Source organism: Miniopterus schreibersii, assembly GCF_964146895.1.
Source record: "Miniopterus schreibersii genome assembly, chromosome: 8".
Classification (NCBI taxonomy): Eukaryota; Metazoa; Chordata; class Mammalia; order Chiroptera; family Miniopteridae; genus Miniopterus; species Miniopterus schreibersii.
This window is the reverse complement of record NC_138109.1, coordinates 17,995,248-18,046,559: the sequence shown is the minus strand read 5'-3', so window position 1 is coordinate 18,046,559 and position 51,312 is coordinate 17,995,248. Positions and strand designations below refer to the sequence as shown.

The following is a 51,312-nucleotide window of genomic DNA, read 5'->3' as shown; positions in this document are numbered from 1 at the left end:
ATTTTTTAAATTTGACAATCTAAGGGAAAAGGGATAAGTGCTCCTGACTAAATAGTCAGGTAGTGAATGTTTCAACAATTCTTGTGGCACAAGGGTTGGAAATCAATGCAGAGAACCAGGCTCTGAAGGGTAATGTGGCCTGCTTCCCTGAACCATTCCACAGTGCCACCTCTGGGAGCCTTGGTGACAGCCACCTTGGGGGAGCTCTTCCTTGGCAACATCCTTTGCTCTTTGGACCACAATAATCCACCTCCTGGGTGGTTCTAAGAGTTATATGAGACAACAGTGGCCAGCACACAAAGGATGCTCCGCCTTTGTAAATTATAAAAGAATATGTTCAGGAGGCTGGAAAGAATAGGACTTTGCTCAAGATCACACAGCATAGGCCACGGCCCAGTGGCTCAGCTGGTCAGAGTGTCCTCCTGATAATGCCAAGGTTGTGGAGACAGGGCACATGCAAGAATCAACCAAAGGTCCTGGCCAGTGTGGTTCAGTTGGTTGGGTGTCATCTGTGCACTAAAAGGCTGCCAGTTCAATTCCTGGTCAGGGCACATGCATGGGTTGTGGGCTCTGTCCCTGGTAGGGGACATGCAGGAGACAGTATCAATGTTTCTCTCTCTCCCCCTCCCCCTTTCTCTCTGTCTAAAAATCAATTAAGAGCCCTGGCCAGTGTGGCTCAGTTGAGTTGGTTGAGCATCGCCCCATGCACCGAAAGGTCACCGATTCGATTCCCAGTCAGGGCACATCACAGGTTGTGGATTTGATCGCTGGACAGCATGTGTGTGGGAGGCAACCAGTAGTTGTTTCTCTCTCATATAAATGTTTCTCTCTCTCCCTCTCCCTTCCTCTCTCTTTAAAAAAAAAAAAAAAAAAAAAGCCTGTTAGTTTAAAAAATAATAATAAAATAAAAAGTAAAAATCAATAAAGAAAAAAAATCTTTAAAAAAAAGAATCAACCAGTGAATGCATAAATAAGTGGAATAACAAATTGATTTTCTCTCTTTCTCTATCTCTCCTTTCTCACTCTCAAATCAATAAATAAAAATTTTAAAAATTGAAAGATCATACAGCATAGCATGTTAGGAATACAACAGGATCAGGGGAGTACTGGTAAAAATGTAACTATCTTGGAAGGGGGGCATGACGCGTAGTGTTTGTAGATTTTGATGATGTAAGCACTCCCACCTTCATGGATTTTAAATTATTAATGTGACTTCACTGAATGCAGAGTTAGGAAAAGATGTACAGTATTATATAGTATTTCCACCATATACATACACTAGAGTTGTCACTTCAAAAGCACAGGTGATAGGGAAATGTATAAAAATAATTATATAGTGTGAGTTTGGGATATTTATTACCTTTATTTTTAAGTAACTTATCGAATTGTAAGTTTATATCACTTTAAAACATAATGGCTGTGCTAAAGCGTCAGCCTTTAAAATTCTTGAAATTTTAACAGCTCTAGAAGGTTGAACTAGAACTTTTCTGCTGACTTTTAGGCATGCCCTGTGCTGTCTCTACCAGCAACTTAGGCATTTTCATTTTGCAATGGGTCCTACAAATTATCTAGCTGGTCCTGCTGCCAAGTCTATCCTGGAATCTCCACAGCAGCAATAGGGCGGTCTTTGGGACCGTCACCTTCGGGGATCATCCCCGGCCCAGCCTAGCCTCTGCACATGCATCCTAGGGCCCCTCCTGTAAAGCCCTTCCTGGAGACAGGGAGCCCGCTTCACTTGAGTGAGTCCACAGCACCACCTGGTGGCAACCGGGCGTCAGGGCTTCCTGGGAGTCAAAGCCAGGAGGACCCTGGGACAGGAATCATCAGCCAAGAGGGGCCAGTAGTACAGGAGGGGGGGATGTGGGTCAAAGGAGGGCCTGAGGGTCAGGGATGGGGCGAATTTATGCATTCATATTTCGCCTAAGAGCTCAAAGAGAGCTTAGCGGTTCCGAGGGCAGTGAGAAACAGTTCCAGAGAGAAAAAGTGACCAATGCCCACAGCCAGGATGAAAATCTACATCTGCTGACTCCCAGTCCAGTATTCTTTCAACCTACCAGCTAATTCCAAAGATGCTTATTCATGCTCTACCAGTCCCAGCATTGTGCTAGGCTCTGCAGGCAGGGGTAAGGGGCTAAGACCATAATAATTACTTCATTGGGGACTTTGTCATGTAATGAATATGTCGGGTGTTTTACTTATTTTACTTAACCCTCATAACAACCAGGGGTCCTATTCCCTTTTTTTGATTTTTTTGGTTTGGTTTTGTTTTTGTTACTCCTCACCCAAGGATATTTTTCCCATTGGTTTTTTAGAGAGAGAGGGAGGGAGGAGAGACATTGATTGGTTGCCTCCGTCATTCATCCAGACTGGAATCAAACCTGTGACCCTTGCCCTAGCTGGTTTGGCTCAGTGGTTAGAGCGTTGGCCCACCGAATGAAGGGTCTCAGGTCCGATTCTGCTCAAGGGCACATACCTCGGTTGCAGGCTCGATCCCCTGCCCCGGTCGGGGTGTGTGCAGGAGGCAACCAATAGATGTGTCTCTCTCACATTGATGTCTCTTCTCTTTCCTTCCCCCCCACTTCTCTTTCTCTCTCTCTCTCTCCCTTCCACTCTCTCTGAAAAGCAATGGAAAAATATCCTAGGAAACACACACAAAACTCCCATGACCTTTCAATCCGAAGATCATTGCTTTAACTACTGAGCTGAACCGGCTAGGGCCTATTCCCATTTTAATGATGAAGACACTAAAGCCAGGGGAAGCTAACTTGCCCAAGGTCACATTGCTCGGAAGTGGCTGAGTTAGGATTTGAATCCAGATGTGCTTGATGTCAATGACCAGAGACAAAGGTCAAGGGGTGGGGAGGACCACAGATCCAAGCAGGAGGTCCCACTCAGTCCACACACACTGAGGACCTCCTGGGCAAGCACTGCACTTGGCCTGGGGGTGGGAGAATGACTAAGGCGAATATATTAAATGGCAGGATGCAGTCCTTGCCAGTCTGCAACTTATCATCTGGGTGGGGAGGCAGGACATGAGGCTGGATGAAGCTAAAACCTGTAGGATGTGCAGAAACTTGATTTTATTACAGTATTGAGTTCAAATCAAAGCTCTGCCATTTCTTAGCTGTGTGACCTTGGGAAAGTCACTCCATCTCTCTGAATCTCTGCTTCTTCAACTCTAAGATGGAGATTAAAATTTGCTCCTACCTCATAGGGCTATTGGGAAGATCACACAAAGTACATTGTGTAAAATGCTCACCTATTTAATGTGGCCCCAGTAGATCTATTAATAGGAGTGCATGGTCCCTTGGTCACGTCACCTTCATAGCACAAGTCATTTCTTTACTCAAAATATCTTTAGTGACTCTCTGTCCATGAATTAGGTTTGAATATTTAGTCCTGCATCCAAGGCTCTCAGGAATATAGATGGTAATAGCCTTACAGCCTCGCCTCCATCTTCTCTTTTCTTAAAAATATATCTTCATTGATTTCAGAGAGAGGAAGGGAGAGAGAGAGAGACATCAGTGATGAGAGAGTCGTCATTGATCGGCTGCCTCCTGCATGCCCCCAACTGGGGATCGAGCCTGCAACCCAGGCATGTGCCCTGACCAGGAATTGAAAGGTGATCTGGATCCTGGGTCAATGCTCAACCGCTGAGCCAAGCCCTGCCAGGCTCTTTTTTCTTTTCATTTTAATCACTCCAACTTGCTCCAAATTAGTCTTGTTTTTGTCCTTACTCTCCTTACATTTGTTTTTGTATTTGCTCAATAAATATTAAGCATCTATTATGTTCCGGGCACTGTTCTAGGTACTAGTGGTAGACAGGTAAACAACACAAACAAAAATTCATGACTTCACGGAGGTCACATTTCAAGTCAAAGGGAGACAGACAATTTTTAAAAAACGTATGGTATGTCAGATGGTGATAAGTTGTGTGGAGGAAAAATAAGCAGGGGAGAGGAATGGGAATGCTGGGGGTACAACTTGCAGTTTTAAATAATGTCGTCAGGGTGGGTAAGATGATATTTGAGTCAAGATTTGAAGGAGGTGAAGGTTTGAAGCACATAGATATCTGGGGTAGGTGCAATCTAAGCAGAGGGAACAGCAAGTTCCCTGAGTGAGGAGAGTGCTGGGAATTTTCAAAGAACATCAAAATGACCAGTATGGCTGGAGCAGAGAAACTAAGGGAGCCAATAGTTCACAGTCATATCAACTATGTAGGTCCTTAAAGGAGATTGTGAGTACTTACTGCCTTTTCCCCAAGTGAAGTAAAACATTAGAAAATTTTGAGCAGAGAAGGGTTGTGATCTTACTTACATATATTTATTTTATTTTTTAAAATATATCTTTATTGATTTCAGAGAGAGGAAGGGAGAGGGAGAGAGAGAGAGAAACATCAATGATGAGAGTCATTGATCAGCTGCCTCCTACATGCCCCCTACTGGGGATCAAGACGGAAACGGGGGCATGTGCCCTGACAGGGAATCGAACTGTGACCTCATAGGTTGATACTCAACTGCTGAGCTAAGCCGGTTGGGCTATTTTTTTTTTTTTTTGGTAAAATATACATAAAATTTAGTTTTAACTATTTTCAAGTGTACAGCTCAGTAGCATTAAATACATTCACATTGTTGTGCAACAATAAGCACCCTCCATCTCTAGAACTTTTTCATCTACCCAAACTTAAATTCTGTATTCATTTTCTCAACCCCCTAGCCCCTGGTAACCATTTTACTTTCTCTCTCTGAATTTGACTACTTTAGGTGCCTCATATAAATGGACTCATGTAATAGTTGTTCTTTTGTGACTGGCTTATTTCACTTGGCATAATGTCTTCAAGGGTCATCCATGTTGTAACATGTCAGAATTTCCTTCCTTTTTAAGACTATATAATATTCCATTGTATTGTACACCATATTTTGTTTTTACATTCACTGTCAATGGATACATGGGTAGCTTCTACCCCTTGGCTACTGTAAATCATGCAGCTATGAACATGGGTGTACAAATATCTGTTTGAGTTCCTGCTTTCAATTCTTTTGAGTATATACCTAGAAGTAGAATTGCTAGATCACACAGTAATTGTTTTTCAGAATCATTACCGTACTATTTCCCACAGCAGCTGTATCATTTTACATTTCCACTGTCTTAAGTTTTTTAAAAGCTTCCTTTCAGAATGAATTAAGACTAAACTATAGGATGGCAAGAGTGGACACAGAGATACCAGTTAAGAGGCTCTTGCCTTTATCCAAATGAGAGATGTTAGTGGCTTGGACCTACATAGTAGCAGTGGAGGTGGTGAGAAGTGACTGGATTCTGGTTTTGTATTGATAGACCCAACTAGATTTGCCAAGGAATTAGCTTTTGAGTATGAAAGAAATGTCTCCCAGGTTTTGGGCTTGAGCAATTGGAGGGATGAAGCTGCCATTTACAGCTTTGGGGAAGTTCGCAGTAAGCTGAGGTGGATACATCAGGAGTTTGGGGGCATGTTAAGTTTAATATGTCTATTATACATCCAAATAGAGATCAAGATCCTGAGGTTGAGAGATGTGTGTGGTGGAGAGAAAAGCTGAGAGTCACCAGTGTATTGATGACATTGAAAATCATAAGACTTGATGAAATCATCTGAATAATTATTATAGACATCGAAAAGAGGAGGGCCAAAGACTGAGACCTGGGACTTTCCAGCCATAGAGGTTGATGAGAAAAGAAAACAGCAAAGAACACTGAGAAGGAGATGCCAGTGAGATAAGAGGAAAGGCAGGCGGGCATGGTGTCCTGGTAGAGGAGTGAAGAAAGTGAAGAAGGAAAGTGATCAACTGTGTTAAATAAGGTGATGATTGTTCAAGTAAGACGAGAATTGACAATTGGCCATTGCTCTTGGCACCCTGTCAAAAGTTATTTCAAAGGGCTGTGGGGAGGCAAAACCCTGACTGAAGTGAGTTCAGGAGAGAACGGGAAGTGAGGGGAACTGGAGACAGTGAGTATAGGGAAGTCTTTCAGGAGATTCGCTGTAAAGGAGTGTAGGGAAATGGTGTAGGGTCCAGAGAGGGTCGGTTTTTGTTTGTTCGCTTGCTTTTAAAATGGTAGAAACAACAGCGTGTATGATGACGGGAATAATCCTGTAACGAGGGAAAAGGGACCGGCGGTGGCGGGGAAGTACTAAAGCTATGCGCTTAAACAGACCAGAGGGATGGGATTTGGTGCAACTGCTGCAGTCCCCCCGCCCCCATTCTCTCCCCTCCCCCACCTCCCTCCTTCCCTCCCCGCTCCCCCCCCCCCAACACCTTCAATCTCCTTTCTCCCGGCAGTCTCTGCGTTTTCCTAACCACGTCGAGTTGTTTAGAGTTGGGCCGCCAAAAGTTGAGGTAACTGAATGTATGTCTTCCGGTATCTTTAGAGCCCCTTTAGGGGCTGGATTTCAGTCACCTCGGAACTTTTCTCCACACACTTCCAAACCCTGGCCCAGAGCCCCGCAGTCTGCGTTTGCTGAATTAGTCCGAAGAGACCCCTAACAGCTACTACGCGGCTGGTTTCATAAAGGGGGGCGGTCCTAGTCCCGCGCCCCAGGATCCTAGGTTCGAGCTCAGGCCCCGCTCGCTCCCGCGGAGATCCCGCTCTCCCTCCCCTCCACCTCCCACCCACAGGCCGACCAACGCCCGTGCGGCCACCGTAGGGGACGATGGCCGATACCCACGAAGATTCAAGGTTGGTGGGGGAGGGGCTAACGCTTGGGGTGGGCCTTAAGACAAAACTGAGGATTGGACCAAGCACTCAGGGGCGGAGTTTAAGGGAGAACTCTGGACAGAGAATGAGCCGAGCTCAAGGAGGCGGAGCCTAATTATAAAGCGGGGCGGAGATTGGGCTGAGGGAGGTGTCCGCTCGAGGATTGGGCCGAGTGCTCCGGGGCGGTGCTTAAGGGGGGCGGTGTCGTGTCGGAAGTCAAAGGTCAGTAAATAGTGGTGATGTCATGCTGGCAAGATGGCGGAAGGGTGAGCCCGTCATCCAGCTCTCGGGAGTTGGGCCCTGAATTCTTCCAGGGTTGGGGTGCTGGGCCAGGGTCTCTGGGGGGAACAGCAGGCCAGCGCGGTGGTGGACGCAGCTGAGAAGGCGGGGTGGAGTCGCAATGTGAGGGGGTGGGGAAGCGGCCTGCGTAGCCTCAGCCCGCGGGGCCACGTCTGAGGGGGAAACTGAGACCCGATCGTTGAGCGGGCAAGAGTCGCACTGAGGGGCTGCCAGATGTGTCTGTATTCCACAGGGAGGACGTGGGATGGTGGAGGAGCTGGCTGCAGCAGAGCTACCAGGCAGTCAAGGAAAAGGTAAGCCGGCCCGGGGCTCTTCCTCTCCCAGGGCCCCGCGCCGCCTCATTGCAACTTGGTCCGAGCGGCCCCACCCGACTTTTGTGGGTGCCAGGCCTCGGGGATGAGAACGACTGTGTCCCTACTTTTAGCTCCTTTCGATCTACGTAAGGACAGACCTCGACTCAGACCAGTGTGACACTAGTCATAGTGAAATAAAGACTGTTTTAAAGGCTGGAGCGACCCTTTCGTAGGAATCCATAGGAAGGAGCAATTTATTCCAGCTCTGGAAATTCACAGCTTCGTAGAAGAGAGAACATTTAACGTAGGTCTTGAAGATAAGGATTCTAGCAATAGAAACTTAATCCTGTAGTCATTTAAATATTAGCATCTATGCCACAGCCAATACGGCAGGGCCAGGTCCTGAGGATACCCATGTTAGCCAAACAGATGCAGTCCTGGGCCCCACAAAGCTCACGCTCTAGTGGGGAAACAGCAGTCCCTGTGCAATGAGTGAGCCTGAGACTTGGCTCTGCCAGCAAAAAATGCCATTGTGTGTCTGTTTCATTCCATGCTGGTCTGTCAAAACCAACTTAAATGAATTCTGGAAAAAGCTAACCACTATTTATCTCAAGCAATTGGGATGAGTCCTGCTTCAGAGCAGAACTCCAGGAGGCTTCTGGCCTCAGTTAAATCAGTCCTCTAGGGGCATTTTTTTCCTCCCCTAGCCTGTATACTCCTCTCAGCTCCAGTCCAGCAAATCTGAGGATGCCCTGAGCTGTTTGTGTTTTGGTGAGGACCAAGAAAGAATTTCACACTGAGGTTTAGTAGAAGAGACCTCCAAGTAACTTGGTTCAATTTACTGAGATCTGACATTAGTTTAGCAAATGTGTTTGAGGGCCTTCTGTGTGTTTCCCTCAAGGTTGGTATGCCATAACTCATGAAAAACAGGTAGTTGATTAGCTTTCCATCTTTGTTCTTAGAGAACTCTCATTTGAAAGTGGGGTAGTGGAGAGTGTAGTTTTCTGTCTTTACAATTCCCCATTCCTAAAGAGAAGACTTAATTTCCCTCTCTTAGCTACTTACTCATATAAACCTGGGCAAGTTATTTAACCTGTCTAGGTCTCAGCTCCTCATCTTTTTTTAATTTTTAAAAAATATATCTTTATTGATTTCAGAGAGAGGAAAGGAGAGGGAGAGAGAGATAGAAACATCAATGATGAGAGAGTCATTGATCAGCTGCCTCCTGCACACCCTCAACTGGGGATCGAGCCCGCTATCCGGGAATGCGCCCTGACCGGGAATCGAACCCTGATCACCTGGATCCTAGGTCGACGCTCAACCGCTGAGCCACACCTGGCCGGGCAACAGCTCCTCATCTTTAAAATAGGAATACTAATACTTACCTGATAGGATTCTTGTCAGGATTACATGATATATAAAGGACTAAGAATAATACTTAGCACACAGTGAGTATGAAATAAGTGTTGGCTATTTTTATTAAGTGCTGAGAGTGATGGGGAAGCCTCTTAAATACCACCAGTCCATTTTTCCTTCCATTTTTTTCTTGGTCGTTCAGTGCTTTCCTGGCCTTCCTTCTTTTCTATCCTGTCTCTAGTTGGACCACTCAGTTTCCAGCACCTTCAATTCTCTTGTACCCCATAGCACACATTGCCCCAACGACTAGAGCTCTGAGATAATGCTATAATCTGCCTTCCTCTGCTTCTTTCTTCTTTCTATAGTGTGTGTGTGTGTGTGTGAGTGTGTGTGAGAGAGAGAGAGAGAGAGAGAGAGCGAGCGAGCAAGAGAGCTTGCCCACAAGACACTGGTAGAGAAAATCACATTGCGCTTTGGCCCTACCACAGATTCCCCAGCCTCATCTGGGCCTAAACACCCCCCAGCAAGCTATTTCAGTCTCTAATTTGCTTCTCCCCTTGTCTGCAGAAACTTTCCCCTAACCTAACTTCCCTCAAGTTCCCTGTTCAACCGCTTCCTCTTTTACTTCAAGGAGACAACCTTAGCTCCTGCTTTTTAAAATTTGAGGTCAACAGCATGATCTCTCTAACTCCCTCTACACCCCTAAAGCCACGACATATAAACTTATCTATACACACACTCAGCTTTACTTACCACTTGCCAAATCCAGTAGGTGTTTTCAGCCCTTATCTTCCTGCACCTTTCTGCTGCATTTGACACTAGTGATCACTCCCTTTTTCTTGAAACTCTACTCCCTTGGCTTTTGTGACATGATTCTCTCTCCGTTCTCCACATGTTTCCCCATCTTTCCTTTCCTGACTGTTTTCAGGAGTTCCTCTTCCTCTACTTGCCTCTTAAAGGTGTGGTGTTTGAGGGGCCTTGTCCTCAGCTCACTACTTTGTTTATAAACTCTTCCTGGGTCAACTCCATGTTAGGGTGACTCAGTCTTTTGCTCTGAGTCTTAGTGTTTGAGAATAGCTCCTTCTGGACAACTATTCCAGGTGTTCCACAGTCACTGCTGATTCTACATGACCAGAGTCATTGTCATCATCCTCTCTATAAACCTGCCCCCCTTCAGCATTTTCCTCTTTGTTGGCAGCACTGCATCTACCCTAGTCACCTAGTTTAGCAGCCAGTGGCTCTTCTTGATTCTATCTTGTTCTCAGTCAATGCATCTATTTAATCACCAAATCCACCCTTTTTGCCTGACTTTTTTTTTTCTTTCCTTTTTTTAAATATATCTTTATTGATTTCAGAGAGAGGAAAGGAGAGGGAGAGAGAGATAGAAACATCAATGATGAGAGAGTCATTGATCAAGCCCGCAATCAGGCATGTGCCTGACCAGGAATCGAACCCCAATCGCCAGGATCCTAGGTCGACGCTCAACCGCTGAGCCACACCCGGCTGGGCATGACATTTCTTTTTTTAAAATATGTTTTTACTGATTTTAGAGAGAAAGGAAGGGAAAGGGAGAGAGAGAGAAACATCAACAGGCTGTCTCCTGCATGCCCCCTACTGGGGGTCGAGCCTGCAACCTGGGCATGTGCCCTGACTGGGAATGGAACTGGTGACCTCTTGGTGCATGCGGTGCTGCTCAACCAAGTGAGCCACACTGGCCAGGGCTGCCTGATAATTCTTGAACCACTCCCATCCTCTCCATCCTTACCAGCACTGTCCTTATTTATATTCTTTTTTTTTTTTAAATATGTCTTTATTGATTTCAGAAAGAGGAAGGGAGAAGGAGAGAGAGAGAAACATCAATGATGAGGGAGTCGTCATTGATCGGCTGCCTTGTGCACACCCCTGAGTGGGGATCAGGTCCGCAGCGGGGGCATGTGCCCTGACCAGGAATCAAACCGTGATCTCCTGGATCCTAGGTGATGCTCAACCACTGAGCCACACCTAGTCGGGCTCCTATTTTTCTATTTTGTTTCCTAGACTGTTGCAACATCCTCCTAACTGGTCGTCTTCCCTATTCTAATCTCATCATCCTTGGACTTATCAGCTCCTGAAATGACCTATTAAAAATGCATATTTCATCATGTCCCACTTCTTTCAAATCTCTGGTGGCTCTCTGTCACCCACAAGGCTGACCAGGCGCTCCATGGTTGCCCTTCTCAACCTCTCCAGCTTTATCTCTCACCACTTCTGCTTTACCTTTTATGTTCATTAGGACTAAAATGCTTGTAGGCCTCAGTAAACCCCATGTTCCACCATGCCCCGGCCTCCTTAGCGGACTCCTGCTCATTCTTTAGGGTGCAGTAGATGCTGCCCTTCACCAGGTCTTTCCAAGCTTCCCATAATACACTGGTCACTGGTCTTTCCTTGCTTATCAGCACTGTTATGTGATCATTTTCCCCAGTAGGCTGTGACTTTCTTAAGGGCAAGCACCATGTTTATTCATATTTGTCCCCTCAGAGCCCACAGTTTAGTGAGGGAGACAACCAGTCATCAAATAATCATACAGATGATTATATAATGAAAACTGCCCCGGTACATGTAAATTTAACAAACAAACATATTTAGAGTACCTACTCCACACTGGGGAAGCATCAGTGAGCAAAAAACATGGGCTCTGTGTACATGGAAATCATAGTTTATGCAGGAAGATGGATATTGAATGGGTAATCATAAAGTATGAGAATGTTAATGTACGGTTCCCTTAGAACACAAAGCAGGGGAGCCAAACTAGTCTGAGGTGGCATCAGGGAAGCTTCTCTAAGGAAGTGACGTTTAAGCATAGATCTGAAGGAGGAATAGGAGTTGGCCAGGTGAGAGGGCTCACTCATTGTGTGTGCTCTCTTTGCTTTGAAGAGTTAGAACTATGTGTCAAGGAGAGGAATAATGTGCTCAGACACCCTGAGGTAGGGAAGGTGCTAGAGGATTTGAGAACATTGAGGAAGGCCAGCTGGAGCTCATTGAGGGGCACGGCAGAAGGGGAAGAATCTGCCAGAGGCAAGATTATAGGGCCTTGCAAGTGAGGGTAAAGATTTTATACTTTCTCATAGGATACTGTGTAACCATCAAAGAATGTACATGGTCTGCTCTGACTTACAAAGCTCCCACTGGTGTCGGGAAGAGAATATAATAAAAGTATCTGATGCAACCTTGGAGGAGTCCGGATTGGCCTGGTCTAAGGTGGTGGCAGTGTGGATGGAGAGAGTTAATAAATAACTCCAATTAAATAGTCCTGAGTCTGATATGGAGGCATAATGCCCACCCCCAGAGAAGCCCCTGGCTGATAGATTACACTGTCCCACTTAAAGACTTCCTAGGCTGATGAAAACTAAGCAGGCCCTTCCCCAAAGAAAACACTACCAGAATACTCAAAAACATGCCAAAATATTGCAGGTGGCTATCCTCGTGTAAAATCAGAGAGCTTGCAAACAAGTACAGAGGTAGCCCAGGAAGGCATCCTTGAGTGGAGGAGGGTGAAGCAAGACAAGGCAAGACTTAAGAGTTGATGCCTGGCCAGTTGGGGGCATGCAGGAGGCAGCCGACCAATGACTATCTCATCATTGACGTTTCTATCTCTCTCTCTTTCCCTCTCCCTTCTCTCTGAAATCAATAAAGATATATTAAAAAAAAAAAAAAAAAAAAAAGTTGAGAGCCTGCTGTCTCGAGCTGGTTCTGGGTGCAAGGTAGGAAAGCAGATTGGTCTAACAGAAGCAAATATCAATTCTGCCCAAAGGAGCTCTATTAACAAATGTTTGGGGCCAAGAAAACCTCAAAGAGAAACCAGTCAAGTATTTCTGTTAACACCCCCTTTGTTGAATGTAAAAATCACACACCTTTTACTGGTATTAAATTGTCAAGAATCACTCATAAAAGCTTTCTAAACTATTATTGTTATTAATGCAACATGTTTATTAAACCTTTCAGACAGATAATTTCACATGCTGCCTCATTTCAACTGAATTTCCCTATAAAAAAAAAAAGTAAAAATAGAAACACTTTCCTTTGATAAAAAAAATCACATACCTTTTCTTCATGTTATTTGACACAAATGTCATGTCTTAAAGCATGTCAAAGCAATGCAACAAAGTCTGTTTTGTTTTTAGCTATATGTGTCCCCTTCCACAGTCTGCTCTTGAGAACCACTGATCTCATCTGTCTCCTTCATTTCATAGGAGACAACTGAGACTAGATGAGAGTTACTCTGACTACATAGCTTGTAAGTGTCTGGGCTGACACTCAGTTCCTGTTTTCAGAGCAGCAGGAAGTTCTTTGCTCTCTGTTGTCAAATACCAAGTCGTGGAATTGGGACAAGTGAGCATTGTTTCTGAGCCTAGGTTTCCCGGGTCACTTGAGTTTTCCATGTGTCTGTCTGGTACCCAAGAAGCATAGGGAACAGGAACAACAAAGGGTGGTGAAGCCAGCTGGCTCTATCATCCCTCTCTGTTTTCCCATAGTCCTCCGAAGCCTTGGAGTTCATGAAGCGGGACCTAACAGAATTCACCCAGGTGGTGCAGCATGACACAGCCTGCACTATTGCAGCCACGGCCAGCGTGGTCAAGGAGAAGCTGTCTGTGAGTACAACCTATATCCTCCAAGTGACTGTCCCTCACAGCCTGACCTGCTCTGGGACCATGGTGGGGGCTCCCAACCTTTCTCCCATTTTTCTTTTATGTGATTGTTTTTCCCCATAAGCCCCCATTTTGAAAGAATTGTGTCTGTCAAGCAAACAAGCTACATATATGTATTAAGTATTAATAAGCTTTTCCACTTCTATATTATTTTAGCAGATGTTTTCCGATTATCAAAGTCATTCATTGTAGATAATTTAGAAAATACAGATAAGTGAAAAAGAAAGTCCTTTTAATATCGCAAAACTACCCTCTAGAAAGGTGTGTCAACTTATATTTTTACTGTCCCTGTTTTTATTAATCAGAGATGTGTAATGGAACCCTCTTGTGAGAAAAGAGTTTGGTTCTGAAGTCAGTGTGTAAGTGAAAATTGTGTATAGTCAGAGATATCCCTGCAAGTCTCAAGTTTCTGATGAAGTACAGTCTACTGGTTTTATATTACAATTTTTCCTTTAGTGTTGGGACAGATTGCAGTTTCTTCATTTGATCACCAGCTGAATCAATTGCCTCGTGACTAGAGGCCATGTTATGAAAAACATGTTTTGGAGTTTTTTAGCCAAGCTTGTTTTGTTGAATGTTGTAAAATACTGTCTGCCTGCCAACCACAGCTACTGATGAGCATGAAAGACAAGTGGTAATCCTGCTGAACTGTGATAAGTCCAGCCAGTGTCAGGGAGAGCACTCGTTTCTTCCATTTGTTTATTCCTTTTTTCATTCAACAAATATGATTGCATACCTGTGCTAACATGTACCAGGCACTGTGATAAGTTCTAGGTTTAAAATGCCTAGGCAGCCTAGTTAGGAATAAATATTATAGTTTTCCATGAGATCTTTAGAGCCTGCTTGCTTGGACTTTCTGACCAGTGTGGCTCAAGTTTGGTGTCCCACTTGTCCTTTCTGTGAAGCCCATACATTGGCCGTCAGGTCATCCTAGGCTTGCCTCGACGCAAGACATTCTGTTCTAATCTGGCCCATATTTCCTCAGCCTTCATAGAAAATATTCTATTTCCTGAGCAATCATGATGATGAAATTTTGATATTACAATATTGCTATTTATGAAATGTTTGCAATGTGCCGGGCATTGTACATGCCTTCTCTCTATCTTTTTTTTTTTTTTGGTGCCGAAACTTGTATGCCTTATCTTTTAATTTCACAGAAGTCCTCTGAAGGAAATATATTTATCTGCATTTTACAGATAAGGAAGCAGAGACTCAAGGAGAGTTTAGGTTTCATAATCAACAAGTAGTAGAGCTGGGATTCAAATTCAAGTTTGGCTCCACAGCTAGTACCTTTCTTATCACATATGTCTTCCCCACTGAATGTCTATGGCATGGCTCCTCTCCTGTCAATTTTTACTCAGTCTGGCTGGCCTTGAAATTTTGATGAAACAGCCAATCAAGGAGCTCAACAGAGGCCTACTGCAACCCTATTCTGCACCCCTATCTGGGGGGTGGGAACCCTGGCTTCCTGTCTCTCCTCCAGCCCCAGAGATGGGATGAGAGGTCATGAGCACTTCCCTGGTCCCCACATACACAGTACACCTTTGCCCCTGGTACTTCACCCCTCCATACCCCATACCCCAGTTTTAGCCTGCTCCTGGGCCACTTGCTTCCTCTGCTGGCTTTTCTTTCCAGACTGAAGGCTCCTCAGGGGCAACGGAGAAAATGAAGAAGGGTTTGTCTGACTTCCTTGGGGTGATCTCCGACACCTTTGCTCCCTCACCAGACAAAACCATCGACTGTGATGTCATCACCCTGATGGGCACGCCCTCTGGCACAGCTGAGCCCTATGATGGCACCAAGGTACTCACTAGTGGCTTCCTCTGTAGTTGCCTAACAGCACTGGGCTCTACTTCCCATATGGACTCATAGAAGCAATACGTGTTCAGGCTAAAAAATAAACATACGTATATAACTAAATTGGAAAATACTGATAAGCAAGAAGATAATTATTTCTAAACCCACAATCCCATCACTCAAAAAAGAACCCCTGATTTATGGTCAGTGTATAGCCTGCCATTTCTTTCTTTTGGTTTTTGTTTTTTAAAGAAGAGAGAGCTACAAAGAGAGTGCAGAGGGGTCCCTTCCAACCTATTTGTTGTTGTTTTTTTAATTGATTTGAGAGAGAGAGAGAAAGACAGATGCATTGGTTTGTTCAGCTTATTTATGTATTCATTGATTGATTCTTGTATGTGCCTCACCAGGGATAGGACCCACAACTTTGGTATACCAGGACGATGCCCTAACCAACTGAGCAACCCTGCCAGTTTCTTGTTGTTTACAAACATGGGTAAAGATAGTTCAAGGGTTTTTCTTTTTAACAAAAAAAGCACTTTATACGTGCAATTTTGTTACCTGCTTTTGAAAAATTTACAGTAAACTTAGCACCTTTCCTAATCAGGAGAGGGAGAGAGATAGAAACATCAGTGATGAGAGAGTCATTGATCAGCTGCCTCCTGCATACCCCCGACTGGGAATCGAGCCGGCAACCCGGGCATGTGCCCTGACAGGGAATCGAACCCCGATCGCCTGAATCCTAGGTCAGTGCTCAACCGCTGAGCCACGCCCGGCTGCGCATCACCATCATTTTTAATGTCTTTAAATTCTTGCAAGTGAATATAGCATGATTTATTTAGTCATTTCCCTGTGTTGCACATTTGGACTCCTTTCAGCTTTCAACCATAATAAGGAATGCTGTAGGGAGCACCTTTACAGGCATGATCTTCTCCACTTTGGGGTTATTTAAGACTAATTTCCAACAGGAATACATGTACGGGAGGAGGATGTCTATGTTTCTGCTGCATTTTATTTTCTCATCATTACTTCTTGGATTTCATGGAGTATTTTCTCCTAAATTCACGTGGTGTCATAGCAGTTTGGCCTCCTTTGTAGCATTTTACCACACTGAATTTCCATTCCAAACATACTGATTTTTCAAGCGTGTTTTTAACACTAGAATTCGCACCACCACTTAGTGGAATTTAAGTGGAATTGTGAAAAATTTTAAATTACTGGATTTTAAATTATAGCAGTGAATTACCGAAACCACTTGCTGAAATTCTGATACAGCCAGGTAGCCTATGCTTCACGTAGTGCTGAGGAAGGAAGGTGGGGCTTTCTGTTAACTAGCTAAAGTTTGCCACCTCTGTGTCCCTAATTGGAGCACAGCTTACAGTTCACTTGGCAGACGGCTGTGAAATTAAGAGATTCTTGATGAATGGTTTTAATTTAGGGAAGTTATATTATTTCAAAACCTACCCGTAAATTTGGACTTTATTAATATTTTTGCATTAGCATTTTTCAAATTTCACATAATTCAAAAGGATTTTATACATATAATTTTCTAGCCTGTTTACACTGTATTTTCTTAGTTCCTGGGGATGGAATACTGGGTAAAAGATCATTTTCTCAGAGCCCCAGTTTTGGACTCGTCTCAGCACTCCATTCCCTAGCCTTAGTATTAATTGACAGGTGCCCTGTGGGTATGGTATCCAACAGAGAAGAAGCTGGGCTGTGGTTGAATGGGTACTCTGGCAGAGAGGGGGTGCTTTCTTTGCCAGCATCCCAGAATTTGTGTTCTCTTTTCTATGTGGTTTTTTTTTTTTTAATCCTCACCCAAGGATATTTTTTCCATTGCTTTGAAAAGGAGGGAGGGAGGGAGGGAAGGGGGAGAGAGAGAGAGAAACATTGATATGAGAGAGACACATTGATTGTTTGCCTCCCACACGTGCCCCAACCAGGGCTAGAGATTGAGCCTGCAACCGAGGTATGTCCCCTTGGCCAGAATCAAACTCGGGACTCTACAGTCCATGGGTTGATGCTCTAACCACTGAGCAAAACCTGCTAGGGCTCTTTTCTGTTTTTTGTGGGCTTTTTTACTGTTCCAGTCAACAAAAGGGAAATTTTATTGAGGCCTCAGGACCATGGGGTTCAGGCAGAAGGCAGCCCTGTGGGCTCGAGGAGGTGGTGTAGGGGCCTTATTTAACTTTCTTCTTGGGGTGCAGGTTGTGGGCGCACTTCTTGTGGCAGTTGACAGTGTGGGGGTGTAGGTGGGTATAACACTTGTGACAGATCATCTTGTCGCAGTTGTACTTCTGGGAGAGCTGGCGGAGGGAGGGCTGAATGATGCCACCCTGCAGATGAAGTACCAAGTGCAGGGTGGACTCTTTCTGAATGTTGTAGTCTGAGAGAGTGCAGCCATCCTCCAGAAGTTTGCCCAAAAAAATCAGACACTGTTGTTCATGTGGGATGCCCTCCTCGTCTTGGATTTTAGCTTTGACGTTCTCAGTGGTATCACTGGGTTTAGTCTCGAGGGTGAAAGTCTTGCCAGTCAGAGTCTTCACAGAGATCTGCATCTCTGAGAAAAGTCATCTCATTGAAAAGTCTTTTCTGTTTCTTATAGGCTCGTCTCTATAGCCTGCAGTCAGATCCGGCAACCTACTGCAATGAACCAGATGGTGAGGGGGTAGCTGTGAGGGGCGGGTTTGCAGGGCAGGGAGACCAAGGGCATCTGGGTTGTGTTCCCTGTTTGTCTCTGGTAGCAGTCGCCAAGCACCCCCTGTATAGAGGGACCAGAGTGGGGCTAGTGTGTACCTTAGATTTGGTGGCATGGGTTGATGGTCCCTTTTCCTACCTGAACCTGGGCTGTCTTCATCCCTGTCTGCAAAGGCTTGACCCTCTCCTTCTCCCTCTCCTTCATCCTCAGCTCTGGCTCCTTCCCAGCCTTGCTGCCCTTCCTATTTGCTAACCCCCTGTGGTACAGCAAGCCCCAGGCTGGGAACTGGAGGTCAGAAATGAGTCAGACCCTCAACCTGGTCCAGACCTCCAGGAACCGGCTGCTAGAGGGAAACAGGAAATGGTGAATAAAGCAAAGATAATAGATTTGGAGTGACTGCTTTTACAGTGGCAGTGGGAACCCAGAGGGGGATAGTGCCCAACACAGCCTGGGAGCAGAGGATGTGACACTTGAATTGAGGTTTTAAGGATGAATTAGCAGTAAACTAATTTTACCTTTAGAGTGGGGGGTGGGTGTTTAAGCAGAAAGTCCAGAAAGAAGAGGGCGTACCTAGGCATTTGGGAAGGCTGGGTTAAAGGGTGCCTGTGAGGGAGTGAAAGCAGTGAGAGCTTCGGTAGGAGCCAGATTGGAATGCTTTGGGTGTCAGACTAAGCAGTTTGAATTTTGTCCTAAAATGCTCAGTAGTGCTTCTTAACATTTTTTTTAAAATCAGAAAGGTCTTTAAAAATCTGCTGAAAATGACAAGCCCTCTCTCCACAAGATTTAATATGCAAAATGGGAATTCTTTGACCCTTTGAAGCCCATCTTTGGACCCTAGCTTTAAAAGCCTTCCAGTAGAGACCTATTGAAGGGTTTTGAGGCCTGAAGTAGTCAGATTTTACATTTTATAAAAGGGCCCTGGGCAGTGTAGTGAAGGATGAAATAGAGGGAGAGACAGAAGATGGGAAGACCAGTTAGGAGGCTTGTTAGCATTCCTCACGTTACAGGTAGGGCCAGAACCTAGGAGGTGGCAGGAGGAATGAAGAGGAAAGTGTGCATGTCTAGGAGGGTCCCCAGGTCTCCATTGGATCACTGGGTGGGTCAGGTTGGGCAGGAAAGAAAATGAGTTGGGTTTGCAGCACCTGTGCAAGTGGACGTGTCCAAGGGATACTTGGACTCCTGGATCTGGAGGGCTTCAAGAAGAGAGCAGGTGCTCCCAGGGTCAGAAACTGGATTGGCTACATGAGGGAGGACAGAAGTAGCCATTGAACCTGGCAACATGAGTCCCTGGTGACCTGAGAATAGCTATTTCAGAGAGAAGATTCAGTGCCCAAGTGCAGCAGGCTAAAAAGTGAGCAGGCATGGCAGGGAATGGAGTCTGCAACCCCTCCTGGAGGTCACTTAGGTGCTGCACCGTGATATCAGTGAGGTTCACCCACCCCTTCACCCTGCCTTACCCCCCACCTTGGGCCAAATGACTTTGAAAAAAACTTGATGCTTTCTTCATTGTCCATGTCCAGTCTTAGGTGTGTTTCCTGTAGGCCCAGTGTTCTTTTCCCCAGACCCAGGGAACTGACCATCAGTGTCTGTTCCTCTACAGGGCCTCCGGAATTATTTGATGCCTGGCTTTCCCAGTTCTGCTTGGAGGAGAAGAAGGGGGAGATCTCCGAGCTCCTTGTAGGCAGCCCCTCCATCCGGGCCCTCTACACCAAGATGGTGAGGGCCCAGCCAGCAGGACCTCGGCCAGCTCCCAGCTCAAGGTGTTGGGAGGTGGGAGGGACATGTCCTGCATCATCTCAGAGTCATCTGGCTTAGAGAGCAGTGGGAGACCCTGTAGAGCCAAACCAGCTAGTTCCTGAGCCAAGAACCTGCACAGGGAAAATTGATTTGCCAGGTTTCTGGCCATCTTGGTGAGAAATGGAAGGGCTGGCAAAGCCTTGTGGAATTTCTTTTCTCCCTCCTGGGCCAAGCTAGGCCAGGAAGGTAGCAGGAGTAGGATGTGGGGTGGAAGTGCTCTGATAATCACTGCTCAGCCTCTTACTGTGTTTGAAATCCAGAGTGGTTAGAACTGGTTGATAAGGCTGGGGATGCAGATCCCACACAACCACTCCAGAAGTCTCATCCCTGCTGTCCCCTCCCTCCAGGTACCAGCAGCTGTTTCCCATTCAGAATTCTGGCATCGGTATTTTTATAAAGTTCATCAACTAGAGCAGGTATGCTGGCCTAGCCTGGGGGAGTACTCCACTCAGCCATGGGGGAAGTGGGTTGGGTTTTGTTGAGGGAAGAAGGGGTGCCAAGAGTTCTGGGGTCAGGACCAGGGTCTGGGAAGAGGGTGCTCTGACTGCTCCTGGCTATTTGCTCCCTCATATTTAGGAACAGGCCCGGAGGGATGCCCTGAAGCAGCGGGCAGAACAAAGCATCTCTGAGGAGCCTGGATGGGAGGAGGAAGAAGGTAAGAAGTATTGAGAGGTGATGGGCAGGTAACAGGTCCTGCCTGTGGGGGACTGTATGGGCCATTCTCTCCGAAGCCTGGAGAGGCGTGGCACCCCAGGGAAGAGTAAGGAATGAGTACAGTGTGTATGCGTGCTGAGGATAGGCTGAGCCGACAAGATGTTTCCCAAGACTGGTGGGATCCTAGGTTTAGATACGGAAAGCACGTGTCAGTTGCAGCAGATTCCCCTGCCAGCCATGGACCAGCTACAGAGTCACCTGGGATGCTTGTTGAAATCCCAGAGCCCCTTATCCCCCCCTGAAGATTCTGTGGCTGTGTGTGTGTGTGTGTGTGTGTGTGTGTGTGTGTGTGTGTGTGTGTGTGTGTGTGTGTGTGTGAATTGATTTTTGGAGGAAGAGGGAGGGAGAGAGGGAGAGGGAGAGAGAGAAACATCTATCAGCTGCCTCCTGCACACACCCTGACTGGGAATCAAACCCACAACCTTTTGGTATACAGGATGATGCTCCAACAAACTGAGGCACACTGGCCAGTGCCAAACTTGTATGTAACAAGCTCCCCTGGTAATGTTAATGCCCAGCCAGACTTGGGAACCACTGGCTTAGGAAGGGAGCTAAGCATCCTCTATGGCAGCTCAGCTTAGGACAGCGTGTTGGAGCCACCTGCATGATATAAACACTTTTATCAAGTGCTTATATTATATGCCCAACCTGTACTAAGAGTTTTATATGTGTGGTCATTACTACGACTCCATTATCCCTCTTTTACGAATGAGGCAGGTAAGTTAAAGAAAAGCTAAGCGCCTTGCCCAAGATCACACATGTAGAATGTAGCAGAGCTTGACCTGATCTCAAAACCGACTGACAGAAAAGATAAAAGAAAAAGAAAACTTATTAAGTCTTGGTTTTCTAATGTATACCTTCTTGGGCTGCATTTCTGGATGTCTAGGGCCCATCAGATATGTGCTCAGCCTCAAGGGTAGGAGAGACTTTGACAGGGAGAGTCTGCAAAAAAGCTTGGTGGAGAGGAGTGAGGGAACTGGCACCCTTTAGTCTTGAGAGGAAACTGTAGAGGGAACCTGAGGCCTGGCTTCACAGAGCTCCAAGGTTGTCCCGCAGCTGACCAGGGCACATAGCCCACTTTCCCTGCTTTTCTCTCTCTACAGAGGAGCTTGTTGGCATTTCATCCACATCTCCAAAAGAGGCAAAGGTTCCTGTGACCAAAATTTGCACATCTCTTGGAGAACCTGGCCCCCGGAGCCCCTGTGAAGAGAACCTGGTAATCCCAGTAGAGCCTCCAACAGAGGTGACCCCGTCAGAGAGCAGTGAGAGCATCTCCCCCGTGACACAGATTGCCAAACCTGCCACCACACCTGAGGCACCAGTGCTGCCCAAGGACCTGTCCCAAAAGCTTCTAGAGGCATCTTTGGAGGAACAGAACCTGGCTGTGGATGTGGGCGAGACTGGACCCCCGCCCCCACCTCAGTCCAAGCCCCACACCTTTGCTGGCCGCTCCAGTGGCCCAGAGCCCAGGCCTCCAGCCAGAGTAGAGACTCTCAGGGAGGAGGTGCTCACAGACTTACGGGTGTTTGAGCTGAACTCGGACAGTGGGAAGTCTACACCCTCCAACAATGGAAAAAAAGGTAAGTCAAGGCCAGAGCCCAGGGAGTGTGTGGGGCGGGGCAGGTGAGAGTCGACACCTCACAAGGAAGGTTTGTCTCCATGCCCCTTGTGAGGATCCTAGGAACAGATGTCCTTTATTTGTGATACTAATGATGATGACAGCTGCTATGTATTAATTACCCTATTCCATCAATTCTAAGATACACTGATTCTCAAAAATAAGGATGCATCTTACAATTGTTAGAGTCTTAGAGTCAACAAAATAAGATTTATGTCATGTCCTGTGCTAGGTTTGTAACATTGCCTTTAATTTCTCACATCTTACAACCCAGTAAGGTAATACTGATGAGGAAAGTGAGTTCAGAAATGTTAAGTAACTTGCAGTGTTTAGCTTGCATGTTAAATTTGCATGGCCGGAAGCGGCAAGCCCAGATTTAGACCCAGGTCTGTCTGACGTGAAGCCCATGCCCTTACCTACCTACCACACTGTACCGATTTCTATCCTTTTTGACAATTTAACCTTATTCTGGGGTGGGTATTCCTGTGACACTGATGTCAGGGGTCTTCTTTCCTGGGTGACCTTAGAAAAGTCATTTAGCTTCCCTAAGCCTTCATTAATTATTATGAAATATAGAAACAAAATTTACATGTACATTTAAAAAAGAATAAAGTTAACACTCATGAACTTTCTTTGAGCCAGCTTAAGTAATAAGCTTTAGTTTCTTATCTGTGTAACGGAATTTTAGTTTGGAGACTCTTTGACTTTATGTCAAGGAGGAACCTCCCGAACTCCGAGATTAAAGGACAATTGTAGCTCTGTTGTCAATTTTTTTGCCACATTCAAAATACCTCCTTAGAGGTAGCTAGTTGTCAGCAAGACCTTCCCTCAACTCCTCACACACATGTATCCTGTGTTTGCCAGCATCTGGTACCAGTTAGCCACAAAGCTTGCCCATCTGGTGGGTGCTGGCCTGCTGGCACAGTGAGGGACTGGTTTGCTGCAGCGGGTGGGAAATGGCCCCCACCACACCCTACCCTGCTCCTTAATGGAAACTACAGGGTTTCTAGTTTCCAACACAGTGCTTTCCTTCTGACTGCTTCAGTGAGGTCATCCATTGAGCTCCTACCTATTCTTTATGAGACACTGAGGAGGGAGGGGCAGAAGCTGCAGTCTTTATGATGAAACATGAAGCAATGTGGGACAAACTTGTATTGGAGAAGGTCAAAGAAAGAAGGAACTTCTCGGCGTCCGCGAGTGTTTCACTGAGGAGACAGGCGTTGTATAGGAGAGTTGGAGAGTTTGGGGCAGGTGCGGGGAAATAGTCCAGGCTGAATGGGCTTACAAAGTCCATGTAGCAGAGGGCATGGGGCACATTGAAGGGGTGGTGACCAAAGCCCACTTTTCTGTATTGTCTCCTAGGAGAGGGAGGAACAAGAAGGGTGAATGGATTGGCTCAGAAATAGAACTTAAGAACTTAAGCTGAATTTAGAAGGTTGGACTTAGTGCCACAAAGCAGCAGGGCATGCTGCTTATATGCCCAACCTATACTAAGAGCCTTACATGTGGAGGCTCTGGGTTCAAATCCCAATTTGCTCATAAGCCATGTGACTTCAGAAAAGTTACTGATCTCTAAGCCTGGGTTTACTCCTATATAAACCGGGGGTAATTGTTCCATGATAGGTGCTCAACCGGGAGAAATTTGAGTAGAGCCCTGCTTTGGAGAAATGCTGATGATAATAAGAGGTGCTGTTCTCTGAGCACTTTCTATATGTTTATATAGCTCTGTGCTAAGCACAATATGCATAATCACGCAATCTTCACAAAAGCCCTGTGAGATCTGTGCAGTTCTCCCCGTTTTTCACTAGTAGGAAACAGATCAATCACTTACCTGATAAGTTTTTAGAAAAGTATGAACTATTCCTTTAGGAGAGTGGATGAGTAGGTGATGGACCCAACAGGCAGTATGTGGTTGCTGGGTGCATGGTACTAAGGGCCCATTTGAGGTAGTGGTCATGAATTTTGAGACACTGGTCAGCACTTTTGCACTTTTTTCCAGCCGCATTCAGTTGCTCAGGTGCAGACACAGAGCAGATGGAGATTGGATTTAACCAGGGTTTAAGTTTAGCCAGGTGAAATCAGTGGAGGAAAAGAAGAGAGTCCAAGTACATGCAAGCAGTGAGCAGAGTGATGGCTCTCAGAATCTGAGCTGGACAAGAGAGGGAATAGCAGTGAAACAATTGGAGGGTTAAAGAATTATAGGTTCCATTTGGAATCAGAATAGAGAGCTTGATCAGAAAAAATGAGTGGTGGGTGGAAGAGGCTGGACAAAATGAAATTATGGGGAAAATGCAGCAAAAGCTCTTAACCGCTCTTTCTACTGTCTCTGAAGTACTCGGGGATTCAGGAAAGGAGGGGCTGGGGATTTGATGCAGAAGACCCACCAGAACTAGTTGTAGTCAGTGAGGGGAAGCCAGGTTCTTGTACTAGGGTAGGACAGTGGGAACAGAATAGAGGGAGTAAACCTTAAAAGGAAGTATGGAGACTTAGAGGCAGAGTGACTCCTTTCCCTCTTATGTTCACTTCCTAAGATGACATGAGGGAAGCTTGGTCTCTGGGTGCAGCAGTCTCTCTTGGGGTCTAGCCACAGAGTCTACCAGGTCCCAAGGCAATCCCCATCATTGCAGAGCTGCTTCCCACCTGAGGTTAGTAATCAAAAAACAGAAAAACTCTGTCACGAAGTCTAAAATAATTGTTGCAAAGATGAGCTTCCTGCCTCATGCACAATGTAATGGAGATCTTAGTACTCTTCTTGGGTGACAGGACCAGATGGTGGGACAAGGCATATGGCAGAGCCCAGGGTAACATCTCTGCCACTCAAAGCCTCTATTTTCTCATGTGTAAATCAGGACTGTAAATACCTACCCTAGAGGGTGGGTGTGAAGTGCACCAAAAAGTTTAGCTGATATTCTGTGTTCTACCCCCAGAAGGGTTTACCCTAACATTTAATCCTTAAGAAGAGAGTTTCAAATCCCTAGAGGGCAACCTGAGGTTAGGGAAACCTCTTGTGGCCACAGCCACAGATCTTAAGTGACAAACCGGCCAGGAGTCTGGCTTCTACCCCACAGGAAGCCCTCACTGTCAGATAGCCAGGTGCGTGCCACCAGTGTCCTGAAAGCACAGGGAGACTTAGATACGGAGTCAGAAGTATTGGGTCTTGGTTGCAGATCAGCCCCTGACTAGCTGTGGGACCACATGCAACATTACTTAACTTTGAGAACAGTCCTTTAAGGACTCCATTTGTTAAATATCCACTATATACATATGTTACAGGCACTTTACATTGGCATCTCTAATGTTAATACTGTTGTGTATCAAACTGCAGGCTCTGGTCTACACAGAATCATCCAGGTCCTGCAGAATTCTGGCCCATCACCTGGATCTGCTGAGTCTGAATGAGGAGGGTGGGGAGGCAGGAGTATATATTCTAATAAGCTACTCCAGTGTGGGTCTTTGCAAAGAGGGTGGTTTTATCCTTATTTTTTAAATAGACTGAAGTCACTTGGAGTATATAAGAAAATAAAACAAATCTCCTGCCTGCACTTGGGGAGCTTTCATTCTAACTCCTGTATTATTAGACAGTAAACATTAAACCTGATGATATATGCTAGAAAATGATAAAACAATGGAGAAAAAGAACAACTGGAGCAGAGTGAGGGGGGATAGGTTGCAGTTTAAAAGGATGGTTAGGGTAGACCATATTTAGATGGAGAGATTTCAACAAAGGTGTACAGGAAGTGAGGAGGTTGGCCTGTGGATATCTGAGAGTTCCAGGTACAGGGAACAGCCCATGCAAAGACCCTAAGGTGGAACTGTGCCTGGTGTGTTTCAGTGTAGGTAGAAGAAAGAGGAAGAGGTTCATTGTTTATTTGTTCTGAAAGATATTTTGTGGCTTCCAGGGAACCTGTGAACCAAAGTGCTTCTCTGCTATTCAGTAACTTGCTTTTCCTCACATAATAATATAGTTTAATACTATTTGTCATGTATATAAATGTTCTACAGCCTAACCTTTAAAAGCCACATAATGTTCCATTACATCACTACACCATTTATGTTTGTAATTCCTTTATCATTGGGTTTTCAGACCTTTTTTAAGTTTTCATCACTATAGCAGCAGTACAGTGAACATTCTTTTGGCTAAATTTTTTACTGAATCTAGGATTTTTTAGATTCCTAGAAGTGGGAAGTGAGCTAGAGTGAGAGCAGAAGGCAAAGACCTTTGGTGTGTATTTGTCAGGTCCTTTTAAAGAGTGCCGTTATCCCCAGCTATGACCTCTTCACATACCCCTTCCTGACTTTCACACTGGATTATGGTTCTAGGCTCAAGCACGGACATCAGCGAGGATTGGGAGAAGGACTTTGACTTGGACATGACTGAAGAAGAAGTGCAGATGGCTCTTTCCAAAGTAGATGCCTCGGGTGAGGTGAGTGGACCTGGTTGGCCACAGGGAAGCAAACCCAGTGATCCCAGGGTCTGAGACCTCTCCCCACCAAGCCCAACTATCCCCTCAGAGTGGATCCCTGTGCCTATCTGAGGTGGCAGGCTTCAGGAAAGAGAGCTAAGACCTCCCACTCAGGCCCTGAGCAGTTGTCATCGGCAGGCTCTGCTTCCCCAGTTCCGGGATGGATGAATGGCAGAATTCTTGACATTAGCTCTGTATCAAAATCACCAAGGAACTATTAAAAAATACAGATGTCAAACCCTGCTCCAGATTTCCTGACTCATGGTCCCCTGGTGTGGGACCTGAGCAGATTTATAAATCTAGTTTTGGAGACAAAAGGCAGTGTGATCTAGGACTAATCACTTAACCTAAAACATGAAATTGATCATTAGAAACTTCTAAGCTGTGGTAGACAATGCATTTCAACACATAAGGCATAGTGCCTGGGACATGGAGCACTAGGAGATGGTACTGAAACCACAAGATACAGTACAGCTATAAGCTCAGAGGCCTGGTCCTCTTCACTACTTAAAATAAAAATGGGTCATTTTGAATGAGAGGTTGGGAAAAAAGCTCTCATAGCTAGTAAGTGATGGGACTGAGGCTCCAGCCCAGGCAGATGCTTCAAGTCAGTGTTACTTCTGCTGCCCATCATGTGGCTTATGCACCTGCTAAAGAGGTGAACAGATTAGAGGCACAGAGAGGGCTTTGTCTTTCATATCGGGAAACTGAAGCCTGAGAGGAGGCACTGACCTATACGAAAGCATTTTGCACCTATGACCTCATTATACCCAAGGCAGAGAAGGCCCTGGTGCCCTATCATGCTATGGAGCCTTCATGGCTCTTGTGTTTTTGCAGCCCTCTTTTAAAACCTGACATACAGTCTCCCTGAGCAGAGTTATTCTGTAACCCGTCATAGCAGGGATCCCGCAGGCAGCAGGGAAGACTTCAGCCGAGGACTACAGTGCTGGAGCCCCTAGTGAAGACCCTGTGAGCACCTTTAGTCCAGGGCCATGCTTGCTTGTAATTATAGTGCCACTCTCAAGCTCTCTTCCTCTCTGAGCCATCTTCTTAGCTGCTCAGCAGGAAACAACTTTCCCTTAAGGAATTGGCTGACATGGTTCCTGTGGGCAGGGCATCCCCCTTGTGGAGTCCTGTGTTGGTTGGTGGAAGCATTTCCTTTGCGCCTGGAATGATCAGAGCAGCAGACTCACCCCTTAGGCAGAGGGCAGCTCTGCTCCCCAGACACATTCCTTAAGACTAGTAGTTCACTCTATGGGCAGTGTATGACCGGGGCGGGAGGTGTATCTGGAAATGGAGGCAGCAAGGGGAGCTTGGGTCTGTCTGGGCTCAGTTGACTTAGAGGAATAAATTGGTGTTTGTGCTCTCCATTATCCCCTCCCTTTTGCAGCTGGAAGATGTAGAGTGGGAGGACTGGGAATGAGGGGAGCCAGAACAAGCAGCTCCTCCTCCCACAGCACCTCCCATTTCCCTCGATCGTCTCAGCCCAGCCCTGGAAGACACTGACCAAGAATGGCCCCCAAATGGCCTCTGTCAACCAGAGCTCTAGGCACAGATTCTGAGTTGCTCCTTGCTGGCCCTGTGGGCCTCTGCTCATATCTGGAAAGGGGCTCACAAAATCCAAACCAAGAACCCTGACTTGTGCCAACCATAGGATGACCTAAGGGGGAGGAAAACTACCCCCTCACCCACCGGAAGAGCCTACATTTCAATGCTGAATACCCACTGTTCCTGGGGACTCTCGCTGGAAGTCCCAAGGGATAGCTCCATCCCTTCTGCCTATGTGGACAGAAGCTAAACCACCAGTCTTGGAAGAAACCAAGTGAACACACTGTCCACCCATAAGCAGGCAAGGAACACCATGCCACCTGCCCTTGGGTAGACAAGGGTGTCAAACACATTTTGGTTCCTATTCCAGTGGGTAAGAGACATTTGACTCTGGGAAATAAGCCTCTCTTGGGAATCTCCCCTTCCAGGCATTTCCCTTTCCTGGAAAGGTTCCTTGTCGTTCAGAATCTAGAGACCAAACTCTAATTTCCCACCTCCTTTCATCCAGCCCAGGCTGGTATGTCCCCAATGCCTTTCCCGGGGCTTCTTCATGTCAGATGCACCCAAGTCCTTAGCCCAGCTGTGCCACCTGCAAGACTCTGCTCTTGCTTTTCTTATCCTCCCCAAGAAGGGAGGGGCCCCTTCAGGCCCTTCTGTGCGTTGCCTGGCAGGGTACCTTGTCCAGCCAGCTACCCACCTCAGTTCACCTGGATCTTAGGACACAAGCCAGCTCACAAGCGGTACAGAGCAGTGATCAAAGCTGACTACTTAAAACTCCGATAAGCCCAATTTCTCTGCCTCAACCCTTCTGCTCCTTGAAGGGATATGCTGGGGTGAATTCTTGAGACTCTCATCAAGCGTCTGAAAAAGCCCTTCCTGAAGGCAGACCCAGTCTTTGTGGCTCTTACCCTCCACTCTGCTAAAGCTGCACCTCTCTTGGGGGAATGAGGGGCTGTAGGAATCCCTGGAGACCCTGGTGCTTCACCATGCTGCTCTGGCATTCTAGTACATAGTCTGGCGTGTTCACCAATGATTTATTGGGATTGTGACAGGGATGCCAGGAGAGGTGGTCACTTCCACTTCAGATTTCAATGAGGGGGTGGGATGGAGAGAATGCTGAATCTTTTTGATGGGATGGGGTTTTTCTCTTTGTAATTATTTCTTTAGTTTAATCTTTTGGTTGTTTGTGCAATATTATATATTTTAAATTATAATGCATCTCCCCAGAGTATTTTGTAGCTGGGAAAAGAAAAACAGGAAGAAAAAAAAGATTCTAACAGCTGTTAGTTTTGTAATTAAAAAAGAAGAAAAAAGAACTTTGCCCTGAACCTTTTCCAGACTTGCCGTTAACAGCATTAAAGAGATTGGACAGAAGCTGGAAGGTGTCTGGGGGTCTATTCTTGTCCCCCATGGCAGCTGGGCAGGACACATCCAATGTGCAGAGTGACTTCCTGCTTGGAACCTGGGAGTTTGGGGGAAGGGGGAAGTCCCTTTTCCTCGTCCCAGACTCAGCTTGACCTTTGGGATGAGGAAGGGACAGGGCCCCCAACAAGCTTTCACCAAGACTAGAAGTCAGGAGGCTGATTCTGCTTTCCTAGTGCTTCTGCTTTTATTTGGAAAGGAAGTTGCAACAGTGGCTCCAGTTGCTCTTGGTCATTGTTCTCTCCTCCCCCTGTATGTGTATGATTCTGGGGTCTAATTTAATTAACTTTAGTTGAATAACCCATATGAAAATCACTTGTCAGTCATAATAAAAGGGAAGTCTGAATGAGGCCCTCTGGTTCCATGAAGATCTTTAAAGGGAAAGAAGTAGGGCTGGGGAGGGTGTAGTTGTTTTAGGATAAGTAAACTTAAAATGTAAAATACATATCACCATTTTAGAAGCAGGTTTTTGGGTTTGCTTTCTCCCCTGCTTTATTGGGGAGGACTTGCCATTGCTTTTATGAAGTGCTTGCTAGCCATGGATGCCAACTAACTTCTTCGATTGAAGGCCGGAGGGTCATGTCCGGTTCCAGGAGCTGCTTGAGCAAGTCCTGGCATTCAGCCGAGATGCCCAGGTGAGTGGGGAAGGACACACCTTTCTGCTGCTGCCACAGCATCTTGGGAATGTCTGTGTCATCAAAAGGTAGGCTGGCACAGAGCATGACGTAGAGGACGACGCCCATGCTCCAGACGTCACCCTTCTTGCTGTCGTGGGGAATACCCTGCAGCACTTCGGGGGCGGCATAGGCTGTGCTGCCGCAGAAGGTCTGGCTCAGCTCCCGGCGTGACTTGGGCAACACCTTGGCGAAGCCAAAGTCAGTCAGCTTCAGGTTGCAGCCCTGCAACAAGGCGTTCTCACACTTGAGATCCCGGTGGGCCACGCCACAGCCATGGCAGTAGCGGATGGCCTCAACCATCTGACGGAAGAGGGCCTTCGCTCGGCTCTCGGGCAGTGGCCCCCCATTCAGCACGCAGTCAAAGACATCCCCTCCCTCAGCCAGCTCCATCACCAGGTAGATTTTACCATCGGCAGACTCCAGCATCTCATACACCTGGATGATGTTCTTGTGGTCCAGGGTACGAACGATCTGGAGCTCCCGAGGCAGGAATCTCTGGATAAATTCTGAGGAAACAAGGGGAAAAGAGAGACGGTATTAATCCGGAAGGGCCTAACTCCTCCCTCCAGTCTCCTTTCCAACCCCTCTGCCTGCCCACCATGTCTGGGGCTCATGGCTTCTAATAATGTAAAGTTCCCTTTAACACTCTTAAATCTCTAGATGCTTGGACAGTGCAAAGAATATTCATCTTATTTTTGTAGTTAATATATTTTTCAAAGGAACTACTACTTGCCAACCTCAAGGACTGCTGTAAGCAGCCTGTGAGACCATGAATATCCAAGTGCTTGAGGGACTGTTAGACAAAGCCATTGAATCAATATTATGAGGCCTGATTTGCCTACATAGCAGCTGTAGATGAACCAGCTCCTCTCACCCTTGTCTCCTGACCCACAGTTCTTTCCATGAGCCTAGTCTTTTCCCCATCTCTACCTTCCCTCTAAACCAGCTCCTTCTGTAGTCCTGATCACAGCCTCTCTGCCAATCTCTGTTCCCCTGATAGGCTTGGGTTCTACCTCTGACCACCCTTCACCTCCTGCCACTTTAATCTTGGCTTTTGGAGGGTGTGATGTTCCTGGACTCCCAGAATCCCTTTATTCCCCACTGACCTAATCCAGAGCCACAATCTCTCTCGCTTTCCTTGGTTTCAGACTAAAGGAGAGCAGGAATGATCCTTCTGACTGGAGGAAGCCCCCAACGACCTCACCCCTCCCTTCCTCCAAAGGGGCCCCAGCTCACCTTCTGGCCCTCCCATCTTGTCTATAATTTTAATTGCCACCTTTCTTTGGTGTTTTTTGGAAAATGCTTCTTTGACTTTTGAGTAGGTCCCTTCCCCAATGGTCTTGCCGAGCTGGTACCCATTGGAGAGCAGAAAATCCTCCATGCTGTCTAGCTTCTCCTTCCTATCACCCTCTCAGCTCATGCTGCCTCTGTGAGGCAGCTCTACTCCACCATAGCCCTTGGCCCGGTCCTTTTCTCCCCAAGGACTTCATCCACAGCAGCCCCCAGCACTAGAACATTCAGCCGCAGGTGGTGGGGAGGGAGAGGGCCAGACATTTTTAAACTCCAGCCCAATTGTGATGTAAATGTTGTATGACCCTTGGCCAAAATGGATAGTGCCCCCATCTGCCCCTCACCAGCACCCCCACCAAACCCAGCACCAGTTAAGCATTGCTGCGCCCCCACCCCCGAGCTGGGCTGTGAGTTGCTGCCCAGCCTGTGTGGAGGGGCTCTCCGGGCTGCCCGCGCTGCCCAGAATGCCAGGCTCCTTTCCGTGGATGCCACCTCCCTACTGGTTGCTGTAGCCGCCTGCGCCCCCATTGGGCTGCTGGGGGTCTGCGCCACCCAGTCTCAAGGCGCCATGGCAGGAGCCCACCGGCTTCCTGTGCACGGAGGGTGTTGGGTGTTGGGCGGTGGGAGGGTTCGCTGGCGGGAAGAACGGGTTCTGTGAGGTCAGCACGCCGAGGCCCGGGTCACAATGCAGCCCTCCCACTCGACGCCGGTGTCCGCACGCGCCGCAGACACCTGCCCGGCTCCGCCTGGACCGGCGCGTCCTCCCGCGGCCAGGGCTCAGGCAGCTGCTTCCAGCCTGGGACTGGCCACGGCCTCCAGCAGGTGAGAACGGCCCAGGGGGCGGGCGCGGGGAGGGAGCGCCCGGCGGTCCCGGAACGGCCTGACCGCCCCTCCCCGCGCAGAGTGACCCGGGGCCTGGACATGAGTGCCCAGGAGCCCCCTCAGGGTCGGAGATTCCCCATTGAGGCCGGAGACTCCCCTGGTCTTGCCGCCACCCCCGAGTCCCAGGACAGCCCAGAGCCGGTAGCTACAGAGCACAACCCGGTCAGGTGAGCCGGCGCCTCCCCCGCGGCCCCTCCTGCTCTCCCAAGTGGTCCCCCGTCCCACTTTCCATCCCTAGACGCCCCCCCCCCAGGTAAGGGCCCCACATCCACGCCCGAACCTCGGAGACCCCAAGTGCACTACGCGGATGAGTCCCCAACAGCGCCTCCTGTCGCACTGCTTTCCGCAGGCCGCTTCGACGCTGCCCGGGCTGCCACTGCCTGACGCTGCTGCACGTGCCCATCGACGTCTACCTGGCTATGGGCGGGAGTCCCCGGGCCCGCGCCACCTGAGTGCTCCAGAGCACGTCGCGCGCGCCGAGCATGAGACAATGATGCACATTTTAAAATAAAGAATGATGCACATTTTAATAAAGCACAGCATAAACTGTTCTTTCCACTCCGGGCTGGCCGTGTAAGTCTGTCCCGTCGAATCTGGCCCGCTGACTGCTCCACCTCATCCCATTGGCTGCCTCCTCCCTTGGATCCTCCCAGCCCCAGGGGATTGCCCCTCTGGGTCCACTTTCTTCTGGCCAGGTGCTCACCCCTCCCCCTTTTCTCGCTAGTCATGCATGACCGCTTCTCTGGCAGCCTTTCCTCTCGGACCCTTTCCCCTCAGCCTATTCTCTCCCCCATCATCCTCCTTAGTCTCCAGTGAAAATCACCTTACTGTGCTGGATTCTTGGGGCCTAGATAAGCTCGGGATGGTAGGGGATCGGCAGACAACTTAGAATAAAGAAAATGACCACCCACACCAGGCTCATTTATTTCTCCCAAGATGGAATTAGGTTTTGCTACCTGCTGTTTTGTGGCCCTGGGCACCTCTGGTTTTATTGGAAGAATTTGGAGGCTGCCCCTTCCACCTTGACCCTTGGTTTCTCCTAGAACCAGTGAAACCAGAAAAAGATTGGGGAAGAAGTAGTTTGAAAAACTGATTTCTTATTCCTGTTTTACAAGTGAGGGAACTGAGCCTTGCGAGCCTTATTGCCACGGTCCCCCAGTTGATAGGTAATGCTAGCAGACTCCTGTGTCCTCAGACTTAATGCCCAAAAGCCACCCACAGGAAGGGCCCATGACACAAAGTTGCCTGGAAGTGTATTTAAGCTGAACAAGTATTTTCCACTTTCCAATTTTGCTTTAATGAACTTGTATGTTTTAATATTGGAAAAAATATGTGTAAGCCAAAGACCAGATTTAGTCTCCTGCCCCCTGAGATCTAAGTACAATTGACTCAATTTTCCTCCCCTAACTCACATAGGGTAGAAGGCCAGACTGTCCCTAGAGCACTTCAGAATCCCATAATCACCTATAAGGTGACTTCTTGACTTCTACACAAAACGCTCTCCCAGGCAGTGCCAAATGTAGGAAGCTTACTGAAGGAGGGGATGTTGGCCAAAAGGTCTACTTCAAAGTGAGGACTTTAGATAACCATTCAGCTCCTGGTCCTTTAAAGCATCCTGGCCCTTGAAAGCCCCCACACACTCTATCTTTCCCCTTTACCAGAATAATCCCTGGCTTCAGGCAGTCGTGCTGGCTTCTCTTTCCTCCTTTCCTCCTCTCCTCCTCCACACTTACCCCCTGGAGAACCTCTCAGGACCCTCAGTTCTATTAGGTGGAATAATCCAGCTGTTTCCATCTCCTCCAAACTTAATGTAGGCCCGAGTCAGCCTAACAACCCATGCTGCTGCTCTGCAGAAAAAGATCCTCATTCCCTGTAAACAGTACTCACCCTCCTTAGGAAGACATTGCCATTTTAAGGGAGAAAAATTATCAGCTCTGTAATGATAGGGTCTCACCATTGAGAGCAACTGAAGTTAGCTTAAGCAGAAAAGGCATTGATTTCAAGTGGCTGGGAAGGATATAAACTAGTGATTAAAGGAAGAACTGTAGGAATCAGGGCATCTATCTGGCTGTAACCAAGGATTCAATCCCACCAGGACCACCCCATTGCTCCTCTCTCATCCCTGATTATCTCCTCGGCAGGCAACATGGCTGCAAGCAGTTTAGAAATCCCAAGACTGGAGAGGTGTTTTCTCTCAGTCTCCATATGCCCACCCGTAGAAGGGCAGCAATTGGCCCTTCTTAAATTGCGTGTACACTCCTTGGGCCAATTACCATTGTCAAGGAGATGGGAGACTATTCTAACTGACCAGGCTGGTCCACAGGTAAGCCTTCCCTTGAGGTGTAAGCACAGTCAGGTGATTGGCAGCATCACCAGAAAATAATGGGTAAAGATGGAAGAAAAAAAAAAAGTCCAGGAGCAGACTACAGCTGATGAACAGATTGGAAGATTGGGTATACCTGGGAGAAAAAGCTGAAAAGAAGGGGTAGAGAGTGGCAGTGGCCAGGGTGACAATTCTTCTGTTCCATGGCAATTAGGAGCCTTGGACAGTGTGACCAGGTGTCAGGCCTCTGGGTTCTAGTTCAGGCTTTGTCCCTGGCACAGACAATACAGGTACACCAAGCCTGTGCAAGGCACTGGGATTCAGTGGTGAACTTGACCCACATGGGCCTTGGCCCTCACAGAACTCACATGGCCTACCAGTGAACTACTGGGAGGTCTCACTCAGGCAAGTCCCTTCCCTCAGGGCCTCTCTCCTCACTGATTTAAAAAAAAAAAAAAAGGCACTAGCTGATCTCTTTGGACATTGCTAGCCCAAAATGCTGAATCCTTCCCATCTTCCTTTCTCCTATCTCTCTTACTTCCTTTGTCCCATCTTCTCAACCCTCCTTTCTTTGGAAAAACAAAACAAAAACAAACAAAATACTTGCCTCCTCCCATACCTTGTCAATGGGCTAGACCCTGGGGCTAGTTAGGTCTAGAAAGTTCATGAGTAAGGGAAAAAGGGCATTCCAGGTGGAAGGAACGCTGTGGGCAAAGGCTGGAGGCAGAAAAGTGGAAGGCGAGTTCAAGGAATTCAGTTCAACCAACTTTCACCAATACCTACCTGGGCCATACCAGGTGCTGAAAGCCCAGGCCTGATCACTTGCCCTTGCAGAGCTCAGAATTCAGGGGATCCAGGGACCAGTTCACAGAAGAGAAGCTGGAAGGAGACACTGAGTCTGAACTTTGCTCTGTAGGTGACAGGGAGCATGACCTGCTTCCATCTGGATCGCTTCTATCTCCTATTTCTCATCTTTCCATTCTGTTCTCTGTTGTTTCTTTCTTCCCACTGGAAAAGTCACTGGCCTAAATTTTAGTCCTGGGTTTGTTTCCTGATTGCCATTTATGAGCTGTGCAACTTTGGGCTAGTTACTTAGCCTCTCTGAGTTTCCATTTCCAAATCTGTAAAATGAGACTAATGATACCTGGTGGAAGGTTTCAGTGAAGTCATTCAAGTGCAGCACCAGGCAGGAATCTCTGGCACAGCTAGTGCTTGATGAACAAGAGAGGCTGCTGCTGCTCCCACATTTGGCTTCAAGGGGCAGCAGAGAGCCGGCCAGCCATGTCCCCAGGGACTGGGTGATGCCCAACCAGGGAGGGGCTTGGGGAATCCCTCTTGCCTCTCTCTGCCAACTTCCCAGCAGTTCTGCTCAGAAGCCTAGAAACTTGGTAGGGGGGCATTTCCAGGGGAATCCCCAAGTGGTAAAAGCAGAGTTGCCTCCCTCACTCTAGAGGGTAAAGCTGTCCCCAGACTCCAAATCAGGACCCCAGATCCCAGCCTTATTGCCTGAGGAATAGGGAGGGACCCAAAGAAAAGGGGATGCTTAACTCACTGCCTTCCCTGACTTCTCTCTCAGACACTTTATTAGCCAGTCCCTTCCTTAAGCCACGCCCTTTTAGAAGGAGGGGTTGAAGTAGGGATGGACCCTCCAGGTTGCCATGGAGACAGCGGGGAAAGGGTTGCTATATTGTCATGACAACAACTGACGTCAGCACTACCCTTTCCCATCGATTAATATGAAAGGGGGCAGCCACCCCAACCACAAGCAAATTCCCCACAAAGCCTCCTCCCCTCACTGAGTCAATTAACCAGGGGTCTACAGGCTTAGTATAGTTCAGGAGTTAAAAGCAGACTCTGATGCCAGTCAAACCTTGGTTCCAGTCCTCCTCCTGCCTTGTCTTAGCTGTGTAAATATGAGCAAGTTCCTTAACCCCTGGAAGTCTCCTACATACACTGCGGGTACATAAGCTTGGGGCCTCCAGGGTTAGTGTTAGGATCGGGGTGGGGGTGTCATGCAGGCAGTGGGCATGTAGCCAACTTGTGGCAAGTGTGCACTGACGTCAGGGACTGTCCAGAGTCCTGGGGACCTGTTGGGATGGTGGTCCTTCAGGTATAGACTCACAGACCCTAGAATACTCCCTAGACTTCCAAGGACTGGGTCCTAGAGATTGAGCATCTCAGAATTTGGGGCTCTTAGGGTGGAGCCTGAAACAGTGGAACTTCCAGACTCTGAGGAAACCCCAGATGTCACTTTACCTGAAACCCTGTCACATCCGGACTCTGACCCAACTTCCCTTCTCTCTTCCCCTTTGCCTCATCCTGGGTCTTCTTTGCAGCCTTCTGCCTCTTGGGCCTCCATCTGCTCCTCTAGGAAAAATGATGGATGAGGGCCCCTGAGAAGATATCAGAAAACCCAACACCAGGTAGATAAGTGAGTTGGACACCACCAGGGATATGGGTGTCTCAGCTCCCATGGCCTCTCCCCACCCACCCTTGGGTAAGGGCACCAGAATCGTTTTCATTCCATCTCCCTTTCCCAACCCCCAGTCCAGATGAGCACAGTCCATTCTGCTCCAATTCCACTGCCAACCCCCTGAATCAGGCCCGCATTGCTACTCATCTGGATTACTCCAGCAGTCCCCTAACTGGTTCCCCTGATTCCTTCCTCACTTGATTCCTCCAGTCCAGACTTGTTTTAAATTTTTATTTTATTAATTTTTTTAATCCTCCCCCGAGGATATTTCTCCATTGCTTTTCAGAGAGAGTGGAAGGGGGGGAGAGAGAGAGGGGATCATCAATATGAGAGAGACATATCGAATGGTTGCCTCCTGCACATGCCCTTACTGGGGCAGGGGATCCAGCCTGCAACCATGGTACATGCCCTTGACCGAAACTGAACCTGGGACCCTTCAGTTCAAGGGCTGACACTCTACCCACTGAGCCAAACTGGCTGGGGCCAGACTTGTTTTAAGACCACAAACCCAGCCATGCCGTTCTCCTGTTTGAATCTCAACGGCTTCTTTACATCACTTGTCCAGCCACACTGGATACCCCTCAGCTCTTCACAAATCATTCCTCCCGCCTTTAAGTACACTGGTCCTTCTGCCTAGAATAGTTTCCTTCCCTATCCCGCTGACCCTTCAGATCTCCACCAATTGTCACTTCTCAAAGAAGGCTCCTCTGGTCACCTGTTTTTGCCCTCCCATAGCACCTTCTTATCCCACTGTGTACTTACCTATATTCCTTGATCCCTGTTGAATGACTGTTTGCCTCATTATGATATGGATTCACTGGGGGCAGGGGGCTATGTTATATTCATCCTGACATCTCCAGGCCCTAAAATGGGAGGGTTCAGGATTTTGTAGAATGTCTGCAGATTAGACTAGTTAGTGAATGACTGCTTGATAAGTCCACAGAGGAGAGGCCAGTGCTGTGAGAAGGAAAAGCAGAGCCAGCTGGGGGGTCCAGAATGGCTTCTCTAAGGAACTGACACTGGAACTGAGATGAGAAGCAGTTACCTAGGCAAAGACCTGGGAGTGGGAGATGTTCCAGCACTGGGATTGGTGTGTGCCATGGGTGAACTTTTGATTAAGGACACTGCAGAAGGATATACTCATGTTGTGGAAAGACAACCTTTATTGCTTTGTGGGAACAGACCCCCTAAGAGATTGAGAGTGGCAGCAAGGAGACAACTCAGGAGGCTACTGCAGCCTCCCAGGTGAAAGGCGATGGGGACTTGGACCAGGTGTTAGCAGTAGAAATTGAGAAGCAATGGGATTTAGATATATCCCAGAGAGGACAGGATTTTGTAGCTGCTTGAATATGAAAAGAGAGAGAAAGGGAAGAGTCTAGAACCAAGTCCAGATTTCTAGTTCAGGCAACAGAAAAAAGGGCCAGGCTGAGGAAGGGCAGGTGTGGGGCATGTTTCCTGTGAGGTGGGACATCCAGGGAGAGGGGTTCAAGAGACAGGTGTGGAGCAGGGCTGAGAGAAGTGAGTTTCTGACACAGGTGGACACCAAAGGCATGGGAACCGATGAGATTCCCTTGGGACCGACTGCAGAGGGCCCAAGAACAACTATGTTTAGGCAGTGAGCAAAGGATGAGAAATTTGCCATGTGGTAAGAAAATCAAGAGGTGCACAGTACCCAGAAAAACAAGGACATGAAAGTACTTCAAACAGGAGGGAATATTTGACTGTGCCAAAGTCACCACTGCTAAGGGGTCAAGTCAGATAAAGCCTTGAGAGCATCCTTTGGATTTAGCAACCAGCAAGTCAGTGGTGACCTTGATGAGCTGTTCCTGTGGAGCCGTGGGGGAGGAAGTCCCATTGCAGGGGTCGAGTGAGGAAGTAGAAACAGCGTGTGCACATAAGTCTTTCAAGAATGTTGGCTGTGAAGGGGATCTAGAGAAGGACACGGGGTTGAAGGAGGGCTTTATTCTTTTTCAAAGATAGGAAAGACTAGAGCCTGTTTGTTTGCTTCTGGGAAGGAGCTGTCAGGGAGGGAGCGGTTGGAGAGAAAGAAAAGGGGAAGGAATGAGAGGAGGGAGATTCCCCAAGGAAGGTAAAGAGGAGAGTAAATCCCCAAATATGGCTGCACAATTGGGGGGGCAAGTCAGGACCTGTACTGGACTCTGGGGGCTTGAAACAGCTGCCCACTCTCCCCAGCAGCCAGTATGAGTCACTGGGGAGGAAATAGCCCAAACTGGCAGTGTGGGAAAAAGAGCTGGGCCAGCATGTTCCTCTGGATCCCTAGGGGTCCAGTAGCAGGGCCCAACCTGGGCGCTGAGCCCTGAACCCCATGCTCTGAGCAGGACAAGGGCACAGAATTGTTTCACCCTTTGTGGGGGACAAGCGGAGTAGTAGGAAGCCTGGGTTTTAATTTTGGCTTTTCTCTGCCCCTCTCTGAACCTGTTTCCCTTTCTGGAAAGAGTGAATTAGACCAGATCAAGGACTTTTTTTGGGGGGGGGGGGGAGGTAGGTGTCAGGGACCCTTTCTAGATTCTTTCCAGGGATATAATTGTGTTTGGAACTTTGCAGACAGTTTAGGGGGTCCTGGAGCTCCCAGAAACTCATTCCTGGCCTCCAGATAAGAATTCCTGAACTAGAGCTGGCTGAGAAGCCTTCTCCTCTGACATTTGAGTGGCCTGGAGCAAGAGAAAAAGGCTCTTAAAGGGCCGAGGGAGGCCTTTTGAGGTGTGGGTTCTACCTGAGCACCCCATCAGGGTGTGTGAGTGGAGGCTGGAGGCCCCTAGGTGGAATAAGGAAGGATTTATTCAACCGGCCGCTGACCTTCCTGCCCTCAGCCCCTCTTGCTGCTTCTGCCTGTCCTCGTCCTTCTGTCCTAGGTCCTGGGGGGAAGTGTCCCAGGGGATGATTAAGATCTGGTGACCAGCTCCCTCCCACCAAAGCGGCTGGTGAAGTCAGACAACAGACTAGACCCCGCCAGAGGGGCTGGCGCTGCCCCACCCCCGCGGCCAGCTGAGGCCTCCGGCTAAAAACAGCCGGGCTCGGGGGGACTATGGGCTTTCAGGCCCCCGCTCCACGCGCGGGCAGGTATTAAAGGGGCCGAAGCTGAGCCAGGCGGCCTGGACACCATGCTATTCACCGAGACCGCCCACTTTGTGGTGAATTTCCTTCTGTCCCGGTGAGGACTGGGGGAGGGCGCCAGCAGCATCAAAGGCCCGGGTCTGGCGGGGGCGAAGCAGGCACCCGGGTCCTTGGGAAGACCCCGACGGGGCGTCCAATCCCCCTCCCAGTCCCGCTAAATCGACCAGGAGTGACCAGGAGTGATCCCGGCCTTCCTTCGCGTCGCCACATCAGATTCCAGGCGGCCCGTCCTCCCCGCTCGTAGCGCCCTCCTAGGGTGACTGCTGCCCCATGTCCCCGCAGGCGGCCGCGGGCCACGCCACCGCACCGCCAGGACCAGGAGTTGTGTTTCTGGGGCTGCCGGGGCCCGGCCTTGCCCGCGCCCGCCGCCCGCCGCAGCCTGGGCGACTTCTGGCTGAGCCCGCAGCGCCGCCTCCCCTCAGGCGCCGCCTGCCGCTGGCCGGCGCGCAACCTGCTGCTGCTGCCGGGGGCCACCGGCCCGGCCGACGTCCCTTCCGCGCGATGGCCCAGCTGCTACGCCGCGCGCCCGCGCCTCACGTGAGCGCGGGAGGGGGGGGAGAGACGCTCAGGGAAGGGGCGGGGCCTGTTGCCAAGGGCGGGGTCTATGAGAAGGGGCGGATCCCCAGAGCCAAGGGCCAGTCCGGGGTTGGATGGGCCGCGCTTGACGGTGCCTGGGAGCGGGAGGAGGGGGCGGAACTGGGGAGGGCGGTGCCTGAGGGATGTAAGGGGCGGGGCTAGGCGGAGCGGGCGCAGACCCGGAGGGAGTAGGCGAGCCTGGCTCCCAGCGTGTCGGCCAAATTTTCCCTCCCTCCAGGTGGAAGCACCGGTGGCAGAATATTAACTACCAATTCCTGGGCAAGAGGAAGAGACATCTAGTTCCTTTGCGCCCGTGAGAACCGGTAAGGGGCGGGGCCAGGGGGCTACCACCGAGGGCGGGTCTCTGGGCGGGGCCTAGGGGAGGGTTGGGGGAAGGCAAAGCCTGCGCGCCAGGTCGGTGCGCTGCAGCTGCAGCCTCGCAGGCTTCAGGACCCGGAGGGGTTAGAGGAAGTGGGAGGGGCCCCAGGGGCTGGGCCCGGGTCTCTGCGGAGTTATTTATCCCTGCCCTTCTGGGACCACCACTGATATAACTATATTTAACTATATTAATTATATAGTTAATATAGACCACCATAACTAACTATATTAAAATTTCTGTTCACCAGAAGACACCTAAAAACGTAAAATAAGAGCTCCAAATAGGGCCCCTCAACTAATGCCAACTTTGTGCCTGCATGGGGAGTGCTGGGACCTGGGTAAGTTTTGACTTTGGGCACCAACTAGGTCAGCTCCAGGGCAGGAGTGACTCCAGCCCGGGGCCTGGTGACCAAGATGAACAACCTAAGGGAAGGAAGACAGGCTCAGGGTCAACCTGACAGGCACTGACATGGTGATCATCCTGCATGCATCTGTGCATGCTTACACTTTTCTGAATGTCTGCATCCACCTTTCACCATGGCTCTATTTCTGTGTATCTATCTCTGGTCTCTGTCCATTTATTTATTCAACAACTATTTACCAAGGGCCCATTTTAGTGGTTTGTGCCAGGTTTATACACTGAGTCACAGGGTTCATATTAGTGAAACAACCAGTTGAAGTCTCTGCCCTCATGGAGCTTAAATTTTGGTTGCGGAGACAGACAATAAGAAGAGGTCAGAGATAAAATGTTCTGTGTTTGAGAACAAGGTGGATTCAGGTGCTACTTTATATGTGGTGGTCAGGGCTTGGTCTTGTTCACAGATATAGAAGAGTGACTGACTTATGATTGGGGCTCAGTCACTGTTGAATGAATGCATTTGTTGGTCAGGAAGTCCTGACTGAGGAGGTTAACTCTCAAACAAGCCTGAAGGGTGAGGGGGTCAGCTACTCCAGACCCTGGGAAGAGTGTTCTGGACAGAGGAAACAGCACATGTCTAGTGGGTGGCCTCTTACCTCCGGCTGTCTGTCCTCAGGTATCCCTATTTCTGTGTCTCTGTTCCTGTCTATTGTTTTTATGATCTTGGGAGCCATGGGGCAGGTTTAAACAGGGCCCCTCAAGGGTGTCTGGAAGTGAGGTCACTGAAGAACTGATTCATTCCACTGGCCCATTCTGGCCTGACCAGCATGGCCTGGCCATTTCCCTGAAAGCAACCCCTCCCCCCAACAGCCTCAGTCCCAAGACCTCTGGCTCCTTTCCAGTGTAGTATCCTGCAGCCTGAAAGGAAGTCCTTCGTCCTGTCTCATCACAATCCCTGCTGGCCAGCCCTTTCCTCTCATTCTGCCTTGTGGGCAGAGGGGAGGAGCGGGGCTGGCCCTGTGGTAGCAGGTACTGCCTGGACTGAGAGCCCAGTAAAAACCTGACAGAGTGGAGGTGACAACACCTCTGCAGACCCAGGGAGATGAACCTCAGAGGGGCAGAGGTAATTATCTACCTTAGAAGCCTCTGCCATGTCCATTATCTCATTTAACCCTTCAAAACCCCATTTTACAGATGGAAACTCAGGCAGGCCCAGAGGAAAACATGGCAGAACTGGGACCAGATCCCAGGTCTCTTGGTAAAGTAGTAATAATCATAACAAATAATATTTATTTCACATTGCCTCTCTGCCGGGTACCATGCTTAAACTTTGCATTCAGTTATCTTTCTTAAGCCTCATCACAACCCTGTGAGGTGGGTACCACCCTTGTTCCCATTATCCTCAGGTGAGGAGACTGAGACTCAGAGCCATTAAATGACTTGCCCAAGGCCACCAGCTAGTTCATGGCAGAGCAGCATGTGAGACCAGGCAGTCTGGCATGCTCAGCTACACACCCTGTGCCCTGGGGTTCCAGAGGAGTGTCACAGATGTCTGTTTTCCAGAGATTTGGGAAGACAGACTTCAGGTTCATCACATGATGGTCCCGAGGCTGACTCATGCCAAACCAGGATGAGCAGAAAGATGGCCTGGGAGCACTGTGCAACCCCATGTCCACTCTCTGAGGGTGAAGATTACCTAACCCTGACTTCTCTCCTGGCTCTCTGCCCTTCATTGCTCAAATAAAGCTGCTTTCACCTCTCTCTGACTCTCTCAGTTCTTCCCATTCCCACACACGGAGTTAGACCGAACCCAAAGTCTATGGGGCATCTGCTGCTACCCCCGCACCTCCCACTGCACCCCCCACTGCACCCATTCCCACCCACAAGCCCCCCAGTAGGATAGACTGGATGAACCAGACCTGGCTCCTGCTCTCCAGACTCTCACAGTGACATAGAAAGAAAAAGGCAGAGATACACTGCAGCTCAGTAAAATGCCACAGGGGAGTGACATTAGTTTCCATGAGGTGGGTCAGGAGGGGTCCCTTGAGCTGAATTTTGATGGGTGAGCAGAAACCAGGAAGGCATACACGTGACACAGCAGTGCAGGCAGAATTGGCAGCATGGAGGAAGGTTCGGTGATTGGCAGGCTGAAGTGGTCATCCCGCTGCTGGAATGGTGAGACTGGCAGCCAGGTGGGCTCGGTCTAAAATGAGGCTCGCTGGGCTTGGAATTTGAAGGTCAAACTAGGGAGTTCGACATTCACCAGGAGGAATTAGCGACATGGACAGGTTTAAAGCAGGGGGGCCCATGATCCCACCATGGTATCTCCAGGCCTCCAGCCCTCCTGGAATCTCAGATCCACTCTGGTGGACAATGAGTAGTCTCCAGCCCTCAACTAGTCCAATGCCTCCAGCACCTGTCCCTCTGCTCTCCCTTACACACTCTCCCAGGTCCTGCTCAGGACGGAGGCAAGGAGTGGATCCTGCCCAAGCCTCCCTACAAAGACAGGGCAGGGGGTATGACAGCTAAGGAGGGAGTTTATGGATGGCTACCCGGACTCATCCATTTGGTGGTCAACAGCAACCCCCTTCCTAATCCCATAAGGCCCATGGATGACCCATCCCCAGCCCTTTGTGTGTCCTCTGTCACATGAACAGGGAATTGCGGGGCAGCCCCACCCCAGCTTCCCACACCCAGTGGACCCCTGGAGCTGTCTCCCTTCCTCCTCCAACTCCCTCTCCCTCCACAACAAACCCAGTCCCCATCTCTTGTGCTCTCTCCTCTCTGAATGTCTCTGGACTTGACTTTCTCTTCTTCGGCCCTTAGGCCTCACCTAGTTCAGCCCACTATTGCCTTGTCTGGACCAGTCTGATTGACTCTTCTCCGGTTTTCTTGCCTCCAACTCTGTCCCCTCTAATCTGTGTCCACTTGGGCCTGTTTTTCTGTGTCTTGTAGGTCCCTGTGAGGGATCTGGGCTGGAGATAGTGATTTCAGAGTTTACACATATAGATTCTCTCATAGATACACATAGGGAAGGGGGAGAGGGAGAGAGAGAGGGAGAGATATTTTTTTTCTCTTTTTCTCCATCACAGATTTTTTCCCCACACCCATAGACAGCATTTGATCCTACTGACATCATGTGATCTGAATGTCATTCCAAAGACACTTCCATCCAACCTGTCCAAAACTGACCTCTCCATTTCCATGTGCACCCCATTGCTCCTGCTTTAGGCTTCCTGTGTGCAGCCTGGCACCTCCTTCCACCCGCTTGCCCAAACCAGACCCTTGGGCACCAGCCTCAGTCCTTCCACCTCACTCCCAGCAGCCTTAGTCCTTTCCTAAGTCCTGTGACTCCTGCCCCCAAACACCTCTCATACCTCTCTCCCTCTATCTTCCCCCACCCTTCCGCAGCATTTAACATGGAGGATCACTCATTCCTTCTGGAACCCATTTCTTCCCTCAGCCTTCAGTACACCCCTGCTCCTGATCTTTCCCCTCTTACCGGCCATCAGCTGAACCACGCCACTGGCTCCCCTTCCAGAGTTGAAATGTTGGTGAGCCCCCGGCACTGTCTTCATGGGCCATCCCTTCTCTCTGAAGTCCAGGCTTATTGTTCCATTAACTTCCAGCCTGATGTCTCCACTGCAACTCGAATAGGCATCTCAAACTTTAACTCTGCGGCTGCCCTCATACTCCCCAGCACTGAGTAGATACAGTGTGAGAAGTGCTGAGTGGGAGCCCTATGCCCAGGGGTATGGAATAGGTGGGGAGAGCCAATCCTCCCTCCTGGGGAGTCTGGAAAGTCCTCAGGAGTGGTTTGATATGGGTTGTAAGAAGAAAGTAGAAATTCAGCAACTAGAGAAGTGGAGAGGGGCATTCTAGGTGGAGGGAACAGCATGTTCAAAGGCCCTGAGGTGGGAGAAGCTCAGCACTCTGAGGAACTAAAGAAGCCAGTAAATTTGAAGTTCAGTGGACTGAGAGGAAAGGAGGAAATGAGCCGGGAGCTCAGTCTCTTGGATGCATAACCTGGAGCACTGGGGGAGGGCCTCCGGATGTCAGAGCCCTTGTGCAGGTGAGAGGAAGGAGAATTTGTGGATCGACTGGAAGGGGACAAACAGGTGAAGTGTGTATTGGAAGGGGGCTCCAGAGGATGTCTTTCTTGGAAAAGCCACTGAAAGGAAGTCCCAAGGGACACTTCTGGGGTGCAAGACGAGAGGGAGAGAATCCTCAGGGTTCTGGAGAGAGGCAGATTCCTCTACCATTTAAGGAATTGATTGAGCCAAATAAACTTCCCTCCGAACAATACAGCATCTGGTCAGTTGGATCAGCCTGGTCAGTCCCTCTGCCACCTGCCCCAGAAGAATGTAGCTGGAGGGCCTGCACCGTTATCTCAGGGTGGTCCTAGACTCCCACCTCCTCTCCCCGGGGCAGGGAGGAAAGAGAAGGGAAGGGAATGGGCACACTGTTGTGTGCTAACTTTGTGTCAGGCCTTTCCCGGGCATGTCATGTAATCGCATCAAGGAACATTGTTGAATGTCTTGGGTGCTCCATGCCTCAGGTGCTCAGTTTTACAGGTTTTACTGGCTGGCACTGGTTCATTTATCTCACAATAACCGTAAGAAGTGGGCACTGTTTTCATTCCCATTTTGCAGATGAGAACACTGAGACTCAAAGAGAACCTAAAGCCACACAGTTAGGACATGATGGAGCCAACTGCCTCAACACAGTAACCCGCTGAACTGTTGCCGAAACCTGAAGTGGCACCCAGTGTCCTCATTTTACAGAGTGGCATAGTGAGGCTCAGTGAGGGGAAGGGTCTTGTGGGGGTCACAAAGCTGGAAGGTAACAGTAGTTTGGGTCCAGGTCATTTGGGGGAAGAGGCTGAATGGGAGAGCAGTGTGGAAAGGAAGGGGTGGGACTGGGGACTGGACTAGGAGAGAATTTCAGTTTCCCTTTTAAAGGGACTTGCCCTAAGTGGGGGATTTTAGCTGGAAAGTTGTAAGCAATCCACATTCTGCCGCTTCCCCAAAGACACCCAGGATCTGAAAAGAAACTGAAAGTTGGGAAAAGAAGAAAGAAGGTGGAAGGGAGAGGCTCAGGGCAACCCTGAAAAACTGGATTGAATTTCTGGTGACTTCATCAAGCCTAGGGGAGATATGTAGGTGAGCTGGGATTACATGTCTCTTAGCTATTGGGGAAACTGAGTCAAAAAACCAGCTCTATTGGGTAGTGGCTGGGCTCTGCCCAGTTTACACAGCCACCACCCCACTGCACACACACAGAGACCAGGGGAGGAGAGAGGGGAAAGGAGTATTGGGATGATCACTTAGTAAGATACGTAATGTCTAATCCCTGCGGTGTACACCTGAAACTAATATAATAATGTATGTCAATTATAATTGAAAGTAAAAAAATGATTACAAAAAAAAAAAAGCTCTAAGCAGCCTAAAATTCTGAAAGGAAACTTTCAGAATCCCTGTCCAAGTGTGGTGGTTACCAGAAGGAAGAGGGTGGTAGGGTGGTGGGGGTTGGAGGGGGCCTAATAATGGTGATGGAAAATGGTTTGACTTTGGGTGGTGGGCACATAGTGCAATATACAGATTTTGTATCATAGAAATGTATACTTGAAACCTATATGGTCCTATTAACCAATGTCACCCCAATAAATTTAATTTTTTAAAAAAAGAATCCCTGTCCCTGTGATTTGGTGACTGATTGAATGGTGGGTCCCAATGAAGTGCCCTGAAGTGCCTCAGCATCCAGACTCAGGTTCTAGGCCAGGTGATTGGCAGGGAGGCTCCAGGCCTGGGTCCTCCTGGCTGTCATGTCAGTCCCCAGCATACCAGGGTGCGGGAGAGTCAAGACGCTGGGGCCCCCAGCCCTGTGACTGCCTTGCCTCTCCCTGCCAACATCCCTAACTGCTCCTCCCAAACCCAAAGTATCAGAACCCTTTGTGGATGCCCGCAACCCAACCTAGCACTGCCAGGCCCCGCAGAGCTCCTGAAGACCACCTTCTGCTAGTCCTGGCCTCCTCCTCTTCTGTTCACATAAGCTCTGCCTCAGGGCTTCAGTTTCCTCCTCTGTAAATGGGAACAGAGATGGCTGGAGATAATGTGTGGGAAGCAGCGTGTAATCAGGGCTAGCAGCTGTGATTATTATTACTGTTGGTCATTCCTGCCTTGTTAAAACCTCTGCAGTGGTCCAAGGTCTCCAGGATCCTGTACTCTGGGATTTTTCCTCCCCCTCTCTGCTGGCTCCCTTCCAGGCTCCTTCCTGAGGTCCTCCCTGCTGCCTGCCCCTCTAATCGCATTGCTGCCCGCTGCCCTGGTACTTCCTGGGTGATCTCATGTACTGTGTGGCTCCAGTTACAAGCAGTGACCAGAGGCCCAGATTTCGTGGGGTCAATTCTAACTTAAAACCTCTGTCCAGCCCTGGCTGGTTTGGTTCAGTGGTTAGAGCATCAGCCCATGGATTGAAGGGTCCCGGGTTTGATTCTGGCCAAGGGCACATGCCTTGGTTCAGCCCTGGGCACATGCAGGAGGCAACCAATCGATGTGTCTCTCTCACATCAATGTTTCTCTCTCTCCCCCTTCTACTCTCTTAAAAGCAATGGAAAAAAATATCCTTGGGTGAGAGTTAAAAACAACATTCTGTCTGTTATCCCTGTACAGTCACTGGTCAGGCTGGGCCCTGGCCTTGGTGATCCCATGTCTATGTGCTGAAGGGTATAAACTTCAGGCTGCCTCCTGGTCATCTCCCCAAAAGTCCCCTGGGCACCTCAAACTCAACATGTCTAGATTCAGCAAATCCCTCCCAATTCTTTTTTCCCTCCGATGCCTTGTCTCAGTCAATGGATTCACTTTGCCAGCTGTCGCCTCAAACAGAAATGTGGGCAACAACTTCATCACTCCCTTCTCCCCCCTCAGCCCCTTTGCCCAGCCAGTCACTGAATCCTGAGGAGCCTGTCTCCTAAACTTTGCCCCGGACTAGGCCTCTCCCTCCATCCACATCCTCACACAAACCATTTGCTGTTCCCACTTTGTCCTGCTCGGAGCTCTTCCTCCATCCCCTGGCCCACCCACATGCCCCTCTCCATGCAGCCCATGATCCTGGTCTGGCCTTTCTTCTCCCCTTAAGGCACTACCTGTCTCTCCCTCAATGGGAAACCCCTGCAAACGGGGCCCTGTGTGACTCACAGCTGACGCTCGGCTTCGGCCAGAGCAGGAGGAACTCCAGTCTTTGTGAGTTTGAATCAGAGCCCAACCTCTCACTGTACAGATGAGCAAACTGAGGCCCGAGAAGAGAGGGGACTAGCTCAGTTGCAGAGCAGGAAGTGGCAGACCTGGGGCTCTGGGTCCAGGTGATGCTCCGGGAAGGAGATGGATAGGGACCCTGGGACTGGGAACTGGGTGGTGCAAAGTCACCATTCCTGAGGCCCCCATTGGGACCTAGCTATTTGCTGATGTCTTTTCCCATCTCCAGGCATTTCCTGACACTAGGAAGGCCCATCCTCCACCTCTGACTAGATAGTGCCCACTCACTTCTCGGCTGGCATCTGATCTGATCCCCATCACAGGGCCCATCCCATCAGAGATCCCAAAATGCCCCCCAGTCTCCTTTGTGGGACAATGTTCTCTGCTGCCATCCTCCACCTTCAGCCTCACCCAGTGTCTCTCTGAGGTCCCAGGCTTCCTGCCAAGGAAATTCATTCCTTTCTGTCCATGGGAACTAGAAGCATCTCAGATCAGGGCTGAGGTCTGAGCCTTACCGGAAAGCTGGGAATAGATGGGGGATGTATGAAAACATGGGGCTTCTAGTCTCTGCAGCTTCCCTTCCCCGTCCCTCCCAGAGTCACCCTGTCTTTCCCATTCCTCTTTTCCCTGCCACTCTTCCTGACCAAAGCTCACACCTCAAAGACTCTGACCACCTCAATGAGCCACTGAGGCACACACAGCCATCCATGAGCACACATACAAACACAAAGTATTCACTCTTTCGTCCACACACTCATAGACATTCTTTCACACAGCCACACACACTCACAGGTATACACCCAATCACAGTCAGACAATAGTCAGCAACACACAATCTCAAGGACAGACAAGCACACACCCACAAAGTCTCAGAGTCACCAAGAGTCACCCTAAATACACAGTCAAACAAAGATGCAGACTCATACAACCACAACTGTACACACCTGGTCACACACACACATGCAGAGACAAAGTCACCCACACACAGACTGATACAGAGCAATACACAGTCACACACAGAGAGAAACAGACACACACAGTTGCACACAGGCCCCTGGAGACGCAGAACAATGGGCATATTGTTTGGGCTCTCAGCAGCTGGGGAGGAAGGAGCGGCAGTGTGGACAGAGGAGGCAATGGGGGCTGCTGTGCCCACCCCCCCTCCACCCGTGCAGCATCCTCTAAACCTCTTCCCTTTTCCAGAAGCCAGATTCTTCTGGGACCTGGATTTGCTGAGGGATTGGGCTCCCAGGCACCCCCACCACCAGCCTCCTGCAATGTCTGGTGGGTAATGCAGGGGCTCCCCTATGGACCAGGCTCCTTCTGAGGCTCTGAGGATTTAGGATCCTTTAGCCCGATGCTCCTCCCTCCTCCTGGGATTATCGAAGCAATTTGCTTCCCATCCCTGAAGGACAGTGCCTGGAAATCAGGAGCCCTGGGATCTGTTCTTAACCTCTGACCTCAGCCTCTCTGGGACTCACACACACCCTCCATTTAAGCCCTACCATCCCAGGTGGGGGGGGGCAGTTCCTGGCAGCATTGTGGGTTCCCTATTGTGGCCAACACAGAGATGCAGGTCACTACGTCCATCCCTTAGCGGCAGTGGGTGGTGAAGTCACTGTCATACCAGAGCTGCAGGGGGGCATGGTGCCCCTCCATCCCAAAGCTAGCTCTTCTTGCCTCCCACTCTGACCAAGCCTCAGATCGCAACAGAATTCTTCCAGGGTTTTCCTTACAGCCCTCAGCCCATTGTAGCAGGCCTCTTGGCTGTTCCTCACCCTCACCTACTGGTATGTGCTATGTGTCCATGGACATGTCACTTTCCTTTTTTGAACCTCAGTGTACCAGTCTATAAAGTGGGAGGGTACTAATGAAGCTGAGAATGTTCTGTAGTCTCCTAGTGGGGGTGGGGATGGAGGATACAGGAGTGAGTGCTGAACGTAGAAGCCACCTCAGCCTGCCCCCCTCCCCCCCCACATCTTCTCCGGTTTGGTCTGTGGGGAGTTCCTGATTTCTCAGGTGGTGCTGAGTCCTTCCCCTGACAGCCTCAGTCCTTCCAGGAGGCCTTACCCATTGTAGATTGGAGAGAAGATGGATACCATGCTGAACTAGCTGTCCAGGACACAGCCTTGCTTTTGCAACACTTTGCTTCCTCCAGCCCCCGCCCCCTTCCTGCTGTACAGCCAGACACACACACAACCCCTTCCTCCCAGGCGGCTGGACACACACACATCTGGAGTCAGCCACCACGCTTGGGTTCCTATGGCCTGTCCAGGCTTGGAGGGAGCCTTGGTGATGTCCTACCCCTCCTCTTCGGGAACTGGAGTGTTTTAAGGTTTGTTGATCCCCCTCCTGGGATTCCTCTGCCTGCTTGGTGGGGACTCCTGATGTGGGGGAGGAGGTGTGTGTGTAGGGTAGGGGGAGAGCACCAGACAAGTCAGACAGATTATGACAACATCTGGAGCCCCAGGCTCCTCAGCTTTCAAATGGAGATGAAGATGCCCTTCAAGGTCACAGGACCTCCTTAGGTGGGGTCCAGGTTGAGGGCAT

The 51,312-nt window shown here is 49.0% G+C and overlaps 3 protein-coding genes and 1 pseudogene across 5 annotated transcripts; 2 read left to right on the top strand and 2 right to left on the bottom strand.

Moving 5' to 3' along the window:
* Positions 1-6,667: 6,667 nt before the first annotated feature.
* On the top strand, positions 6,668-29,369 carry BSDC1 (BSD domain containing 1). Of its 2 annotated transcripts, none has more exons than XM_081146219.1 (11): positions 6,668-6,708; positions 7,259-7,319; positions 13,187-13,303; positions 14,996-15,163; positions 17,763-17,817; positions 19,456-19,571; positions 20,000-20,068; positions 20,229-20,307; positions 21,470-21,946; positions 26,305-26,408; positions 27,838-29,369. In XM_081146219.1, the coding sequence occupies exons 1-11, from the start codon at positions 6,683-6,685 to the stop codon at positions 27,868-27,870; spliced, it is 1,305 nt and encodes a 434-aa protein (XP_081002345.1). In that variant the 5' UTR covers positions 6,668-6,682; the 3' UTR covers positions 27,871-29,369. The 2 variants fall into 2 exon arrangements, with proteins under 2 accessions (XP_081002345.1, XP_081002346.1); XM_081146220.1 differs by lacking the exon at positions 6,668-6,708 and adding an exon at positions 6,951-6,992.
* On the bottom strand, positions 17,338-17,715 carry LOC308560614 (ubiquitin-ribosomal protein eL40 fusion protein pseudogene; annotated as a pseudogene). The gene has a single exon. The product of its transcript is annotated as a ubiquitin-ribosomal protein eL40 fusion protein pseudogene (transcript).
* A 566-nt stretch (positions 29,370-29,935) lies between the features above and the next one.
* Positions 29,936-31,496, bottom strand: TSSK3 (testis specific serine kinase 3; the record flags this gene model as incomplete). Its single annotated transcript, XM_081146222.1, has 2 exons — positions 31,331-31,496; positions 29,936-30,600 (listed from the first exon to the last, which is right to left on the bottom strand). Exons 1-2 carry the CDS (start codon positions 31,473-31,475, stop codon positions 29,936-29,938), a joined length of 810 nt encoding a protein of 269 aa, XP_081002348.1. The 5' UTR covers positions 31,476-31,496.
* Positions 30,341-32,825, top strand: FAM229A (family with sequence similarity 229 member A). Its single transcript, XM_081146221.1, has 3 exons — positions 30,341-32,206; positions 32,287-32,433; positions 32,616-32,825. The coding sequence occupies exons 1-3, from the start codon at positions 32,070-32,072 to the stop codon at positions 32,716-32,718; spliced, it is 387 nt and encodes a 128-aa protein (XP_081002347.1). The 5' UTR covers positions 30,341-32,069; the 3' UTR covers positions 32,719-32,825.
* Positions 32,826-51,312: the final 18,487 nt, after the last annotated feature.

Excerpts from the sequence above, each read along its gene's own strand:
- BSDC1 (XM_081146219.1), top strand. The coding sequence starts at position 6,683 with ATGGCCGATACCCACGAAGATTCAAG. Across the intron at positions 6,709-7,258 it reads GATACCCACGAAGATTCAAG|GGAGGACGTGGGATGGTGGA; the intron begins GTTGGTGGGGGA and ends TGTATTCCACAG. Across the intron at positions 26,409-27,837 it reads AAGTAGATGCCTCGGGTGAG|CTGGAAGATGTAGAGTGGGA; the intron begins GTGAGTGGACCT and ends TCCCTTTTGCAG.
- FAM229A (XM_081146221.1), top strand. The coding sequence starts at position 32,070 with ATGCAGCCCTCCCACTCGACGCCGGTGTCCGCACGCGCCGCAGACACC. Across the intron at positions 32,207-32,286 it reads CTGGCCACGGCCTCCAGCAG|AGTGACCCGGGGCCTGGACA; the intron begins GTGAGAACGGCC and ends CTCCCCGCGCAG. Across the intron at positions 32,434-32,615 it reads ACAGAGCACAACCCGGTCAG|GCCGCTTCGACGCTGCCCGG; the intron begins GTGAGCCGGCGC and ends TGCTTTCCGCAG.